The sequence below is a fragment of the Anguilla anguilla genome, chromosome 13, assembly GCF_013347855.1.
Source record: "Anguilla anguilla isolate fAngAng1 chromosome 13, fAngAng1.pri, whole genome shotgun sequence".
Taxonomy (NCBI): domain Eukaryota; kingdom Metazoa; phylum Chordata; class Actinopteri; order Anguilliformes; family Anguillidae; genus Anguilla; species Anguilla anguilla.
The window spans coordinates 22,975,676-23,041,580 of NC_049213.1; the positions used below are offsets into that span (position 1 = coordinate 22,975,676).

At 42.4% G+C, this 65,905-nt stretch overlaps 3 protein-coding genes across 4 annotated transcripts; all 3 read right to left on the reverse strand.

Annotated features, from left to right (window-relative positions):
* Positions 1-1,279: 1,279 nt before the first annotated feature.
* On the reverse strand, positions 1,280-13,359 carry aspn (asporin (LRR class 1)). 2 transcript variants are annotated; one of them, XM_035389356.1, is made up of 8 exons: positions 13,043-13,359; positions 8,382-8,651; positions 6,157-6,269; positions 5,469-5,682; positions 4,642-4,752; positions 4,297-4,390; positions 3,825-3,963; positions 1,280-3,155 (listed from the first exon to the last, which is right to left on the reverse strand). In XM_035389356.1, exons 2-8 carry the CDS (start codon positions 8,611-8,613, stop codon positions 2,952-2,954), a joined length of 1,107 nt encoding a protein of 368 aa, XP_035245247.1. In that variant the 5' UTR covers positions 8,614-8,651; positions 13,043-13,359; the 3' UTR covers positions 1,280-2,951. The 2 variants fall into 2 exon arrangements, with proteins under 2 accessions (XP_035245247.1, XP_035245245.1); XM_035389354.1 differs by lacking the exon at positions 13,043-13,359 and adding an exon at positions 10,670-11,027.
* Positions 13,360-18,082: 4,723 nt separating this feature from the next.
* Positions 18,083-35,157, reverse strand: ecm2 (extracellular matrix protein 2, female organ and adipocyte specific). The gene is given in 11 exon segments (XM_035388582.1): positions 18,083-18,362; positions 19,001-19,327; positions 20,811-20,950; positions 21,814-21,971; positions 22,430-22,565; positions 23,931-24,046; positions 24,688-24,964; positions 25,166-25,587; positions 27,872-28,060; positions 31,813-32,106; positions 34,577-35,157. Coding segments are annotated over 10 exon segments (2,298 nt in total). The 5' UTR covers positions 32,066-32,106; positions 34,577-35,157.
* Positions 35,158-50,483: 15,326 nt separating this feature from the next.
* Positions 50,484-65,635, reverse strand: ippk (inositol 1,3,4,5,6-pentakisphosphate 2-kinase). Its single transcript, XM_035389351.1, has 13 exons — positions 65,322-65,635; positions 63,056-63,115; positions 61,111-61,206; positions 60,772-60,838; positions 58,006-58,127; positions 56,300-56,389; positions 55,913-55,971; positions 55,478-55,550; positions 54,950-55,232; positions 54,490-54,625; positions 54,124-54,226; positions 53,813-53,892; positions 50,484-52,959 (listed from the first exon to the last, which is right to left on the reverse strand). Exons 1-13 carry the CDS (start codon positions 65,433-65,435, stop codon positions 52,728-52,730), a joined length of 1,515 nt encoding a protein of 504 aa, XP_035245242.1. The 5' UTR covers positions 65,436-65,635; the 3' UTR covers positions 50,484-52,727.
* Between the last annotated feature and the right edge of the window lie 270 nt (positions 65,636-65,905).

Genomic DNA, 65,905 nt, shown 5'->3' on the forward strand with positions numbered 1-65,905 from the left:
ACATTTTTAAAGCAATACACTAAACTTGGTATGGGGAACTTTCCAGAACAGCTAGTGTGTGTGCAAATTGCTTGGCTGATTGGCTTTATACACCAACACCAGTTCATTAGTAGATTAGACCACTGCAAAACATTTTGTATAGGAACACAAGAACAGCTCTCTTCAGCTGTCAATTGATGAGCTTCTCACAAGAAGCGTAGAGAAAATTTTTCGATAACTTAATCAAGGTTAGTTAAATAATTAAGTTGAGCAGAAGTTGGCAGGAAATGCAGACACTGATGACACTCTTTCCCCACCCTTGCACTTAAAAATGCAGTTCCCTGGCGCCACATGTGTCTTCTTCTTTTGGCTGTTCCTGTTAGGGGTCACCACAACGGATCATCCGTTTCCATCTCTTCCTGTCCTCTGCATCTTCCTCTGTCGCACCAACCACCTGCATGTCCTCCCTCACCATGTCCATAAACCTCCACTTTGGCCTTCTTCTTTTCCTCCTGCCTGGCAGCTCTAGCTTCAGCATCCTTCTCCCAATATAGCCAGCATCTCTCCTCCGCACATGTCCAATGCACAACATGTGTATGTGCTATGAAATGACCTCTGGCTTCATTTTGTGTTAGTGTTTGCCTGACACAGTATGGGAGGAAGGGAGGAACAGTACAGGTAGATTAACCTTCTGATTAATTACCTGTACAAAGATTTTTTATTTCAAATGTATTCTTCCACCGATGGACACATAAACCACTGTGTTTATAACATTTAATTGCTGCTTTAATACCCTTTTTGAGGATCTAAGTAGAATTCAGACCAGTGCATTTAGATTTTGTCCAAAACACATTGGAAAATGGTCCTCTTTCAATTCTAGTTTTATTTAAACAACTGTGCCGTTCATGTGTTTAAAACTACAGCATCCACTACTGGTAATGGATTTAAAGTATTATAAATAAAAACAAAAACTCCACATATTTCCTCAATAGCACAGCAGTCTCTGTGCTGTCATAGTTCTGTCTTAGTATTGTAAGGTTTTATTTCACTGAATAAGAAAACGGTGTTGCGCTAACCCCACCTGCTGGTGTGACAGAGAAAAGCCCTTAATTCATAGTTTACCTTCTAATACTGCAAGAGCATAATATGGTGAAGATGGTTTCTCTCTAGGTTTGTGCTGTGGGTTGCTGTGGTGTGGGAGGGTTGTGTCTTCTCTTTGTAAACTGAATTGCCAGTGAGTGTGTGTCTGTATTCTTTTACTTGCCATTGTATGTAAAGAAAAATAGGTGGACATGTCAGATTAAAAACAAGTGTAACTTGAACCGTTTATTCAAATTGAATAATAAATATACAAGTCCTTGTTTTAAGTACAGTATGCATATATACAATGAAATATATTCAGATTAAAGCATATTGAAAAACATATCCTAGGATGAGTTTCTGTGGCATAATAAATTCAGGGGAAAGGAACAACTACATATTCGATTACTTAAGCATGCAAACTGAAACGTAAAATAAAAAATTCCAAATTTCAAAATGATCATATTACAAGGAAACCACCATGGCTGTTTTTTCTCTTATTTTTTTCCTATTGCTGAGCAGTAGTATGAAATGTGTGTTTTTATTCATTAACACGAGGATGCTCATGTTTTATACAATCCAATGATTGTCTTTTGTTTAGCCAGTTAGTGATGTTGGGTGCATTTAATGCTAATGCTGAGCACAACAGCACATGCGCTGTACACTGCACTCGGGTTTGCTGCAATATAGTGTAATAATGTCCGCTTACCAGGAGGTGGCGCTGCATAGTCATTTTTGAGCAGCCGGATAAGGCTGTAACATAACCTGAAAGTCTGGTTGCTGAAGTCCTGCCTTGTTGCTGGAATCCAGGTGATTCAATTGTTTTTGTATCATAGGTCTCCAGGATCAAAGTAGCAAACAAACACAAGGAAACAGACCTTTCTTATCACTCTTAAAACTGACCCAAGGTTAGTAAAAGTAAAAAAGGGCGTCATACTCCATTGTACACAGTTTTAGGCAGTGTAGGGCTGGAGGCGTGTACTCTGCCTTGTGTGGTGTAAAATAACTTTAAATACTTTGCCATTGTATTTGAAATGTATTGAAAGGGATGGTTCATTTTCTGTGTTTTTAAAGAATATATCATTATTAGTTTTAGTGAATGTTTTGAGTTGGCCCTGACAAATGTGTCATTTGACAGGAAAACTGGATGAGTTGACCAAAAACATGCACTAAAGCGCAATAATAATAAAAAACTTGAATGTCAAATGTCAAGTACTGTTTGTCCAGAATCCTTCTTCAGTGTGCCTCTGCAGGCCTAAATACTAGATGCGCATACCAAAAGCACTATGTAAACAGTTAATTTCAAGAATGTAGTTGTTCAATAGTAACGTAAAGTAATGATTGCACTTGATTCATCTAAAAAGAATGTTGGATCCTCAGTTTTCAAGGATGGAGAAATGCCATTTAAAAGCAAAGCTCTCAACATCTTCCCTTAAATGGAACAGACTAGCTTCTTTAGGTGTCCATTAAAATTTCATCCCTGCAGAGGTAACCCCTTGATTGGTTATATTAAGATTCATTTTTCCTTCCTTTTTCATTTTATACTCTTCCGATATTCAAGTAATGAGACCCTCTCTCTCTCTCTCTCTCTCTCTGCTCAGGGCTCTTAAACCTTGGTTGACAGTTTCTAATCCAGGTCCTGAAGGTTCCACATTGTGCCAGGTTGTTTATTTGTTCAGTCATTGCTCCCTGTTCATAAAGTTATTTTTCCCCTGAACTGAAAAGAGTTAACTGATCTGGGCTCTGCTTGCGTAATAACTGTCTGGAAGGAACTGGCCTGATGCTGCCATGGTGCTGGTGTGAGGCCCTGCAGTACCAGGATTTAGGGGCGTGTGTGGTGGGGGGTGGGGGGTGTGGGGTGTGGGTGTTGGGTGCCAGCCGCCAGCAGGGCTTCACTTCCTCCTCCTGAAGTTCCCCAGCTGCACGCCCCTGCGGCCGGACACGCAGCGGAAGGTGGCGGGCTGCACCTCCCAGTACTTGAGGGGGTTGGCGAACAGGCTGATGCCCACGTAAGGGGACTTTTTCACTTTGCGTTCCACGGGGCAGAAGTCATGCAGTCCCACACTGCTGATGCTGTTGGCATGAAGGTACACCACCTGCATGGGATGCAGGGTTGCATAAGTGAGTGTGAGAAAGAAAGAAAGAATGAAAGAAAGAAAAGGGGTGTTAGCCTCCAGTCCAGGAGAGCTGTAGTTTTTTGGTGCATTTCAGCAACTAAGTGCTTAAAGGAGTCACACGCCTTGTTTCGAAGGCCGAAATGGATGGTTGAAAAGAAGCCAATAAAAAACTGCAGATACTACAGCCATCCAGGATGTGAGTTTGCCACCCCTGGTATAGGGTACAGAGTTATAAACTTATCTCTTTGAAACACATGAATCTGTAATCTCAGTGCATGGGATTTTTTTTAACTCTTTTTTTTTTGGTGCGTACAGTTAATATTTTTCACATTAAGGAATGCTTATGTTTCAGTAAATATGTCATAATATTTAGCTGGGTAGGGTGTCAGTATTACTCACAGGATATTACCGTAAAAATGTATGTATCTGGTATTGATTGTCTGTATGGATTAAAGTTTTGGCAGTACATTATGGTGTCATATTGATCATAAAGCCCAGAGCAGACCATGTTAATAATTTGCCCTGTGCCTGATGTAAAAACGCTTAGTTTGTAGGCATCAGTGCTAAATCACTGTACAGTGTAGTCATTGAGCCAATGAGGGTGATTAGATGCTACAGGAGAGCGGCTGGCAGACAACAGCACCTTACCTGTAGATACTTGAGGGAATCCAGACCCGCGGGAACGCTCTTGAGTTTGTTATTGTCCAGGTGAATCTCTCTGATGTTGGGGATGCTGGCCAAGCTTCCGTTTTCTACAGACTTGATTTGGTTATAGCCCAGGCCCAGCCTGTGGTGCGTAAGGCAGTGCTTTTAACAGTCGGACACGAATACCTCCCTGATGACATCACCTAACTCAGGTCTGCTTTTGATGCACTTAGCCAGGGCAACACAAACAGCTTCCCTTTCTTCTCATATCGTTAGTTTTTGCAACTGAATATATGCTTTAGTGAAGCAATTCTAGTTAAGTGCCTTGCTCAAGTGTGCAATGGCTGTGCAAATTGAACCTACAATTTCTAAAATAATCCCAGTTTGCTAACTACTACTTTAGCGGATATACCTGTCTGAGTACGTTTAAAAGCTGATTTTTATCAATTAATATAAATATATATATATATATTACCTCAGTAAGTTTTTGTATTTATAAAGGTCCTCCAACTCCACCTTTCCAATCTTGTTGTAGTCCAGGTGAAGCTCAGTCAGTGAGGGTGGGAGGTCTTAAAAAGATTTGAATTGATCAACACATTTCCGGCCTGACTGACTCAAATTTGTACTAAGTGTGTAATGTCTGCAATAGGACGCGGCACATTCAGCATGCTGGTATACTTAAAAAAGGGAGGTTAGGATTTACCCTTATGATTTACACCTTTTCTGTCTTGACATATCTTAGTTGTAGAGCACTCAAGCCCTGATATTTGCTAAAGTCATGACTCTAATTAAAGTACAGGAGGCAGTTGGATGAGGTTACCTTTTGGTATTGCTGTAATTTTGGCCTCTGCGATTCTTAAATACAAGGTAGACATGCCATCGAACGCTCCCATCTCTATCCCACTGTTAGCAAGGGGATTTGCGCTCATCTCTGCAAAGAAAGAAAATACCTTGTTTCTACATTTTTTTTGCGTTCAAACATAACAGACTGCTGCATCAAAAGTAACTGAAATTTACAGGTGCTCATTGCAGATCAAAATAACTTGTATACCAACTGTTGTGCTGGCCACACCATTCTGTAGATACTGATAGAATAATCATGAATTGTAAATATAAAATGAAAGGTATTTTTATGAAACATGAATTGTACAATGTGATAGATGTAATGATCCTTGATGAATTGCTTCTATCCTTCTTTTTCCTCTCAATTTGTAAATTCCTATTATAATTGACTGGAAAATCTCCTCAGTCAATCAAACAGAGCATAGAAAAGCACATGCTCCCTTCCAGACCATGTAGTGTCAAACCACTGTTTCTTTTCACACTACGGTCCACAAGCTGAGCTCACACTGACAAGAACAGGGGAAAACACTGGCAGACTTGAGCCAGCAGACTGTGGGTGCCTGTTTGGCCAGCCGGGGTGGCTTACGAGCAATGACATCTGACCATAGGTAGCCGATTGAATCCTTCCCTCCCTTGAATGACACTAAGGCCGGTTATGCGTTGCCTTGCGGGACTACCGGCCACAATCAGCGCTGGCACAGTCCTGATTCGATAACAGACTGTGGGGCCCGTCCACACACTATCATGGTCCCTAAACCGGATGAGCTGCACTGCATTTTAAGCAGCTGTCCAGGAGAGCTCTACCTAGGACATGCAGGGACCTCATTCCCTGAAAGGCCTGCTTCTGGACTTTGTTGATTTTGTTGTCGTGGATCCTCAGCTCCAGGACGCTTTTGGGCAGGTTGGCGGGAATCTGTGTCAGCAGGTTGTAGGACAGGTAGAGCAGCTGCAGTTTGTTTATGTTGTGGAAAGCCTTGGGATGGATCTTTGAGATCTTGTTGTTGACCAGGAACAGCGCCTGTAGTCGCAGATTGGAGAGCATTTACGACGACGTCTAATTTGCCCCATGACTAAGGCTGCAGCTCTGGTCTTTGATGTGAGTCATTTCCTGGCAGTAATGGGTGCTTAAAGTACAACAGAGGCACCCGCTCAAGAACAGGTGTGCACATATTATTTTCCCTATTGTGTGTTACGGCTTTACCTCATATCAGCATGTTTCTCACATCCATAACAAACCCCTAATGAGAACTAAAAAGAAGACCACCTATTTGCATTCTAATCCAAGATGCCTTTTCCACCTAACTTGAGCTGAAATCAAATCAACAATTCTGACTTACTGTTGTTTATAGGGTCATCATTTACATATAATCTAGGAAAATGGCAATGCCCCCCTTCGCTGGTCTGCAATCACAGTTGTCCTGGGCCTGAGCTACTTTTCCAGTCCAAAAACATGTTAGGTGTGCTGTGTTGACCAGTAGGCTACAAAACTTACATAGAGGTTTTTGATGCCTTTGAAGTCATTTTCCTTGATTTCAGTTATTTTATTGTTCTGAAGGTCGATCATTAATGCGTCTTTGGGGATGTTCTTTGGCACTGCTTTTAAACCTGTGAAATGAAAAAGAGGTGGTTAAGGGGAGTTAGTGAAGAATTTCATGTGCCCTGCTTTTTTAGAGAAGAATGAAGAAAATATTCTACTTTGAATCTGAATTCAGAGGCAGTCTTGAGGTTTAAAAGAAAACAATGCACAGTTGACACTTTTTGCAGTCATTATACATTTTAGCATTTAATTTTGACCTCTGAGGTTGAGATTATTCATACATGGTGTATTGAACCTTAGCTCTTAGCAACATAGCTCAGCAATGATTGATTAAAATAAGTTATGTGTTTTCAGTGTTTGAATGCCTTTGGGCAGTTATCTACTTTGGCCACGCCCTTCAGTTACGTTTTACTACTATAGAAACCATGAATGCTTCATTAATATTATTCCAGGATTTCTTTTCTATTTAATTTCACTTAATCACATTTAATTTTGACATGAACGCCAGAATTCAAATGGGACCTATTCATTTCCTCATTTGTTGCTTATGAGGTACAGTTGTCATTCTGTTACAGAATGGGGATGGTTTTGTTTTGTGCTCTTTAGATGACTAAGAAAAAAAGAATCTGCAAAGGGCTACGAGTTCCCTTTTGACTGCAGCCATGAGTGTATTGTCTGTGACTGAACATTTGGTATGCATCTTCGTTCTGCTATGCAGTGAGCACATTTTAATGTTAATTAATAGAATATGAAGTCATGAAAGATGACAGATGCCCTGGAGATGCATGACTTGTTTTGTTGAATTTTGTTTTGTCTGCGCATATTCTGCTTTGTAGTTTGTGGCCCCTACTGTAAAACCGGGGGGTTCCGAACAGACCTAAACAACTTTTGTTTACTTTTTACAAGGATGTTTGCCTCTGTCCAGCTCCCTGCTCTTTGGGCTGTAACAGAGCTTACAGTTCAGAGCTCTATATGGAATTAAAGATGTGAGAATACATGGTGATGAGAAGAAGCTCATCATTTCCCCGCAGACTGGAGGGCGTCCGGGCCTGCAGCTGCATCACCCCAGCAGTCTCTGCTGCTGCAGCACGAGCTGGCGTGTAGGCCATGGGTTACACGTTGTTGTGCTCTGAGAGGAGCTGACCAGCCAGTTTAACTAAGTAAAGTTAGAATCAGAATCAAAATAACGAAATTAAACTTGTGGTGTGCTACCAACTTAATGTATTTTTCAAGTAATGTAATATTTTTGGGTTCTCACAGTATATTTTGTGATCCTATGGATCAAAAATAATGAAGTGTATTTTATGGAAAGCTGTGCTCTTTCCTCAGGGAGAATGCTTACTTGTTCGCCATCTAGTGGTGAAGAACGCATCACTGATGTAAGTTTTGTGGCCAAAGAATCCTGGCATGTCTACTATATACAGAAATTACTCAGCCATGTTCAGGTGATATTTGAGTGGATGTTCCATCTCCACATAGATGCAGGTTTTTCCAAAGGCGTAAGTTGTCGCTAGAATAGCAGTGGCCCAGAACCCTGTGATTCCCCTAACTGAAAAGCAGATTTTATCTGCTCTCAACAGAACCACTGAAAGAATGTTGGAACAATCATTTGTTTGTGTTCCCCCCCCCCCCCCCATTACCTGACCTTGCATACTCATTTACAATAATAAATGAGTAATGATGAAAACACGTTTGTTTACAGATTCAACATAAACCTCCCCCTTAAGACAGCATTTTGTAAGTAAAACGTCGAAAGAATGCTGTTTTCAGCCCTTATTCGGGAATTTCAGGCAATATTGACCGACAATAGTTACTTTCTTTTGAATGAAGCGTGATAGCTAGCTATGTCATGGAGAGTAGTTAAAAAAAAACAAAAAAAACAACGGATCCTTATTGGACTTGTTTTCCCTCAGTGTCGAGTTGAGCTGAGTGTTTTATAGGTATTTTCAGGTGCAGCCACAGTGCTGTCTGGTGGGTTTTTTTTTCCTCAACAATAAAGTTTTTGTTTAAATGAGTCAGATGTGTTCTAAGTGCACAAGACCGAATGTGCTTTTGACATCAAGATGGAAAAACCATTACTGCTGTGACAATGAGTAGCAGGTGTGTCTGTGTCTGAGTGAGTGCACGTGTGTGTCTGTGTGTGTGTGTGTCTGTCAGTTAAGGGATATGCGTCCTCTCACCCAGATCTGAGCACTGAATCACCCTGAGGAAGCACTGGCAGCCGAATGGACACTCTGGTTCAGGGGGCGGAGAGCCTTTGGATGGAAACAGGAGGTTGCTATCGTCGTCGTCATCATCCCCGGCATCCTGCTGCATGATGTCATGATGCCTCAGGAAATTCATAATATTGATTGGCTCGTAGGGCTTGGCCTGGCACAGTGCCAGGAGGCAAAGTAGTACAATCTCCCTCATGGCAGGGCCCAATTTCTGACAGCAGCGTTTAAAGAACCCTGGAGAGAGACATCGGTGATCATTATTCATTCGCTTGGCAGATGTCCAGAACAAAGCTGCAAAGCCATTCGTTTTACTCTAGCTTGACCTTTGTAGGGAGAAGTACTTTTCCTGGTAAGCATTACCTGCTCACCAGCATACCAGGGTCCCCCCTGAAATGTGTTCTAAGAAACCCCCAGCCCCAAATGGTTTCCATGCCCTGGTCATTTTGTGAAGTGCAAATTCATATTGCATGACCTGCCACTGACTCTTTGTGGGAATTCTTTGGTGGCACAATGGTGCTGTTGAAAGCATTGTCACCTCACAGCAATAAATAAAGTGTTATAGCTAGCTGTGTCACGGACAGTAGTTGTAAAGTAATCTGTTTTACAGGTCGTTGCTGTAAAAGAGCATGCATGCTCAGTCAACCGACCCTGTATAAATACAGGTTAATGGATAAAATCATTTCATGTAGTTGTTTTCTGAACAGTGATGAAAGATGTAGATGATCTGTAATTCAGGTATTCTGTTATAACGCTCCTCCAACTCTACTGTCCTATTTACATCCAGACATCATCTAAATGTGTAATCAATGGCCTCAGTATTTAATTTGTTAATGCTGTTTGTGCATATAACATGGTTACTATTGTTACTGTTACAAGTTGTATTCTGTTCTTATGGTTTGTCCTGAGGAGAACTGTTTTACAGACTTAAAGATTCTCAGCTAGTTTACACATGTAATGCAGTTTAACGTTCCACATGTACAGCCTTGAAGCAGTTTAATGTTCTCACATGTACAGCCTCAATGCAGTTTAATGTTCTCACATATACAGCCTCAATGCAGTTCAATGTTCTCACATGTACAGCCTCAATGCAGTTTAATGTTCTCACATGTACAGCCTCAAAGCAGTTTAATGTTCTCACATGTACAGCCTTGAAGCAGACCCTCAGGATCTGGCTAGCCCACCATGCGCCGTCCTGCTACTGCACAATTTAAACAGTGTTTTTATTGTGTCTGAATATGACTTTACCTCCCGCGCTCTGTGCCTGTGAGGGACGCTGGTACTGAAGGGGAACGCTGTTTACATGGAGTTTGTCTGGAGTGCAGAGAACCGTTTCACCTTTCAGTAAAATGCTCTGCTGTTTCATTTTAGCGTTAAAGCTCTGTGGGGCTCTTGATCATGCATGTATGGCTGAAATACATAGTTCACCTCCTGCATAGTTGAGTAGACTGTGGAGATGCAGCAGTGACAGATTAACATACTTGTTGATTCACATTGTTTAAATTTGCACATCGAAACGGTGGCTGGGGAATTTTAAATATTAGTAGAACAATGGACTTTTGTGACCTTTTGCAAAATGTGACTGCATTCAGTGAATTGCATTTTTTCCTTCTTTGTCCAGACATGCATAAAACTTAAGGGAAGAAATGCATTTGTAAACTGCGCGCTGTAATTTTGTCAATGGGGATGTCACACGAGCCTCTTATTTTACTGCTGCTTCTGCTGAAATATATCAGCCATCACTGTATCAGGAGGGTTTGTGACAGGAAATAGGAGTCTTAAAGGGATGAGGCAGGGTTCAGCATCAGTAAAACAGGAGATTCTACAAACCCCAGATTCAAGTTTGAATGTGCTGCAGGTGTGCATGTAGGAAACTAATTCAGTTTAATCAAAGCTTAGTAAAACACAGTTTTGTTTGCTTTTGCTGTCTATATCAATTTCTTCTTTTGTGTTGACAGTGAAATATTTTTAAGCCTTATTAATTACAATTGTTCATACATACTGTGTATATGCAGTGTTTATTTCAGCCGTGCAGCAATTTAGTGTGCAGGTGATAGTCAAAATAAGCTTAACAATTTCAGAGTATTGTTAAAATATAAGCATTAATTTAGAAATTTTTTTAAAAGCTTTTATCAAGTAGGTTCATGCAGATCTGTCTCTTTTACTTTAATTTCTATTGCTGTATTTATTCACAGCAGTACATTTACCTGCAACAAAAATAATGTCCCCCTCCCATAGTAATATAAAACGCATACCTTAGGAAAATTGTGTTTAATCCTCGTTTTATCTTGAGGGAAAATTGTGAAATTAGATTCAATTGACGGTAGATCCAGTGTCCACAGGAAAAAAAGAAAAAAAAAGGTTTTAAAAAGGAATTAAAAAATAAATAAAAAAGGAAAACAAAAAGGCAGCAAAAAGCCCCGAATGGAAATAAAAGGCTGCTGTTGCTGGCACGGAGGCTTGCGCTCAAATAAAGTGCTCTCACATCACGGTGTTCACGACAGATATCGAAAGCGCATTGTTACCACTCATATGTTTCTCATCAGCACTTGAGCCTCCGCCAGGAGCTTTAGCCTGCTTCTGAGTGCCTAGCCCCAGTCTTTACACAAGATCCACTGGTAGGTCCTTTACCCACTGGGATAAACAGGTGGCTTCCTGCCATTCTAAATATTATACCTGGCTTTAAACGCGCATGCCGTTACATAACACTGAGGAATGGGTTTGGAAAGCCAATGCTTTTCACAACAAAAAAAAACCGATTTCTTAAATTTCTTTCGATGAATCATCATCAATTTTAATTCTGGGTATCGATTTGCCAGAAAGTTATGTAAAGGGATCTGGGAAGCACGCAGCCTGTTCACTTTCACCTGTTTTACTATCTTTCATTGAGCAGGATGCACAGACCGCAATTCAATTCAAATGTGCATTTCAGCGGATGGATATGCTCTGTTGTTCGTATGAGTGAACTTGGTTGTGATATTGAGAGGATCATTAGTCATCAAGTTTTTGTTTTAGCTGTAGCCAGATACAGAACAAAATGAGAAGCAATGATATACAGGTATGAATGTAACTGCTAATATTCTCCCCTCTTATGTAACTTGCATATTAAATGTATTCATTAGTTTGTTGATGCTCGTGCTCATACATAGTACTAGACAGCCAGTAATTGGTTTACCATGAGGGAGTTTATGACCGCAGCTAGTTTCCATTTGGCATCCCCCTGCTGGCCCCTTCCTAAAGAAAACACCTTGTGCATTATGAGCAGTTTGTGCATTAGAGCCGTACTTTAAATGCACTGATAGTGATAACATGACAGGCACAGTGGTGCAGTCTGCAGGGCGGCCGATTCTCTGCCCATATAGGCCTATATGAATCCCCCCATTCATAGGCGCTGCAGAGCTGCGGTGGTGCAGGCGGGCTGCAGGCTGGTGCACGCTCAGACAGAGATTCATAGGTGCTGCGGTGGTGCAGGCGGGCTGCAGGCTGGCGCACGCTCAGACAGAGATTCATAGGTGCTGCAGAGCTGCGGTGGTGCAGGCGGCTGCAGGCTGGTGCACGCTCAGACAGAGATTCATAGGCGCTGCAGAGCTGCGGTGGTGCAGGCGGGCTGCAGGCTGGTGCACGCTCAGACAGAGATTCATAGGTGCTGCGGTGGTGCAGGCGGGCTGCAGGCTGGCGCACGCTCAGACAGAGATTCATAGGTGCTGCAGAGCTGCGGTGGTGCAGGCGGGCTGCAGGCTGGTGCACGCTCAGACAGAGATTCATAGGTGCTGCAGAGCTGCGGTGGTGCAGGCTGGCGCACGCTCAGACAGAGATTCATAGGTGCTGCGGTGGTGCAGGCGGGCTGCAGGCTGGTGCACGCTCAGACAGAGATTCATAGGTGCTGCAGAGCTGCGGTGCTGCAGGCTGGCGCACGCTCAGACTGAGATTCATAGGTGCTGCAGAGCTGCGGTGGTGCAGGCGGGCTGCAGGCTGGGGCACGCTCAGACAGAGAGCACCCTGCCCGCCTGCTGTGCTGCGCTGCACTGGCATGGTCAGGGTTTCAGTTCAGGCAACGGGACGAGCTTTCACTAGGGACACGACACGGCAGCCCCTGATCCTAAGGGGATTTTAGAATAGGTGCACATTGCAGAAGTGTTCCTCCCACACTCTTTCTCACACACACACACACACTCACTCACTCACTCACTCACTCACTCACTCACTCACACACACACACACACACACACACTCACTCACTCACTCACTCACACCATATCATTTTAATTAGAATCCTGAATTTTGGAACTGTTTTTCATTCATTGTATTTATCATTCATAATTAATATCACATTCATTAATATATGATTGTGAATGAGGCTAGTTGTGATATTTTACCCGAGTTGTTAAGAATTAGTTTCAGTCAAGCTTGTAGTAAGCATATGGAAACCCTTGCATTTAATATGGTCAAACCAACTTTCTATAACGATGTGTCCATTATTCTCCTGTTTTTCATTGAATTATTAATCAGCATACTGTCACATCAGATTTCAAGATTACTGACAGTAGATACAGTGATACACTTAGTATCTATGACAGTCTGAAGGTGAAAATAGACTATTTAATACAAATATTGGATGTTTTTCTTACCTGTGTGAGAAATCCAAAACCAATCCTCGCCTTATAAGAACATGATATATGGCTGTCCTGCAAACCTCCTTCAGGAATAAATTTAAATAAAACCTGGATTTTAAGGTTGAACTGAATCTAAGCAGCTCCTGCTGAGTGGTTACATTAAATATAATAAACACGTTCCAAAGAAGAACATCACAAACTCTTCCTCTTTAGCCAAAGTGTAATGCATAAATTCTTAGCACCTGACCGATATTCAAAAGAGATTAGCATGACACACGCCTATTATATTTTAGACATGAGCAGCGTTTGGTGTTGTACGTCCTTGTGCAGCTGTCCAGACCATGTTTCAGAGGATGATGGTGACAAGCCTCTGAAGATGATATTAAAAATAGACACCGAAGGAGACTGGAGAAACATAAATCAAATGTGAGCAGTTATATTTAGAAGTTATGAAGTAGTTCCCCGCTCAGATTATGGCATCATTGTCGGTATTCCGAACAGTTGTAATGAAATACTTCCTTGCATTAATTATAAAACACAAACTTTGGTTTGAAGCAATCCAGCACAGATTGCTGAATTTGGACTTTATTAAAAAGGGGAAACACATCATGAATGGTTTCACCCCAGTTGACCATAGAAGTCTGGAATGCGTTTTATTACTGCTGGGTTTTCTCTACATGGAACCTGATACAGCACTTTGCCCACCCAAACACTGAACTCCAGACATTCCTATCAGTGTCTCGCAGGCCTAACCTAATGCGACCCATACGAGGAGTGTTTCCATACAGTCTGGCAGCATGCACTCCTTAGAGCAGATCAATACCGGGGGAAGTCATTGGAGGGACAGTACACTAGGCAGTGTTCGGTCATAGTTTTATATCTGGCTCAGTTTAAAAAGAGTACTGTCTTCCGTAAAGACATTAAAATGATAAGCTACCCCATCTGAGTAAGCAGTTTGGTTTTTTTTTTTGAAAGTCGCTCTTGGGATGCTATGATTTAGCATCTGTATGGTGATTAAACATCCATACAGAGGAGGAACTTGCATACTGCAATGGAACATCCCTGCAGAGATATTACAGCCATGCAGAGATGTTCAAAGAATCCAAGACCTTGAGTCCTCCGTGTGTATCCTCAATGGCGTCAAGTATAAATAAGTGCGTGTCCTCATGATGCATGACCTGGCCTGCATTCAGCATATTCCAGAGGGCACTTGGACACTGAGTGATGTGAATGTTAGTGTGTGTGTGTTTGTGTCTGGGTGTGTGTACCGTGGTATGTTTTCTGAGGTGCTTAGGTATGTAGTGTATGTGTTTTTGGTCAGTGTCTAATCTGGAGGATGGTGCCTGTGTCCCATGACATTTTCACTGTGTTGCTGCTCTTGAATAGACTCTGCACTCCATAAAGTCAATACAAGATGCAGTGCCCTTGCTTGCAAAACAGTAGTTAAACAAGGAATGATCAGTACCTAATGAACTGAAAAGAAAAAAATAGTAAAAGTAAATTCACATGAATGCAGCAATTGGTAAATGTGTAGGCTATATTCCAAATAGATATTTTTCCACTATACAGAAGAAAAACGGTGTTCAGCATAAACAGTAATGTATAGTGTTTATTCATGTTTTTACACCCATTCATGTATCGCAGATGATTTTACTGCCCAAATTTGCTCATGGCATGAAATCATTGCTTTAAATTTTTATTTATTTACTTTTTTTAACAGTGCCACATTGTTCTGTCTGAATACTCTAACAGTGAATCCAAAGTCTCTGATGGTGAAATAAGTATAAGGATGAACTTAGAACTTTTACCTTGGTAGAGGTTATTTCTGGTTATTACCTCCAAACACAGGAGGTAGAAGCACTGTTTAAATGATGGCTTACTAATTGAGCAAAAAAATCCTACCTCATTTTTATTTATGGTTTCTTTAAAAAGGGACAGATTGATACACTGAACAATCACCACAGTGTGCATAGCTTATGCTCGTTTTCAGTACCCATCCTTTTCATAGGAAAATCCTTTAATTTATGAAAGCAGTGAAATAACAGGTCAAATTTAGAGATTAGCTTTTACCTGTAGACTACTCCTAGCTTGTTCTCATGTGACCGGAGTAAATGTTTTATGTTCTCCTCTCAGTACTGGACTCATATGAACCGTCACTACTGGGTAGAAAGCCAAGATGTGCGAAAGGTACGGTTTTCTTCAGGACACAGCTGCTGCAGGTTTTTGGAAGCTCGGTGCGCAGTGCTGCAAAGTCCGGTTTATTTACTCCCCTGTAAGACTCTGAGGGAAAGGGCAGATTTTGTTCATGAGCACCAAGAGTACCAAAGGTTTTGGAAGACCTTGGTTTATTTTTATAACCAGCCCAAGAGCTGAATAATACTCAGATGAAAAAATATCCAGGGTCAATTTGGGACAAACTTTATATGTGCTTACTTCACCAGAAAATTCAGTTTGGAGAACAGTCCAAATCTATGCTCATGACCTAGGCTTGGCAGGGATTTAAACCATGAAGACTATTTTCTTACATAATCTCTCTAGGGGTGTAATATTTTCCAAGAAGTTAAATCATATTTGGTACAGTAGGGAGAATTGTATTTGTGCGCTACTGTTGGGACTTTAGGGCTTTCTACCTCTGTCAGGACTACATATAGTAAATAATGCTTCCCTTACATGGAAAATAGCTTTTTAAAGTCCACTTTATCAGAAAGGGGAATACATTTTACAAAATAGTTTCATTATTTCAATTGATTTTTTCATAGTATTAAGTTTTCTTATTTTGGTAAATAAGATTCTCAAAATAAGACATTCGTGTTCAGAATCAGTGTATGGTTCAAAAAAAGTCTTGGTTGGGGTTATGTGAAATCATGACGTTAGCTCATCCCGTTTCGACACATGGAGCACAGAAGGTATTTCAAAGACAGTTAACCATTTTGTGTGCATTTATAATCTGTTACACATTTAGACATCCATGTGTATGCACATATGTGACAGCAGGCATATTTATTTTATATATTTCATCAGGAATGGAAGATCTGCCATTTTAGGAGTCACCTTGGGTAAACGGTCCATACGGATGGGGAATTTAGTGTTGTGCAAAGAATGTGTCTGTATAGCAGACACATTTCTGGGTGATGTTTGCTGAGACAAGTAAAAGTCTTAGGGTACCACTGTTTAACTGGGAAGGACACACAGTTCTGTGAGTGATTTTATTTCATAATTTAGAAAAACTTATGCCATTTGTTTTTCTCTCAACTGCAAATCTTGGGTGAGTTCTCTAATTACTCGGACTACATTCATCCTGAATATTACATAAACCAAAATACAAATAAAAGTCAGCACTTAATCAGCAAGATATATCGCAAAAATGTGTCTGCGCTTCAGAAAAGGAAAGTGTCTGAGAAGACAAGGCTGAAATTTTACTTAAGTTTTCATACCTCCTTAAATATGAAGTCACATGACTGATCTAGAAGCAGCCCCTTGTGTGGAAACCATCTATCATGCAGTGGTGGTGGAGTGTGAAGCAGGAGCTGTGCTCTTTTAATATGATCTCTGAGGCTGTTTATGGTGATGGACCTTTGCATTCTGCCCATACTGGAATATAATTTTGAGATATCTGTGGAAAATATAATGACCTGTCAAATATTTGCTTGGAAGTCTCACCATGCAACAGTGATACATGTTGTTACATACTGTAATGGTCTGAAACGTCTGCAACATTACAGAATTTGTTCACAGCAATGACATGGTCCTGTGGTCATATTTTCCAATGGCTGATCTGCTAGTGATGTGATGATAGATTTATTCTGTTCTATATTCTGCCAGTGACCATACAGTATGGTCCAGTTACTCTTTCGGAGTATCACAGTACAAGTACCACAGTTTCATGTTGGCTTGTTTTAATTCTTTTTTATTTGGTTGTTTAGTTCAGAATTTGACATCAGTACTGTTTGAATAATTAAACTATGGTAGCTATCCCGTACATTTGTTTGTTTTTAAAATACATATGTGACATTGCAGTACAAAAGGGTTATCCCCACTCGTAATATGTGGCAGCAAAATATGCATAGTAAAGAAATACAGACATCAACAACACATAGTTTAACAAGTGTCAGTTGTAACAAAAATAACATTTGTGAAAATACAAATATTGATGATTGTAGCATATTTGCACTTGCATCTACATTTGCACTTGCATTTGAATTTAGGTTGATTCACAATGGGTATGGCTTGGAGGCAGAGTCATTTGAAATAGGTAATTATTACCCAGAAAACTTGCTGTGAATGCTGTCCCATCTTCTTCACTACTACCATTAATATGTCAAAACAAGCTCAATACCACTCTCATTTTTAATACCAATAAGTAATACCAGTTAGGCCACGGAAAGTTACATTTCCTTGGTTTGTCTGTTGACGTTGTGCTGTTAAGTACTGCGATAACCTATGCAAAGGTACTTTAATCTACGTATCAGTTGCACATTTAACTAGTGACCAAAATCAGTACTGTTTAAACCCAAATTTCAGTAGTGTTCTGTAAACAAACAAACAAGACCCTTCTCCATTTCTCTCCTAACAAAGTGGCCCCATCTTTTCCCTGTAGGGAATCATCTGAATATGTGTCGTGTAATAAAAGCAACTGTGGGCATGTTACTCGCTCTAGGAAGAAATCCAGATTCCTGGTTCATGTTCTCTGTGCTTCTGATTAAAAATGTGAACAGTATAAGCTAATATATGACCAACAATGTTTGAAGAATGAGAATGTATTAGGAGATGTATTTCAAATAAATGGCTCTCCATAGTGCAAAAATAGGGAAAAATTCTCTTACTACAAGATTTATCTCTCAGATTATTAAATACATAACTACGAAGTGTCATAATGGAGAAAATTTTGTCAAAGGTTCATATGCAAATTAATTTATGTCCTTTTATATAAAGGTTTTGATGAAGAAAAATGGGAGCCATAGAAGTCTGTCATAATCAGAGGGAGTTAATACACAAATTAATCTTATAAAATAGTCTGGTACATTCTTATTTTATAGCCAACTCAACATGAGAAAATCAGAATGGCTTTGTTCTGGTTTTTTTGGATGTAGTGGTCGCCTGCTTAGGGAGAACAGGCTTATTTTTGTTTTCATCGGCCTGCGGTAAGAACAGAGCGAAATAAAGGCGCTAATTGGTCTTCTGAGGTTTCAAAACGATGCTCAAGTAAGAGTGTATGCAGGAGAAGGCGGTGGGTGAAATTTTCCTGGTGTCGATGACGTTGTTCTCCAGACGCAGTGTCATAAGGCTCGAGTCTTCTTCACTCGAAGGGTCGCAGAACGCATCTTCTGCAATGCTCCTGGAAGAAGGAAATACATGGCCAGGCTGATCAGCTTTCTTCGTTTTAGCTGCATAACTCATCCAGAGTTTTAAAAATATCACAAAATGAGAAGCATTTTTTTTTTCAAGTTAAAAGTATGTTGAAAGACTTTTTGTTTGAAAAGTATAGCAGGTGTAAATCTGTGTTGTCATTAGTAACACTGCATTTATTGGCTTAAGGATGCAGTTGTTTTTTAATGTACTTAGCAGGCATCCTTACCTATGGTAACTGATGTTCCTTACATTTGAATGTACTTTCCATTTTTTTAGCAATTGGATGCTTACTCAAGTATCTAACCCTAACCCTAAAACCAACCCTAATTTACTGAAATAATTCAGCTTGAGTACCTACAAATGGTACAGTACAAGTATTGTCCCCCATCTGCTCATTTAATCCTCAGCCTTTTGGGTACAATCTGTGCTCCTGAACTACCAAGTCACCTTGTTGTGATTCAGTAACACTGAGTGAATAAAGCCAAGTCATCGCTCCTTCAACAAAAAAAAAAAAAAAGAATTCTTTTTTTTTTTTTGTTGTTGCTGAGAGCAGGTGTTGTGTAGGCAATGGTCCATAGCAGTGAGGCAAGCCGTGAGGTTTTTCTGGGTGAAGCTGAGACTCACCCTATGTTGTTGTCATTGAGCCTGAGGAATCTCAGAGACTTCATCTCTCTGATGGAGAGCGGCACGGTGGTGAGCTGGTTGTGGTCTAGAAACAGCTCTGACAAGGAGCGGAAGGACCCAAAAAAGGACACCGGGTCCACCCCTTCGCTGTCCAGCTTGTTGAAGGAGAGGTACAGGTACTCGATGCCAGGATCCATGTGGGCAAACACGTAGCCTGGAATCCTCTCTATTTGGTTGCCAACAAGAACCAGGTGGACCAGGGATCTTGGCAGGAACGATGGAACGTGGTAAAGCTTGTTGTGTGAGAGGTCTATGGACTCCAGGTGCCTTGTAGAAACCAGAACCAGGACATCAGACTTAATGCAGTTTTGATTAAAAGCAGAGCTGAAGATTGTTCATGCAGGCTCAGTTCATCCCTGTGATTAAATGTATGATTTCTGAACAAAACATGACTGATTCTTTAAAGCCTCGTCTATGTGAAATGTGTGAAGTAAGACATAATATAACCAGTGTATTGAGGTGTGCCGTGGAAATTACTTTTTATAAAGCTGAACTTCATATGCAAAAGTTGAGCAGCGAAGAAAGAAAAGCTGCATCCGCATTAGTTTGGTTGGATCGCGGTCCAAGTCGACTTGTTTTTCATGTATGGGGTATTTAGAATCATCCCTTGACATATGGTCCCAAGGCATGGTGTGTTCACAATTTAACCTCATTAAATCATAGCTGACATCATACAGAAGGAAACCAGACTCCAGCTCTCTCAGTCTGTTTGGAGGTTTTTGAGAGATCAAAGGCAGCCTATGGACCTAGTACTTGTGAAGAGCAGTCTGTGTTGGTTGTTTACTTTATGCCAGTGGTGTAATAGCACATTCAGGCTTAAGCCAAGACTTGATTTGAATTATAGAGCAGGGCATAGGCTATGCCAGAATCCTTTATTTACTACTACTCTAATTAGGCATTTTTTTTTGCTACATCTTTTACAAATAAAAGAAGGGCTTTTATAATTTGTGAAAGACTTGCACTAAAACCAGTATCCATATGTGAATGTGTTTACTGTCCACCAGTATCCATATGTGAATGTGTTTACTGTCCACCAGTATACATATGTGAATAGGTTTATTATGCATGTGTGAATTAGTTTACTGTGCACCAGTACACGTGTGTGAATAGATTTGCTATACATCACTATCGGTGTGTGAATAGGTTTATTAAGCACCAGTTTTCATGTGAATAAGCTAACTTGGTTCCAGTATTCAAGTGGACAAGTTAACGGTGCACCAGTATTGAAGTTAATAAATCATCAGTATATCAGTGAATGAGGTGAAATCTCAGGGGCCTCCTGGCAAGAACCGTGTCCTGCTTATTCCTGTCAGCTGTCTGTTTTGATCCTCTGAATACTTTGTTTTACACCATTACTCAATGTTATATTCTATATTACTTTATAGTAAGTATACTAAGAGTAAATAACCCTAATTGTTTTTTTTTACCATTTAAAATAATGCCTAAATCATTTTGCTGTTACAAATGGTGTTTTTTTTAAGAATCCCAGAAGGCAATATCCTCATAAGTGTTGCGCTCTTAAGAACATGGATAGTTATTGACAGCACTTAAATAGTATATTACCTCCTAAGAACGTGGATAGCTAATGACAGCACTAAAATCATACACCACCTCAAAGAAACGCTGATAGCTAATGACAGCGCTTATGTAGTATACTACCTCCTAAGAACCTGAAGAGCTAATTACAGCACTTAACTGTACATAGTGCACTACCTCTTAAGAACATGGACAGCTAAATGACAACACTTACTTGTGATTGATCCAGGCCAAAGGAGCAATCCTAGTCTCATCTAGCCGATTGTGCCTTAGGACAACAATATTCAGGTTTCTTGAGTGATTGAAGACAGTTTCTGATATTTCTTCAATGACATTGTTTTCAAGATGGAGTTCCTGAAAAGCAGCAAGAATAATGCTTGACATGTATTCATTTCTATAGTATGCAATCACTGCCCATATTACACTTCATAAGAGTATCACTGCCATTGGCAGTACACATAAAAGTATGTTGTAGTCTAATAACCTGCTAAAGTATCTGTTTGTGTGGTGAGCTGGAGTGATCTGGATAACCGTAATTGTTGTTTTGACTTAAATGTTTTCCCAGAGGTGAAATCCTGATGACTTAAAATACTAGATCGCAAGTAAATGCTTATTTACCATTTACAATGCATATAATGTATGATATGAAAACTGATATGTAACAGAAGTAGGTTTTTTTGGCTTATGAAGAGTGGTGTTATTTATCACCTTGATTACAGCCAAAAAACATAAATATTAAAATACCTGCATCCCCCCCCCAATGGCAGTGTAAGTATATGTTCCATGGTTTCTGTTTTTCCTGTAACTGCAACTGAGACATTATTTCAGCTGTACAAACATTTTTTCTATGGAGTTCTGTGATGTTGAATGGCATGAAATTATTCACTGAACCTTAAATACTGAGATCTAAGTGCAGATTTAATTGAGATAGGCAATGGATTGGGAGGGCTTGTTAATGATTCCTCAACAAAATGATTTGGATGATGCACCCTGCCTCTGGAGGTCTGAATTGCGGTCCATTAAAAACAGATGCCTGTTTACCAGGCAGTGCTGATTTTATTCAGGCCCCGGCGGAGACTATGACAGGGTAAATGTGCATCAGCTGAATTCAGCGGTGCACATGAATTCTCCATATTCTGGTTGGCATTCCCATTGAGGACAAACAGTGCCGTGGCTGACTTTCGGGCGGTGCCAGTGGTGTCCTGGGCGACGCCCACCTGCAGAGATGCGGGGAGGCCCTGTGGAATGGTGCGGAAGTGGTTTCTGCCCAGTCGCAGGTAGGACAGCTGCGCGAGGGGCAGGAAGGCTGAGGGAGCCACGTTTCCCTCACTCAGCATATTCCCTTCCAACTCCAATGTGATGAGGTTCTTCAGATCTGTCAGGGATTACAGTGCGTGGAAAAGTTTTTTTTATTACCTGGTACAGTGGACTAGCACTGCTGTATGTTGCATTATGTTATTAAATATTGTTACTGGGGAGATTAGTTGTTTATAATGGACATTTTAGTTACTTGGCAGATGTTTTTAGTCAAAGCAGCCTGCAACAGGTTAGAATTTGTGCCGTTTTCAAAAACAAACATTATCTGTCTATGAAGTTGAGCGGTTTTTCAAAGGAAATTTAACATGAGGGCACATGGATGGGTAAAATGCAGACGGATACTTTGAGGAAAATGTAGACTTTCATTAGCCTGTTTTATTCAATTTCTGCAGTGTGCCTGCAATGTTAAACTACACCTCGCTGTTACCCTGACCTAAATTTCCACTAAGCAATCCAAGGTGACAGTGGTAAGGGAAAACTCCCTGAGTATTTATAAATGGTGTAGAGTTCCTGTACTTTGCATGCTGTTCTCATTAATGCCTCGAAGGTTGTTTTCATTGATCTTCAGCTCCTGTAAGCTGGGGGGCAGCTCTGAGGGAATGAACTCCAGAAGGTTTCCATCCATGTACAGGCGTGTCAGGAACTTCAGACCCTTTAAGGAGTACAAGGACAAAAAGAGACATTCATTTAGGGGTTAACAAGAAACATTCGTTGACAATCCTGAAGGCTTTTAGGGGACCTAAATATGAGTGAGCAAATACTGGATAAGCAGAGGGCATTGGCATGATGTCCTGTGTGTGTATCAGTTTCTCCTGTTATTTTGTTGGTCTATATTTCTCCTGTCAGACAGATGGTGTTGGTTTCTCCTGTGCTCTGAGACTGGGAGTGTCATGTAAACAGTCTCTCTCTCTTTCTCTGCTTCGTTTTTTGTAGACTGCTCAAGCTCTCCAGTGCAAAGAGCTCGTGCTCGTTTTTGTCCTCTACAACGAGTTATTTGGACCCAAGAATAATAAGGAAGAAAAGCATAATGTGTTCCTAGAATACCGCTGATGTTTTACACAAACGAGTGCCATGGAATTTGTTTTTCCTCTTTAAAAGAGTCCCGCAGGCTTCTGTCTGAGCAGGGTGGGAGAGGGGCTCGTTGTCAAGGCCTGAGTGCTCTGTTGTGAGCAACCTGTGAGTTCCATTGCACACAGCTCAGAAAAGCCAGACTCTGAAATGGGGTCCAAGCCATGAAAGAGAACGTTCGGTGGGATTTGTAAGCGGTGATGCCATGCGTAATCTACAGGGCTGTCAACATATGTGTGCTTGAAATACAAAGCAAAGTTTGAATTTGGCTTTTTTGAGGTAGATGTAATAATGCCAGGTTGGTTATAAAATAGTATTTCTTGTAGAAAAAAATGATAGTTTTGCAGATGTGTATATACTATTCAAGCATTTGCAGATGGATATATACTATTCACACATATGCAGATGGATATATATTATTCACACATTTGCAGATGGATATATACTATTCAAGCATTTGCTGATGGATATATACTAATCACACATTTGCAGATGGATATATACTATTCATGCATAATGATAAAATCATAAGGTTGCTGCCAGAGAAAGCATGGAAATTTCACATTTCATAAAAGAAAAAATGGCGGGTCAGTCAAGTAAATCCGAGATCTCCTAAAGCTACTGGCACCTGGTGATTCTTTTAAAATGCAGTAGACATGTTATTTTGAAATACGAAATAATTTCCACATGTAGTCCATTATTCAAATGATGCTCAATTTTGAAAAATGGAGCAAATGTTTCACACGTTAATTTTGGATTGCTTGTGGCCAGTTTAGAATCATCAGACATTGGAATGCATAGTTGGGGCTTTTGGAACCATGATTACACTACCTCTCTCCAATTGCAGTTTGAATTGCCATTGATTTATGCAAGAACTACTGTGTGTGTATCAAGGATAATCCCTATCCAATATGTTGTGGGGGAAAGGAAACGGACGTCGTTTCTTTACTTTGAACACTTGCGGGTGGATGCCGGATGAAGTGAGTTTGTTCTTGCTGAGGTTGATCCACTCCAAGTTGGGGAGGCCGTTGAAGGCCCCTTCTGGAACCGTGGTGATATCATTCCCTGTGGGCGGAAAATAAGCCACATGAGATCAGCTCTTCAAATCGTTAAAATGACTCTGCTTATTTATGAAAAGGCCACTTATCTGACCCACAGCTGTAATAACTAAAACCACTTTTTTTTTTTTGAACAAGGGGAAATAGTTTGGACGTTTTGGTCCCGACTTTGTATCTGGGTGCCATAACTTTTGAATCTTTAATCAAGATGAGTGCACAACTCCAGCTGGTGCTGTGTGACCTCTTCACATTTTAGTGTAGATGAACTGGAAACATCTTACCTATTTCCATCTTGTCTACTCCTACTTTTTTAAGCCTTGGGACCAGAAGTATCTGGACACCCTTTGGTCTGTTGCTGTTTTTCCAGATTTGGAAGCTGCAAGCCAGGCCTATTCACCCAATCAGTGCCCAACCTCACTAATGCTTTTCTGGCTGAATGGAAGCAAATCCCTGCAGCAATGCTCCAACATCTAGTATAAAGCCTTCCCAGAAGAGTGGAGGTTGTTATAGCAGCAATGGTTGGACCAACTTCATATTTATGCCCATACTTTTAAATTTATGGATGTCAGGTGTCCACATACTTTTGGCCATGTATTGTACCTGTGACCCAGGACTGGTAGGTGTGTGTAGTTTTGATGGCTACCTCACCTTCTAGGCTCAGAGCCTTGAGTTGGGGGATGGACAGCGGTGGGATGTTGGTGAAGTGGGCGTTCTTGCAGGTTACTGTGACGTCGGAGATGACGCAACCGGGGGGGAGGGAGGGGTTGAGGTGGTTGGGTTCCTCAACCCGAGGAGCAGGGAGGGGTGCGGCCTCCCCTGGGGAGGTGCGCCGCCGTGGCATTTCAAACACATCTCCTCTCAGCCAGATTTCCTCCTCTGACCCCACCTCATAATCTTCTCTCTCCTCCCACTCTCTCTCCAGTCCCTCCAACTCCCTCTCTCGTCCCTCCCACTCTCTCTCACCTCCTTCCCACTCTCTCTCTCCTCCTTCCCACCCTCTCTCACCTCCTTCCCACTCTCTCTCTCCTCCTTCCCACTCTCTCTCTCCTCCTTCCAACTCTCTCTCGCCTCCCTCCCACTCCCGCTCAATGTCCTCCCCCACTCCTTCCCAGTCCTCCTCCAGCACCCTCAGCAGCTGCCTCCTCTCCATCTCCAGCCTTCTCCTCCTGTCCTCCTCCAGCCTCCTCTCCTCCTCCATCCTCTGCTTCCTCGCCCTCTCCACCGCCGCCGCCTCTTCCTCGCGCCTCCGCTGCTCCTCGCGCCTCTTCTCCTCTTCCTCCTTCTCCATCTTCTCCTGCAGCGCCTCCTCCTCGCGCCTCCTCTCCTCAAAGAGCTCCTTCTGCTTCTTGGCCTGCAGCTTCTTCTGCCTCCTCTTCCTCCTGCGCTCGGCGTCCTGCTGGCGCGCACGCTCCTCTTCCTCCCGGTGGACCTGCTCTTCCCTCCTCAGCAGCTGGTCGATGTGCTCCTGGGTGTGTGGGACGGCCGGGGCCTGCTCGCTGGGGTCGTTGAGCTCTGAGAAATCGCCAGAGAGTTCAGGGGCATCAGGGACTGGGGAGACATGCACCATGATGGAGGGAGGGAGCGGGAGGAAGGCGTGTGAAAGGAGGAATGAGGGAGAGAGAAACAGCAGCACAGGGGTAGTATGGTGAGGCACACAGTAACATAACACACACACAGCACATAATATGTTGTGTGAAACAGCATATCATGTCTTTTCTTGTATGATTTATTAGTTTGTTAATAAATCATTTCATATAGACAGTTAATAGATGTTTCACAATAGCTGCTGTTCTCCAAATAATGTGTGCCAAACCAAGATGATTTGTAACAATACATTAGTTAAGTTTACTCTTAGAGATCCTCCATTGATCTATGTTGTTCTTTATATTGTAAAATATACAATATAAATGAATGTCCGTATGTATGTGTATTTTACATATGTAGTTATGTACATTTTGCATTTATAAATGTATGAATTTCTACATTTATACACACAATGTATATACAGATACATACATACATGTGTGTATACACACACATACACGCATATACTGTGTATATATATATACATATATATAATGTATGTATGTATATACTATATATATATATATATATATATATATATATATTTATATATATATATATATAAAAACCGGGGGTGAGGGGAGGAATGAAGACGTATATGCATGGTGGAAGCCCCTGCTGCTGAGAAAAATATTTTTATTTGAATAAGGAACGCAGTTATTTTTGGATTAGCATTGGTTATAGTTCTTCCTGTCTAGTAACATCCATTTTCCAATCAACTTAACCTCTTGGCAACCCCGTACTGTGTTGTTTATTTAAAAAGTGTTTTGTTGTTTTTTGTTTCCTCTTGGAAAGACTGAATGAAATCTGAGTCTGGGTCCTGATCCGGCACATTGTCGGAGCCGCGTTATATTGCTCGGTCTCTGTAGTGGTTTTGGCCTGAGGAGCACCTATAGGCTGTAGCGCGCACAACCCTTTCTAAGCTTGTGCTCTTCATGAAAAACCACACCAGGTCCAGACATGGAACTGGACTTGCATGCTTCAAGTCTTGCCAATTTCTAAGACGATTGTCTGAGAAACTAGACGCCCGGGTGTTTTTTCAAAAGCTCATCTGAGACATAGCCCGGAGCCATTTTGAGAGATCTGAAAGTTTGGAAAACCTGATTGTGGCTGGGCCGAAGCAGTCCCATTCCCTCATGCTGTTGCGAGCCTATGCATCATCCGCTATATCGTACTGTTTCTCTCAGAACAAGTATTGTGTGTGTGTGTGGTGTGTGTACGTGCCTGTGTGTGCACACACCAGTGAGCCTTACTTTCCCTCGATTGTTATTAGATGGGAAGGTGAACCCTGATTGCTCCATCATTGTGGTCAGTTGTGGTGAGCTCATTGCATAGAAACATTGTCTTTGTGTGCAGTTTTACTGTAAGTAAGCGCAGAAGCAAGAGCACTGTGTGGATTCACATGTCCTCCTCGTGCTGCAACCATTTTTGGGTCCTCACCTGCTGCTAAGTTTAGATGCACCTGTTTATGTTTTGCACAAGTTTAAGTTTTAGTTTTAAGAGCGTAAGGGCTTGAGTGAGCTCATTATGATTACACAATCCTTATTCATTTGCAAAACACCTGATTTGGTGTAGCTTCTTTTTTCAGAGCATTTAAAAATGTTTTGTGGTTCAGAATGTCCCATGCGAGGGGACATTTGCGCTGAATAGTGAAGTTGCGGTGAAGTGAGCCTTACTGTAAGCAGCCAGTCAATACTTATTCTGTTAAAAACTTTAAACTGAACTGAATCGCAGGGCTGCAAGCTGCCCCACGTCACGGTCAAGTCCGGAGCAACCTCCGCGAAAAACCACAGGAAAAAGCTGCGTCTTTCATTTTCTGAACATTTTCATTGGCTGCCCTGGATTATGGTCACATGCAAATTTTTGCCATTTGAAGGAGATGTTTCCGTGGTGAGATGCTGAGCGGCTGCGCCGATGTCCAGGCGACAGAGAAGCCTGGAGGACCTAAGGGCCTTCTGAGAGTTACCCGCTGCATTTCTGTGCATTTCCTGTGCCATTATCACAAGGCTGAACAGTACATCATCTCACCACGCATGGAAAATCCATCTCTCATCTCCTTAATGCACAACTTTCCCCATTAAAACACATAATCATAATAATAATAGTAATAATAGTAATAGTAATAATAATAATGATAATGCCTGAGTTTGATGTGTCATTGGGCACATGAGCAGTGGGTGGACAGACAGCATTTGGGGTGGGTGGGTGTGTCTATGGAGAGGTTTAGGGAGGGGGGCGGGGTAGATACCGGGGTCACTGCAGGCCGGGCAGCACTCTCCGGCTGGGATGGCGGTATGCTGGCAGCGCAGTCGTGGGCAGGTGACCTCGTCACAGGCCACCCGCCCTTCGGAGCACAGGCAGGTGAGGCAGGGCTTGGGGGACCAGACGGCCCTGTCAAACATGGTGATGCCCTGGTACAGACACTGCCCCTTCCTCCCTGAGGAGACACAGGGGACCAGACAGCCCTGTCAAACATGGTGATGCCCTGGTACAGACACTGCCCCTTCCTCCCTGAGGACACACAGGGGACCAGACAGCCCTGTCAGACATGGTGATGCCCTGGTACAGACACTGCCCCTTCCTCCCTGAGGAGACACAGGGGACCAGACGGCCCTGTCAAACATGGTGATGCCCTGGTACAGACACTGCCCCTTCCTCCCTGAGGAGACACAGGGGACCAGACGGCCCTGTCAAACATGGTGATGCCCTGGTACAGACACTGCCCCTTCCTCCCTGAGGACACACAGGGGACCAGACAGCCCTGTCAGACATGGTGATGCCCTGGTACAGACACTGCCCCTTCCTCCCTGAGGAGACACAGGGGACCAGACGGCCCTGTCAAACATGGTGATGCCCTGGTACAGACACTGCCCCTTCCTCCCTGAGGAGACACAGGGGACCAGACAGCCCTGTCAAACATGGTGATGCCCTGGTACAGACACTGCCCCTTCCTCCCTGAGGACACACAGGGGACCAGACAGCCCTGTCAGACATGGTGATGCCCTGGTACAGACACTGCCCCTTCCTCCCTGAGGACACACAGGGGGCCAGACAGCCCTGTCAGACATGGTGATGCCCTGGTCCACACACTGAGGACACACAGGGGGCCAGACAGCCCTGTTAGACATGGTGATGCCCTGGTCCACACACTGAGGACACACAGGGGGCCAGACAGCCCTGTTAGACATGGTGATGCCCTGGTCCACACACTGAGGACACACAGGGGGCCAGACAGCCCTGTTAGACATGGTGATGCCCTGGTCCACACACTGAGGACACACAGTGGGCCAACAGCCCTGTTAGACATGGTGATGCCCTGGTCCACACACTGAGGGGACCAGATCACTGGCACACTGTGTTCCTTATGTAGTAGTGAAGCGGCCAGTGAGCTGGCTTATCTATATTCTGTAACGTTTGTTCTAATTTTGTCAAGGGGACAAGTGAACTGGAATTTAATAGGAATTGTAAATAAAACCTCAGGCTCTAGCATTGTTCCCATAGTTGGCTAATGGGTGTTTCCAAGTATAGCTTTTATGTATATGACACATCATGATCATTTATTTTATTGGTGTGAGAAAACATCTCCATGCCAGTGGAATGATAGAATGACTGGAGGTATACAGACTTAGTTCACATACTGCTTATTATCCATTATATGGATATGAGGTCTATGGATGTGTTCATTTTTCTCTATGTTTGGTTATTTTCATGAGAACTTGTTTGCCAGGATACAGCTAGAATGTCATTTGGTGTTCGTCAATAGACGTTTTGTCGCAATTTCAGTCGCATGTAGTTATTTTCCCCCTTCGTGTGTCAGTGTCAAATTGCTGTATTTGAAAGTTGAGGTAAAAATTGTTGCCAATTTTAGCACTACATCATAATTATATGTCTGAAAGCACCAGCCATGTGTATTTACTGTGGGCAAGACACAAAGAAATTACTTGTGTCATTTTCGCTCTGCTCCCTCTCCCCTTGTTGTGGGTTTGTGAGGTTTTCTTCCCCCATGACAAAAGCCATCTGAAGGCAAGAATACAGGGCAGTGTTTGTTCTTTATCTGATGAAAGCCTGAAATCAAAGAACCTGCAAACAAGCGCAGAAACGGGGAAACTCTGGTTTCCCTGTCAGGAGAGACTGTCGGCCGTCTTCCCCTACAGACATCACGCTTTTTGGCATCTCTGGGTATTCTTCATCCCAGCTCTTCTGTCCAGGTCTCATCTTTTACAGATTGCTGGGATATTTGCTGGGATGTTTGGTTCAGGTTCTAATGCTCCATCTCTCACCAGGGGGTCTTTGGCAGGAGGCACGCAGAGGAGAAACAAGGGCTTTCTTTCCATTACAAAAGCACTGGCTATATTAGTTTCCTTTGCCTAATCCTGTGCTATTATGTAATCTCAAGGCTTAATGAAGGTCTGAAGGTTTCCTGGTTTAGTGATATCTCGCTCCATCGGTTTCAGTTCAGGCTGTGTCCCACACATGTTAGCAATCACTGTGAAACAGCGGAACCTAAGTCTGACATGCCTTGCTCGATTCTGCTTGAGTTCTTATTAAAATAACCTGGACCTGACCTTTGATTGCAATCTATTTTCATTGAGCATAGGATCTTTAAAAAAGCTTTGTGGTCCTGCTTTTTTTCAGAAATATGACAGATTTTTGTTAAATGACACTCCGTTACACTGTTTTGATCTTTTTTGATTAATTGAAGTGTGTGCTGTCAGAATTAATACCTCCACTGCAGTAGTAATCCAGGCAGCAAATTGTCGCCTAAAACTCAGCTTCTCATTGGACAGAGAGCTGCAGCCCTGCTTGTCTGCTGTCTGCCTGTGTGGTGACCGTAAGGCTGGAATGCGGTCCGCTCTGCCCCGATTGGTCAGCGCCCGTGGTCAGTTTAGCGGGTGTGGTCAGTGTGGTGAGGTAATCCAGCCCAGCCCTGAGGTCAGCGGGCTGGGACTGCGGCCCTTCTGAGAAACCGTCGCAGGCTGAGGGCCAGAGCGCAGAGGCTGCGGCCGTGGCCGTGTGCTCCTGCCGAGGGCGAACTGAGCGCGTGCGCTGTCGCTATGGAAAACCCTCCTCACCATGCAGCTCCCACCAGCACGGCTTTTCTGCTGAGTCTGCAGTAAACTGCACAAAGCCAAACTGGCATTCATTTACATTCTGAGCCTTTTTCCCTCGCTCTGGCATCAGAAAGAGCACAGGTCAGTTAATCGGTGGGCTTTTGCCTCTTAACTCTCCTTGTTAAGCATTGTTGGATGCACCAAAAATGCACCAAAATGATTAAGTATTTATTTTACCCCGTTTAGGGCTCATGTACATATGTTCGTAGTGCTGTACATGCATTTTGCTCTGAGCGCAGTTCATGTACTACACAAAGGGCAGGCGTCCGCTCTGTTTAGCCTTGCTCTGATGATCAAGCATAGAGTGCTGTTATTCACAGAGTGCTTTCTGGTTAGTCAGTGTGCACCAATGACATGCATTTGTCTGTGTGCCTATTACTACTACACAACAGCTGCACTACTGTAGATGCTCAGTGGATTCCATTGTAAGTGATTGTTTCCATGGCTGCCATCCTAATACTTACTAGACCTAAGGAAGAGAGCAGAGCTTTAATCTGAAGAAGAGAGAATGGATAAGCTGAAATAAGTCCAATCAAATCACTGTGCGCATCCCTCTCTATGTTTGGAGGCGACCCTGGTCTAAGAGAATCAGTTTCGTAAAAAAACCTGAACCTTCAGCCTCTCCTGAAAACATCTCTGAGAGCTTGCTGCTGCGCCTGGGGGTGAGGTCACTGCCTGAGCCCGCGTGCTGTGCGGCGCTGGACCGCGGCGCATTCTGGGTTCTGTGAAACGGACAGCTGTGAGGAGGGCAGTTTTTAAACGCAATTATAACGATAACCACCTATGAATGTGGCCTACTTTTATAACCTAGTTGGGTAATCAAGAATACCAGCGGTGGACATTGTTCTTAGTAAAACATCTTCAGTCAACAAACAAAAAATGAGTTTGAATTCTTGTTGCTTATGTTATTCTAACCAAAGTATTGTTTCAGTCATATGAGCCATCACCATCGTCAGCCATGCATATACACTTGAGTAGCGACAAAAAGAAAAGCTTTAAAACAACAATGGTGAAATAGGTTGATTACGTTATGAAAAGGGAACCCTCTGTAGTGTAGCTAAGTGTGGAGCGCACTGACCCGGTATGACGTTGTAGTTGGACTCCAGCTCGTTGACGTTCCTGTAAGACTCGATGAACACGGACACGCCGTCGTCGCCGTTGTCCACGGGAACGCTCCTCAGCCGGGCCAGCACGTCCGAATTCTGCCTCATGGACCTGTTCCTCCCTCTCTTCTGTCCTCCTCTTCTCCTCTTCCCCCTCTCTGCCTCCTGGGCGAGTCCGAGGCCCAGGTGGAGGAGCAGGGCTAGAGTAAGTATGACTCCTGCCTTCATTTCGGGGTGGGGGGGCGGTTTGCCTGGGGAGGTGCGGAGTGCTGCGGAGACGAGAGAGAAAGAGGATTTTTCCTCCCTGTTGAATCCTAGATATAGCTGTGTCTTAATATGCAGGTACTCCACACATTCCTCCTAATAACAAGTCTCAGACATTAAATAGCAAGGCACAATGCAGCCTGGGAGTCTCTCCCCTGATCCTAATCTCCCCCGGGCGGTGAGGAGCGCGATGGCTCACAGCAGCACTTTAGACACTCGCTTCTGGACGTGTCACCAAATGACCTTTTAATCAGGCTCACCTCTTTCAGGTGATTTTCTCTGTCGTAAAGTGTATGGGAGTGTATGGGTGGAAGGCCCCATCCAGAAAAAGAATGGAGCACCGTTCATTGTATGTTTCTTTTGAAGGTGGCCTTTTCTCTGCATTGTTCATGCACCGTGTACATGGCCTTTGTACAAACAGGCACCGTTCAGGCACAGACATTCTGCTGTCTTGCTACCGTGGGCTGCAGCCAAATCTAAATTATCATGCAAAGTAATGCACACGTGTCCACACACTGGCACCTATACATGCAAGCACACATGTAAGCGCATGCGCGCGCACACACACACACACACACACACACAAGCAGACACACTCACACACATCTGCTCATTGAGATCCTAATAAAATCTAATCAAACACACATACTGTAAAACACACAAAGTGTTTGCAGTGATTTGTTTCAGAAAATCTTTCTTTTCATAATTTTTGCTAACACATAATAAATAATGTTTTCATGACATTTGAAAATGTTGCTCATTGTATGGACAAATGGATAAATGACGAGCCAGGATTTTTCTGAATGGTTTGTGCTTCTCTACCCAAGACAAGAAATGGGGTCATTATAAAGGCAATTATAGTAACAACAGCAGCTCTTAATACAGCTAATCATGGACAGGCACAGTCACAGCCAGATTGTTACAGTCATTTGATGTTTCGTCTAACACTTGCACTGTTTATATATGTATTTTATTTTATTCCAGTCCAAGGCCATTAAACAGTTGTTGTCAGTCTTCTCTTCATCTTAAGGGGTTCCCTTCCATTGCTGCATGCATTTGATAAGTCCTCCAAACAACTTTATTTAAAAAAAAAAAAAAAAAAAAAAACATTTTGTAACCCCAATAGTAGATTGCTGTCATGAGCTGTACTGCCACTTACACAATGACGGCTAATACAAGATTCACATCCTGGAGGAACCAAATACAGGAGTAGAGAACAAAGATCAGCGTAACCAAGCAACCCCCCAAATGACTTCATTACATCGCTAATTACAGCCTTCGCCGGAGAAACTACTCAAGGTGGAATATTTCTGCAGGTTTTTTTTCCCCCAACAATTGCTTCCATGAACAGTCTCTCTGTGCTCCTTGCCAAGATAAGCATCCTACATGTGCCTGCCAAAAACCCGCGGAGGTTTATTGTCTTAACCGACAGTGACCAGAGCACCGCCGCACAAGGCAGCGGAGGCGGGTCAGTGTCTGTTTCCAAACTCACGGAGAGAGGGCGCGGGGTCTGAGGGAACGCGGGCGGGCTGTCGGCGGGAGACACGCGTAGCGACACGCAGCGTGCCACCCTGAAAAGCAGCGCAGCGCGCAGCGCCGTGCCAGTTTCCGTGAGCGACGCGGAGACGCGGCACTCTGGCGCGGCTATCTGATGGGCAGGGAGCGGAAGGGAAGTCCAAACACGCTCTGGTGGGCCGGTTCTCCCACTGTGTGCAAAACAAGCCCGGGCCCTGGGGGCTGGGGATCATGTGGTTAGCAATAAATCGGTTCAGGAATTGTTGCAGGGAAGAAAAAAAAGCCTTGCAGCCTGAGAGAGAGGGGGAAAATACAGAAAGGAAAGTATTATAATTGGTGTGGTCCTTAGGATGACAAGGCTCAAATGGGAAACGTCTGGAAAAAAAATACCAAGATTAGAACAGAAATATTCCTCCTGTCTGCTTTAATGGTTCTGCAGTCAGGGTAACTTTCTCCAGCACAGCCATTTTGCCTTTTTAAAATGGTTTTGTTGTGCAGAACAGAAAAATGTTTTACTGAGTATCCGTATTTCTCCCTCCCCTCGAGGACGAGCATACGTCTTATCAAAACAAAAGCTTTTCCAAACAAAGATTGTGATTTATGATCACAAACTACAAATGACATGGAACAACATCCTGTTTCTCTACTCCTCCAAAAGACAGGAAAAGCACAACTGCATGATAAAAAGCAGACAACGCATTTGTGGAGAATGTAGTTCTCTTTGTCCTGTCCTGACTTCTTTTTGTACGTCGAATACGCAGCACAACCACAGTATGATATTTGCAGATGGGAAACACTCCATGCAAAGTGGAACACGTGTGAAAGGATAATTACGTCCAGAAACATGACAGACCGACCCTCGTGCCACCGAAGCGCTCTCTTAAGCAAACGAAAGTTAACTCTTTTAGGCAGAGAGAAAGATGGAGCTGGAGACAGAGAGTAAAGGACAGCGTACGTTACCGGCGGGGTCGCAGACAGCGTGTAAAGCCAAATATTTCTGCTCTTTCCCGAGTTGTGTGGGAGAGCCAGCGGCTGGGGAGAGCGGCGTGCAGCCTGCTGGGCTGCTGGGCTGACAAATGCTTTACACAGATGAGCGCGCTAGCTGGGCTGAGCCGAAGCTGGCCTCTGGTGTCGGAGAGGACCGCAGCACCAGAGGAGGGCAGTTACAGGACGCTGTTGCGGGGAAGAGGAGTGATCTCCTCGGCCGTAATTACAAGGCGGCGCGCACTTTGGGCGCTGCGCGCTTCGGGCGCTGTGTCGATCGCGCTGGGGGGGGTCCCGCCGCGCGTGTCATCACCGGCGACTGGCGAGGGTGACGCGTGGGAGGCAGAGAGGGTGAGAACCCGGGACTGAAACACGCAGCGCGCCCGGGTCCTCTCTGCCCCTGGGCCGAGCCAGGGGGAGGACGAGCGGCCCCAAAGTCTCCCCGCTCCCCGGGTTTTGACGGTCTGCTGGTGACGCCCCGGCCCAGTCCAGCCCGGCTCCTGTTATCCGGCCCACTCTCTGGTTTCAGTGGGAGGATGCGGTGTGCTGTAAAACTCCCTGGTGTTCCAGAGCACCGTGGAGTGGGGAAAATGTAATTATTCCTGCATGTGCTTTGTGCGTGTGTGTGTTTGTGTGTGTGTGCGCGTGCATCCGTGTGCAAGTGCGTGTGTGTGTCTGTGTGTGTGTGCATGCATGTGCATGTGTGTCTGTGTTTGCATATGTGTGTGTGTTTGCGTGTGTCTGTGTGTGTGTAAGTGTGCACGTTGTGTTCATGTTGACATTTTGCTGAAATATTTACAGTTGTTTTGAAAGTGAACTGTCATCATAAAAGTGAAACCCTCAATGGAGACTGCATATTCCTATATCCATTAAGTGTACATCCAGATGTCTTTTTGGCACCGAACAGAATGTGTTTCTGCTCAAATTAGCCAAATAAAAAACTAAAACTGTTGCCATATCAACCTCTAAATGTTTACTGGAAACACATTGGGGGTGTACACCCTGTTTTACAATGTTCCCCGCAATTAGCTCAATACCAAATCTGTGTCATTAAAATTCCAGAAACAATAGTCTATCAAAATCTCATTGGCCAATGCCAAGTATTTGATTTTCATGTTTTAGGTCAGTACCATGTTTTCATCAAAATGTTCATTCTTAATAACCAATTACAAAATGCATAAATTACATCATATTTTTAAAAAAAATGTCAGACCTGGTTAGCATTAAGCTCGGACTGGTCTTTTGGGACCGTGCTTCCTGAACCCTTATAGAAGACTTACAGTGTATGGCATGGGCTGCCTGGCTGTCTCCTCCAATAACATCCGATGCCAAGAATGAATCTGTGAGTTCCATTTACTCTATATATGTCTCTTTCTTCTTACGGTATTCCATTCCGGAAAACTCTTTTTCCAAGCTGTCTTGAGCTGCCCCGTGATTTTGCCTTCATCTACTTCCTTAAACACAAAAATGTATATACAAAGCCATTTTGTTTTACTCGTCTAGTCTCAATTATGTATAGAATTACAGACAGACGGTTTCATCAAACATCTTCCCAAGAACAAAGAAGTATGCAGGTCTGTAGTTTTTGTGATGAAGGGGGTATATAACCTATATATAGCGACCTGTCCTGACTTTATCAGCATGTTTTATGCTGTTGGACCTATTTAAAGTGGTAATACCTTTTGGGGTTTTTAAATGAGATATTATCTGTGGCGTGGGACATTTTCTTCTTCGTCAGTGGAAGCTTGTGTACTTGTGAACAACTTGTGCACCTTGCCAGTTCCTCCTTATGACTTTACTCCACATGACCTACTGTCCAGTGCTGAAGTCCAGTGGTGCAGTCCAGGCCTTTAAGCCCTGCTGCTTTTACAGTGCACCTCTCTAGAACGATGTTCTGGAAGCATCTGGAAGATGGGCAGAAGTTGGGCGGGGTGCGTGCAGGCTGAAATAACATTGCTCTGTACTGTGTTTTGGTTATTTGTCTTTTCTCCTTTTGATAATGAATGCCAACGTTTTGAACTTTAGCGCAGAGAAAACACTGTTAACATTGCACTGTCCAGCCTCAGAATAGACTTTAAAAACTTCAAATTTTGAGTGGATTTTTTCCTTAGTGACAAATTCAACAGTTAAAGACAATCTGACTAAGACGGCCTGTTATGTTGGCAGAAATTTGACGCACTAACAGCTATATTCCTTTGCTGATGTTGTCCATTAAATAATAATATCTCTGAATTCAATACAAAATTAGTGTATTTTGTGGTTTAAATGTGAGTGTTGGTTCTTTTTTGTGGAATCATATCTTGTTTTGGTCTGTGATACGACTGTTGCCATGAGTGTGGCTAGGTATTCGCCATCGCACAACAGCGACTCCTCTGGTCAAACATGCGCTTGCAATCTGACCAGCAACTTTGTCCACATGGCAGTTCTCTGGCTCAGTAACAGCTGGTGGATTATGGAGTGAGAAAAAGAGGAAACATGCATGCTTACTGCTCTGTTTAGGGATGTCTGTTGGCCAGGAGGAATTATATATTGTGCCTCACTGTACACAATTCTGATATGTGTTAATTAAACTTTATTTTTGGTGTTTGCTTTGTCGTTTGGAGCATGCTTAATGCAACTGAAGGCACTTCAGAAGGACGTGTCCGTGCGCTGTGAGTTTGTGCTGGAGGGCAGGAAATCACACCAGGGCTTTACGGACAGTGGAGCGGGCCGAGGCAGATGCTCTTTAATTCAAAACAGAGCCTTACCCCGTCAGTGGAGAACAAAGGGTCACTTTCATTCCACCCAGTACACTTTATCACAGGCTTTTCACTTTCGCATGGTGCTCCATATATCACACCAGCCTTTTTGGATATTGCTTGCATCAGGGAAATTCCTTCCCCCCTGTTCTTTTTTGGCGTGGAATTGATTAAGCTTGTCTTGGGGAGCCGACTGTAAAGTCCTTGTCTGAACTGGGGTGTGCTTTGGTGTGGTTTTGTTCTGTTTCTGAGTTCCTAGAGGTCTTCTCTCAGATTCAGAGAACTGCAGGCAGTGACATTTGGCTCTCTAATGTTTGAGCATATTCGCAAGGCCTAGTAAAGTCACGTGTTGCCTTTGTGTCAAAGGCAGCCATAACTGAGATGTGTCTTCTTATTATTGTACAGTACCTACTACTATTTAGCATGCTCCCTTTCTGAGGTATATTATACAAAATATAGGATATCCAGGTTTACATGTAGTTTTACCAACAGATTTAAATTGCACTCTTTTAATCTATTGTCAATCCACTTTTAAGTCTATAGGCACTGGAAAGTTTTGGTTGAATTATTGCCTGCCACACACACACACACACACACTAATGCCGGTCATGTTTTATACTGACTTGTCTCTTCCTCTGTTTAAATTCTAAACATTGTCGCTGAGAAATGAGTCCCACAGGCTGTTTCCATTTTCAGGGACAGGAAATTATCTGTGGGTTAGCTATGCTAATGGACTTTGCAGACGAGGTGAAGCTCATTTCTGCTTGAACGCGAGGTCAAAAATAGGTCTGGTAGGAACTACGCTGATGTGCTGAGGTGGTCTGCAAACCACATTTGAGGATCGCACTCATAATTTATCTGGCTGTTATTTATTTAGGAGCATCCCAGTATTGCTTGTGACTTCCAGTGCTGATGTTCCAACCCTTATATATACTGCTGGGACCCCAGTAAGTTAGGGTAGTGATCCTACAGTAGCAGGAACCCCAGAGCTGTCAGGTACAGGCTCCGTTTAACTTGAGGTTTTGGCTCCATCTCGTTTCGTCAGCCTTGCCGAGAGACCGGGGTTTGCTGGGGAGATCTGTGCAATCCGGCCTCTCATACCGTCCTGCAAACACTAGCCACACCGACCCCGCTGCGTCTGTATTTTTCCACAGCCGCGGACTTCCAGTGAGGATCTTTAAGTAATTCCAGTCCGCCTGTTTTCAGAGACTCCTGCTCCGTGGTTGCCTGAGGTTCTTGAGTAATCCTTCTGCAGAAGATTGCTTGTGCAGTGTCATACTGTCCTAAACGGTTAGCAGTTTGAAGACCTATTAGTGGAATTTGCCAGTCAATGCCAGCATTATGGTCAGAATTAGGTTCTGTTCAATTTGATGCAGGAATGAAGGCCACTCTGGTCAGACTGGAGAAATATTCCTGTGATGAGCTAATACCCTGAAGTGTTTTCTGTTTTTTATTAAAGCGGAAATTTTTATTTCTTTATTTTGCTTTTTAGACGCTTTGATGTGGTTATTCGCACTACATGGTGGTTATAAACCCATGTATGGAGAACATGAAGAAAGAATCTTCACATTACTGTAAATTTATTAAGAAATTTATTGAGAAGTAAGTGATTGTGGACTGACTGAAAAGTTTCAGAAAAGGAAAAACTACTGCTTACAATGTTGAAATGATAAGCTTACTCTTGATGGAATGCCAGATCCAGTCTCCACCAATGCAGTATTTGTGACGGCAGTACTGGTGTCCATTTAACATTAAATAAAATGGAAATTTGTCAGTGATACGCTTCACAAATAGCACTAAAAATGCATGACACATAAAAACTACAAAATGTAAAATTACGTTTCAAAGACATTGGTTCACATACTTTTCTTCTTTATCCTGAATGTGAATATTTCAGAATGGAATAATTATTTTTTGAAACAGATTTTCTCTGTTAGGGAGGCCTGTATTTATGCCTGCACTCTGTGGTTTTTCCTTTGTGATCAAATTATCATTCCAAATCATTGAGTAGCTTTATTCTATTAATGGCTATTCCTGTTTCTTTTTGGAAGCAACTTCTTATTTAAAATAAAAACCAAAACGAACAAATTGCTGCAGCCAAGCATGGCATACCCTGGAGTCCATTACAGTTAACTACGTATGGTATCTGTAAGACATGATGGCTGAGGTTTTTAATCGTTTGTCACATAGGTGCATTTGCTATTCCCATAGATTGTGTAGAAGTAAAGATATGAACAAGCCTATTTATAGGGAGATTACTTAAGGTTACACATGATTACACAAGGTTCTACTGGTTATGTTCAGTACTCAGAAGTGTCTCTGTGTGAAATGTGTGTGTGTGTGTGTGTGTGTGTGTGTGTGTGTGTGCGTGCGTGCGTGCGTGCGTGCGTGCGTGCGTGCGTGCGTGCGTGCGTGCGTGCGTGCGTGCGTGTGTGTTTGCTCTTGGCTGGTTTGGCCCATATTTTGCAGTAAAGCTTTGCATTTTTTTAAACCAGTATGGCTCTTTATTACTTTTAACTTCACAATGAAGGAAATGAGTTTTGAGAGAATTTGTTTGCTTAATGTGTCGCTGAGAAGGATACAGTACAGTATGTGCCCTGCATTACCATGTGTGCTCTGACTGAAAGATAAGATCAGGGTGCCTGAAAGCCAGTTTGAATGGTAAGATTGCAGCATTCTTACAGGGTTGGCCATGGTTGTTTTGTGTACACGTGAGAGCATGTGCTTACGTTTGTGTGTGTGTGTGTGTGAGCGTGCTTGCGTGTGCGTGCCTGCGTGCGTGTGTGTGTCAGTGTGACTTGAATATCCTGGCAGCTCCACCCAGATAAGGTGCAGTGGCTTGTGGAGTTCCTGTTTTGAGGTGAGGGGTGGAACCCTGCTTACTCACTCACCTGGTATGAACAGCTGTGTCTGCTGGCTCTCCATTTTATGACCCAGAACAACCACACACAGACACACACACACACACACACACACACACACGACACGCACGCACACACACACACACACGACACGCACGCACACACAGGCACACACACACACACACACACACACGACACGCACGCACACACGACACGCACGCACACACACACACACATGACACGCATGCACGCGCACACACACACATGACACGCACGCACACACGCAGACACACACGCAGACACACGCACACAGACACACACACATGCACACACGCACACACACCACCACAGTCCACAGACATTCTGCATCTTCCTAATGCATCCTTTATGAATTAACATGGTTGAAAATGCTTAAGAAACATTACTGGGTTTATTTTTATGTTTTTTTATGCAGCTGTGGGTCCTGGCTTTGGACTGATAGAACAGCAGTTTGGTACCTGCCATTGGAGGCAGCTTTTGCATGGCTTCCTGAACATTATATTTTTACATTTCTATATTTGATCTAGAAATCTCTTTTGAGATTATAATCTCAAAAGAGACCTAACAAGAGAGTGGCAGGAGTTTACAGTGTCAATAAATTCAACATTACAATCGCATTGTAAAAAAAATGACATTAGAATCATCAAAGTTCTTGCACAGCATTTACTGTGCAGATTTAAATAGTCACACTTTTTTTAACTTTATTTTTTAACATAATTTTGGAATACTTTGCAGTTTTTGTCTGTAGTTTAACATGCTCCATTACCATGGGCCATTGACTAAAAACCTACCTTACCTTCTCTGTTCTAGCCCTGGATGAAGCTAACACTCCTGAGAAATTCAAAAGTACTTGTTCTTGTGAAAAAACAAACAAAAAAAACGACAACCCAAAGGCACCTTTTGACTACCTCTCTGTCCTCCAGCAGGCATCTGTTAGGGCACGTTCTTTGTCAGTGTGTCACAGTATGATTTTGGACTGACCGGGTTCCTGCTACAGCATGTGATATGATCTTTCCACTAGTCACTATGGTGACTGGAGGCCAGAGTAACAAAGACTGTGTTACAGTCTAAACATGATAATGACCTGGTATTGCTTGCTTACATATTTACAGAAAGTTAGGCCCCAGAGACCCAGAAATGTAATAAACATCTGAACGCTACAATCACTTTCTTTCTGAGATGTATAAAACGCTGGGATAAGACCTCAGGCTTCTCTCCTCCTTTAAGCTCTGTCACCCTGAGGCTTATATTTCCACTGTGATAGTTTTGGTTTGGTTGAAGTTATTCTTCCTTTTTTCCTTTACAGAGAACTGTGTGAAATCCATCCAGCTAGAATTTTCCGTACCAGCATGCTTTCGTTTAAGATTCTGCCCAGGGCTTAAGTGATTTTTCATATGAAGAGTATGAATATGCTGGAGCCTGTGGTGATGATGGAGCTGCATTTAACTGCACCTTTTTGTGCAAGGGGCATATACATTTTTGTATCAAAGAAGCCATCTTCATTTATTTCTATTAGGATATCTATCTTCATTTTTTATCTGTTAAGAGCTACATGGCAAAATAAGATCATATCTCCTTTTCACTATTTCTGCATGAAACTGAGATTGAAAATGGAGAACCTGTACCTGCAAACATCACTGTAAAAGCAGTCAATATGAAAGTTTTATTAGAATAAAAGGAAAACAGATCCTCATTTGTCAGCCCAAATAATACTGCTGCCTTTGGCAGAACCTCCATGTACTGGCTCTGGTGAATGGATACATGCACACTGAAAAACAATTGTCTTTTTTTGCCATTCAAGAGATTGTCTGAGAGAAACCAAGTCCGCCCATACAATAGGTTCGCACACGCTGATCCCACCACAAAAAGAAGCCAACGGCATCCTGCCAATATTCCTGCATTCCTCACTCCCCCTGCAAGCAAAAAAAAAAAAACGAAGAAAAAACGCAACATTGAACACCCATCAACAAAGTGCTCCAAGAGTCCAGACAGCCATGTCTGACAGCCAGCCCCAGAGCTGTGCCTGCACCGTCTGCCTCCGTAATGACTGTGCTGCAGCAGAGCCGCCGTAAGTGCCGCGTCCCTGGGACCCGCGTCGTCTCTCCTGGGGCAGACGCTGAAAACACAAAGTCCCGTAATGGTCAGGTAGTGCCGAAACGCGCGCTGCCTAAGCACGGTATGCTGTATTTTTGTGGAAAACACACTGGTATTTTACAAAGTTTTAATGAGAAAATATTTGTTTTGTCACTTTGTAAGAATGGCCCCTGTATATCTTTAGATTACCTTCGAAGTTACTATATACTTTCACACGGGGGGAAAAAAAGAGGTTTGCAAGGCACCTGAGGTGGTTCTCGACTGCATTATTAACCCAGGGAAAATGAATGTTGAACACACCGAAAACCTTTTTAAATTAGCCTTCTGAAAGCTTTACTTATTCAGTAGTAATACATTGAAGTAACACTGGTAATTGCTTTGATTAAATTGCAAATAAGTGTTAAATGGATTATCCAATTATTTTCTCATCAATTTGGTATGCCAGTCACAATTCACCAACCTGTCCTAAGCAGTAATATCCTCCATAGATATTCAGTAGGAGGGAGCAGACTAACACGCATGTCTGATAACAGGCATAAAACCAGCCAGCACTGCGCAGCCATCGCGCTGGAGAACCGTGTGTCTTTACGCAGCTGACGCAGGCATGCTGCAGGTCCTCGGCTGGCCAGAGGTGGCGCCGTAGCGTGGCGATTGGACCGAAACCCTCCCTCCCTTGGTGATGTTACGGCTCATTACTGCAGGCATTAACAGACATGGGACAGGGCGCTTTAGCTGGGCATACCACCCAAGAGCTGTGCGAACGCTCTCTTTTTTAAAATAAACAGCCGATTCACTGAAAAATAAAATAATAAACAAATTAAACGTATTTTCTCTAAACTGGTGTAAGGCCTATGGAGTCTTCATTCAAAATGTTCCGCTTGTTAACCGCTGAAAAAATAAATAAGGTAACTAGAATGTGTATCACACCTTGAATCGTACCAAATTTGACACGTCAAAGTTCTTGGCAAAAGTATACATACGCACACACACACACACGGTATAAAGCACTTGTAAATGGTAAATGGACTGCATTTATATAGCGATTTTATCCAAAGCGCTTTACAATTGATGCCTCTCATTCGCCAGAGCAGTTAGCGGTTAGGTGTCTTGCTCAAGGACACTTCGGCATGCCCAGGGCGGGGTTTGAACCGGCAACCCTCCGACTGCCAGACAATCGGTCTTACCTCCTGAGCTATGTCGCCACTTGTTTTGCTAGGGAGAATATGGAAGGGATGTGCCACACATGCTATAGCCTGACTGTGAGCTTTCATCCCAGGGACATGAACTGTCTGTCTGTCAACAGCACAAAAGCTTATAGCTTATGTTAAAACCATGTCTGACAGCAGTGAGTGTAACACCACAGGAATATCTTTGTCATCGCAAGCACCGCTCTGGTATTTAGACAGACGCTGTGGAATAATGGTGTTTTTGTGTCTGCATTTGTCATTACCTTTAACACGATCGTCCTGAGAGACTGGGTACTGCAGTTATCACTGGGGCAGGTAGTAACGGCCCAGAAAATCCCTCATTGCTTTCCAGCATGGTTCCTTTTTTATAGTCTACACCCGCATGTCATGCAATATATTTTTAAAAGGAGACCAGACGGTCCACCCTCCTCAGGTGTTTTTCACTTTAGTCAGACGGGAGGAAAGCAGAGAAGGTTACAGATAGAAAATGGATCACCGTTCAGGAAGCGCCAAATGCGAGGGACTGAACCGCACCCCATGGTCTTTTTATTCGTTAATATAACTGAATATTTTACATTCGTAATCAAGATGAAGTGTGTTTTTCCTCAAGGTTATGCTGTCAGCACCCAACCTGGGATTACTACAACCTAAATATCTGCTAAAACCGCAACGTCGCATTACATAACATTACAGGCATTTAGCAGACACTCTTATCCAGAGCGACTTACATAACATTTTTTCACATAGCCATTTGCTATAGTAGGAGGGAAAAAAGTTGCGTACATGCAGCATATTCTGTGTCGCATGAATATATGTTGCAGGCTTTAACCAAACTGTACAGGTTCCATGTTTAAGACTTGATGTTTCTGTTTTTGTGAGTTTTAGGGTCAGATGGTTCCAGTTTCAGTCCCGAAGCAGAGAAAGGAAAAAGTGACCCAGGCACATTTTTGAGTTTTCACAAAGTTAAGCCTTGTGCTTTGTGAAGAGCATTTTTATCTACTCTCTGCAAAGGCTTCGAATGTCCTTTCACAGATAATTGCTTAGTTATGAGCTTCTCCAAAATATACTTCTTTCCTCAGATATATATGAGACTTTGTGGGAACCGGAGTTCTGGAATATTATTTATTTATTTTTAGTTTTTTTTTTTTTGAGGTCAGGAATATTTTAGAGGGGAGATATGTTAGGTTTTGCAATCTTCACTAGCTGAGGAACAGAAAGGTACTGTGTTTGATTAAGATCACTTTCAGTTTGCTGTGGGAACTTTCACTTGTCTCTAATTGTAGGTATGGCATGTAACAGACCAATTACAGGCTATTACTGATATACTTTGTCATACACCTTTCAACACTATGATATTCAATTTTGACATTATATTACAATTGTTTTGCAGACACTCTTATCCAGAGTGACATACTGTAGTAGATGACCTATTTCTATAATTTATCCCTGACATAGCAATTTACAATAGTGAGCTTAATGATGTGCTTGGATCTTTTCCCAAAGCAAATGAGAACACGTGATTCTGTGCTTGCAGGTTTTGGATACCACAAAGTTATCTCTTCCTTCATTTCATCTTGCATCCTTAGCCTTTTCTGGCTGTCTATTTGCTGCCACCTTTAATTCTCTGCTAGAAAGCCCACTACCAGTAAGCCATGCTGTTTCCACATTTTCACCGCTGGAACTTTCCAAAGATCATATTTAATTCACATCACAGGCCACACTGAAGTGCAGAATGAAATCATCCAACCATGGAGCTTTTTGCTTTCTCAGAGAATGCATATCATTGTAATATGTTTCCTTTGTTGGGAGGATATTAGGAAATGGAACTTTCCATGTCTAGCTGCTTGGGAACACTGGAAAATGAATTTACTGTCCCAACAGTATTTTATATCAAGGAATGATTGAAGACCTAATATTTTTACATAAAACACACAATATTATCTTTGTGTAGAAAGTGTTGTACTTAACATCTGGCAAAACCTAAGAAGCACATAAATTATGGTTTGAAGAAATGCTGTTTATTGGATGACGTTCCAGTGGGTTAGTCGTAACCCTGGTGATTTTTGCTCTTTGGAATTCCACCTCTCATAATAGTAATTTTCCAGATTGGATTTTCTTTTTTTATTACTATTTAATATGTGTTGATTTTACAGGCCCCGAGCTCTTATGCTTATTTATAATTAGTTTCACCGCATAGGGCCTCATAAGGAGAACTTGGCTATACCTGGCCTTTGTGTATTAGTGTGGTGTAACCGGAGTAGGTCTGCCCCCTCCCCCCCAACACACACACGCACACACCAATTTCCCCACGCCTGTGATTTTGGGGTTTTTATATTAGATGCTTGTAAATTACTAGCTACATGTAGTAAACAAAAAATGGAAAGGACAGTGTTCCAGCTTTGAATGGCTCTGGTAGTTCTGTAGCCAACTATAGTGTAAAACAGTATAAAACAGGCATGGGCACTTTTACTAAGTTCCTCCCCAATGCTAAAATGAAAATGTCAGTGAGCTTTAATTCTGATTATTCTCCATGTTATGGCCTTCACTGGAAATGGATCTGAACCCACTTGAGTATCCATGGCATATTCTGGAGGAGTGATAAAGTGTTTGCACCTTCCATCAACTGAGCATCAGCCCCTTGACGTTAGTGTGGAAGAGCGGTGTCTTATCCTTCCTGCAGTTCCGCATGCTGTTATACGCGGTGCTATTCTGCAAATAGGCTGTATTGCCACATGTGGTAGCCCGACACCCTTTCCATTGGTGTTTCCATTGTTTTTACTACCTTGCGTATTCTGGGAAGTTCTCCTGGTGACTATCAGCAGGACTTTGAACATTAGTGTGGTCGTCTACAGAGTGATGGTTTACTAGGTTGTTGCTTTACTCTAAGAGACATCCAAGGCTCCCCTATCTGACCTGCTGTGATCTCAGCAGCCCCCCCACAGGCGCCATTTGACCCCTGGATAGGCCTTGCATGGCTGTATATGAGGACGCCGTTTGTCTTTGTAGACGACCATCTGTTTTTCTCTTGCTCTTTGAACCTGCCAGGCAGGTTTGTGAGCTGCACGCAACTTCTGTGTACGTGGAGTGTTGCAGATTCAGCAGTCTGATCATTTGAATGGTGTCTGTCAGGTTGGACTATATGTCTTTTTTTGTTTGACAGTCCAGTCTCTGTTGAAAATAGTCCAATCCACAGACTAGCCTGCATTCCACCCTTCTACTCCATTCGCCATATGGATCTGCTGTGCAGCAGTAGCCTCAGTCTCACGTGTTCTATATGTGGAGTGAATGTTAAAAGACGTTACAGTTCGTTAGATTGCTTAATCTAATGGCCTGAGTTGCAGCCTCCACGGGGAGCCCCATTTGGAGCAGATTGATGCCAGTTTGTCAGAAGATGTACTCAGTTGCCAATGGTTTATTGGCAAAGTGCATGTCAGGAATTTCACAGACACAGGGTGTCAGTCTGGTCAGGCTCATAGTCCTGCCAGTTTATGAGCCTGATAAGTGAGGGTGGTGCCGCAGTGGACTGAACCAAATCGCTTAGGACAGTGTATCAGCTGAACAGAACATGCAAACCCCTCTCAAAGGGAAGACTGTCTCACTGGATTGTGGATGCGATGCAGTTAAAAGAGAAAGTTGGCGTTGCAGTTCCAGCTTCAGTGGCCACACATTCCCCCAGTTTATAGAAATTGTAATATGGTGTTTATTCCCCCCCCCCGCTCATGACTGGAAGTGAGGTCTTGGTTTGGAGAACTGAGCTTTTTTCACCCCGCTTTTGAGGAGCACTCCTCTGACCACACAGAAACAGTGGGTGTGGCCTGACATAGACACCCTCTGAGGTTACCATGGCTGCCACCATTAGAGCAACAGCTACTCCTTCTTATAACAGACAAGCAATAGAAAATGGAAAATATGTTTTGAGGTTACGAGCAATAAGGCATTTGATTTTGTACGCAATGTTGGTTAGAAGCAGTACATTTTATATATTTCTTAGGGGCAGTGAACAGTGTAAGCAACACTTCCTCATTCACCCTTTGCAAGTAAAGTCCATTAATAGAAGTGCATTTATTTGTATTGGTTCTCCCCAAATGCTAATGACCTATCCCATAGTCATGTGGATATCCCCAAGAGTATAACATATTCTAGGGGTGTGGTATGAGGTTTGAATAGTCTTGGGTCAAATTGTTTTTGAAATACTTTTTAACCTTTGACACTAGCAGAACACCTGCAGATTAATGACTACTCTAACAGTATGTTTTTCCACTTTTTTCACTAATACAGTATTCAGAATATCTTCTGTCATGTGGTTCAAAAGTTTGGTTAGTAACACACTTTGTTGAAAATCCTGAGGTATCTGCTCAGGTATTTTCAATTGTTGGCACCTAAAGAAGTAAAAGCATTTCAAATACATATTTCACCTGGGCCAAGTCTGGCTCCGCCCAGTTGGGCACCTGCGCAAGGATAGCAGAGACAGACGGATACTAAAGCCACAGAAATTACACCTTTTTTCTGCCAGTCAGTTGGCAGTGAAATTGAGCTGCCCTGAGCTGATTAATGCTCTGTGTTCTGGCAGCAAGCATGTGAGATAACTGTACAGGCTTGTGTGTCAGTTCACAATAGAACACGGCATCGCAGAGCCTAAAATGAGGCGTATTAAATGAATTTAATTTCACACTGCATGAGAGGTCTGAAAGAAGGAATATGGGATTTGTTTTTCTGTTAACTCATTAATATGGTAAAATGTGCTTCTTCAGCAGATTTATGTACTGGAGTCAGGCACAAAAATTAAGAGACCACAGTTGTACTGTAATTGTTTTGTTTTTGCTGTTACTCAGTAAACCAGCAGTTTTTTTACTTTCTATATTAGTAGTAACAATCTTAGAAGAACAGTATAGCATCTTCCGTTTCCCTCTTTCTTGTGGCATTAGGCATTGTGTAGATGTCGATGTTAAATTTACTCAGGGAAATGGAAGAGCTTGGGTCGTTTTCAGTGGGAAGGGGGCTGCAAGCCAAAGGATTTGATGTGTCTCCTGTGTTCTCTTCAAGATCTTCATGGTGAGCCACAGAATGTGGTGCATGTAGTCAGCGGTCCCACTCAGTCATAACATATACTTGACAGACCTCAAGGAAAAATTCTGTTTTTGCATTTATTTTTTTTAAATATATAATTGCCATTTTGAGGATAACCTAAGTTCATTTCATTGTCAGTGAAGGTTATGGTTCACTGATGCGTAAGGCAAGGTTATACTTAAAATTGTGGACAAAATGATGAGAACTCCAAGACATGGCAAAAGCATGGTGGAGTTAGTTTACCCACAAATTCCCACTCTCGTATCTTACCCAAGAAGTTGAAAGAGAATCCGATTCTGAACGTTTCAACAACATTCAACATTTCCTCCACATTACAAATTTGAGGTGACCTGCCTGGCACCATCCCCCAACCCAGACACTGGCATTGACTGTAGAATCAAAGCATCCTTACTCATGTTTGGCAAGTGTGGACTCTATTGTTGTTTAGTTAATAGTTATCAGATATCAGTAAATTGTTCAGCACTGATTGAGGCACAATATAGTATGTAGTGACAATGAAGGGGATCCTTCTGGACCATCCACAAAGTTCCATGTGTGGTGTGAAACTAATTCTTTCAGATTAATACCTGCCGTTAGTATCCTCAGTTTTAATGGGAATATGCTCACTTTAAACTTTGTGGTTTCATTCATCATTTTAAAAACTGGAGTCCTTGTGTTTCTTATCAGAAAAGATGTGGTATTTTGTTGCACTGTGGCTGAGTTTTGTTTCCGTTTTTTTGATGGCAGGAGAAGTACCCAGAGGTGGTCAGACTTCCAGAGGGCTGCAAGGGTGAAGTCATGGTGATCCAGAACCCCAAAATACCTGGGTATCTCTTTCAGTCACTCCACACATTTGCTTGTCTGAAATTGAATATTAGCTGGTGGCTTCTTCATTGGGCAGACTTAGGACACAAGCTGTCAGCTGAAACTCTCTAATAACAATTCTGTCCTCCCCCTTTCACCTTTTAAGGCCAGCTGTTCAGTGATTGATATCCTTGTCTTTTAATGCACCAGCTCACATTGGTCTGGGAAGGCATAACAAGGATAAAATAAAATTTACCCTTGACCGTTGTACACATTGTAGGTAACCTCCAACTTCCCCCCCAGTGGATTTATGTCTAAGGTCCATTGCTTGCATTTGGTTTACATGCCCCTTTGACTTTGTTCCAAATATGCTTCTTATTGACAGAGGATTTAGCAAGAATTGCATTCCAGCTTGTATTTGGTAAATATAGTGCTATATAAATACATTTACTGGTGTGTGTTTGTACTTAGGTGTAGTTACCAGTTTTACTTTCATGTGGTATAGTACAACTAAATTGGCAAAGGCTGAATAGAAAACCTGACTGAGCTGTGGTCTATTTTAATCAGGTGCGCACTGAGCTTCGTCTGGAGCATAAATGTTTCTAATGATGGAGTGATAATACCCAAGATAGACCTACTGACAAAACTGCCGGAAAAAGGTAAGAAGAAAAAAAAATATGTTCAGGCTCCTCATTTATAAAATCACATTCAGTCTGGCTAACTTGTGTATGTTTTAGTAGTAATAGAATAATGAGCCTTCAGAATGGGGAGGGGCAGTGATAATGTATTATTCTCAGACCTACATGCCAAGCTTAATGTGACATTTTTGCCATTGATCAGTGAGTGTAACACATGGTGGCTCGGAACAATGGAGTGTATATTCTACTGTGAGCTGAAACCAGGAATGTAACAAACTAATACACCCCCCCCCCCCCAAATAAAATGGCAGCACTGGGTTTGGACGAGGGGAAGGTGGCAGAAAATGCTCCCCAGTCATTCCAGAGCCTGCTGCGCATTCTGGGAGTGGAAGCTGCCATCGAGGCCCTCATAGCAGCGGTGTGCGTGGAGTAGCAACACGGACAAGAACGCCAACACGCGTCTCTACATCATTTATTCAATATAAACACCTCCTGTACAATCCCCATTACGAAATATCTGTTAATGCCATCTGTACACGTTCTCTCATCACATTTAGCCATGTATACATATACTGTATGTAAATATGTATAATTAGTCAAGGCCTAGAAAAATAAATAATTTAAATACAAAATGCCCAAAGGCAAAATCCACTTTTGAGATTGTTATACCTATACACTTAGTCTGTATTACTCCTGTCTCACAGTGTGATTTTTTTTCTCTTTTTTAACGCAAGTGTTATATCAGTTCTTTATAGAGGTTATTCACAGATAAGTGGCAGCTCTTCTCTTCACAGTTCCTCATAAAAATACAGTATTTCTCTGAACTGTAGGGTCTGAACATTTATTCTATTAAACACACCAGGAGGGTCGTTTTAACTTGTTCAGAGCAAGTGGGTTAATTTCTTTGTTTGGATGTAAAGAAAAAAAAATGAACCAGGGCCTGTTTGCTTGCAACAAAAATTGACCAAAACCCTCAATATATACTGCAAATCCAAAAATGCATTCTTTGGTGCAAAATTACTGACATTCATCTCATTTTCAGAGAACAGTATTATTCCGTTTGCGAACTGGATGGCAGATGGAGTTGTACACTGAATCTGCTCATTGGTGTTTGTCACAGTGTTGCACGTTGCAATAAAATAGTTTTGATCCAGTTGACCTAAAATCAAGGTACTGCATTACCGTTTAAAAAAAAATGTTTCATATTAATTTTGTATCATCTCACTACTTTTCCTGCGACATGAAATTAGGTCTATGTGTTTGGCTCATGCCATTTGCAGATGAAAATAATTCTCCGGGCAGTTCAAGAACTGTGCCTCCAGATAAAGGATCAACATAAATTTTGAAATGAGGTTGTAATATGGTACCAAAATAATGGAAACTAAGCCACTTGCTGTTGCGTTTACTTGACAATACTTTGATGAGTGATGTTAGAGTAACAACTAAGCACTGAGAGAGGAAACCGTGAGCTTTAGGTTAAAAAGGTAAACCCCCTATGAATGTCCCTGAAAATCCAGTTGCCAAACTGAATCTGACGTGCTGTGGAATGGGGGCAGATTCTCTCCATTCTATGAAGTTCAAGCCTGAAATATTACAGGTTATGAAAATTAAGCAGCTTGGTTTCTCCATGTCAGGTTATCATCCCACCACTGCCTCCTTCAGCTCAGACAAACTGAATTTTGGAAACACATAGATTTGGATTAATACTGTTTATGGCATGGAAAAATTGTCTGTTCAGACAATTTCTAACCAATGTTGGCAAATTAAGTCCACTTTCCTCTTCCCATATGGCAGTCATGTATGGTTGCAACACTGATGGGAATGTTATAATGTCCCACTATGCTGTTTGCATGCACTGAATGGAACTAGACCAAGACTGAGGTTGATCACATTATCTGCCAATACCTTAGTGACTCCCACTTAAAGTTTCAAGGTTAGCTAGCCCTTTTCCTGCCTTGTCTTCACTGGGCCTGTTCAGCAGAGGTTTCAGTCTGGTGACCTGCTGTAGCATCATACATAATCCTGGACCCATAAGCACACGCATGGATAGCTGCGCACGCCTTTCATTTTTACCATGCTCAAATATAGGTTTTCTGTTTGCAATTCCACAGTGGGAAACACTTTCTTTAAGAGTGACCTAAATGATGGGACAGGTGGATGACTGTTGAGGCTCCTACTTCATTGTGCCTTTATTTCTCCAAACCGAAAGACAGCGGGGACTTGAGTGTGTCTGCGCTCCCGTGTGCTTCCCATTCTCTCCCACAGCTTCTCAAACACTGCAAAGCTGCCTCTTAGCAAAACGCTGAATCTTTCCATTAAAACAATAAAAAAAAAAAAAAAACCCCACAGGCCTTTTTGGCACAGGAAAATACCACACAGCAATGTGTACCTAGCACCGGCGACACGTGAATGACTTAGCCCCTGCTCCACCCGCCCGTTCTTCTGTCTCTGACACACTGAGGCACCGCGTGTTCCAGGGAGACCAGCCCCCATTAAGGATATGCTCAACGAGAGGATGTTGGGCCCCACCTACACCTACCGCTAACACCCGAGTCTCGCCCACATTCACTCCGGACATCATGGCGTACAGCTTTTGCAAACAAAACAAAAAATGGGGGGGGGGGGGGGGGGTAATTATAACAGTAAAATGTTTTGTGGATTCCATCTTTGCCTATGTGCTGGAAACAGGGGGGAGTGGTTCATACAGGATGGAACACCAGTGTGCAGTCTTCATGGTCCCTCTCCAGGTACAGGCTAGACACAGCTGCCTCCTGCTTGGACTGAAGGCTTCGCAAGTAGTAGTTGACTATTTTTGAGTCGAGTTTGTACTGATGGGCGATGCTCTCATAAGGTTTGGGGTCCAAATCCAGGATGGACACGGAGTAGGTGAACCTACGTTTGGAGGGCTGAATCTCCAGGTTAGGTTCCGGTCTGAAATAAAAAGATTTACAAAAGTTATTATTTTTTTTTTTTACTTGCCCCAAAACTAAAGCCTGCACTTCTGCTACATTAATTTTATATGCAAGCGGTTGGTCTAGGCACTCACTCTGTTAAATGCAAAAAAATTAGTGGTAGCTGACAAGTGCAAAAAGGCAGAAATTTTGATACTTTAGCTCATCTGGGCTTAATTACTTCTGCATGACTAACACAATAAATTCCCTGGAGCTGGTAGCAGCCAGGTTACTGTCTCTTAATACCACGAATATGGTATACCTACTGCTGCAAAGTTTACCCGCTTCCCCCAGTCTGTACCAATTGGGGAAGTTGTGTTTTTCTTCATTTTATATTATATTCAATAACTAGCTAGTTCCCCTCCCCTCCATGTACCAACCAGCTAGCTCGATTAACAACTATTTAGCCATGTAGACTAACTTTATACTAATGTTAGCTCGGTTAATGTAGTCAGTCAATGGTAATGAAAAGCACAAGGCCCATGCTGTACCACACCCAGTCTACCGCGCTGTATTAGAGAAGGATCATCCTTAAAGAGATAAGATGCCGTATGCACTGTGTTTGGACTGTGGCAGCTCCAGCCAGCTGTTGCTTTGTTGATGATGCTGCACTTTTCTGGTCCATTGCATCTGGTGGTAATGACATGTTTGAGGGGGAAACCGTTCTGCACCCTCCCATTTCCAGCTCATAAGCCACAATCTGAACTAAATGGGAAGTGGGTCAGACACTCTATATGGCGTCTATAGAGTGCATCTTTAGAAAAAGTTTGGGATAAAGCAGAAGACTAGGAAGCGTTATTTGACAAACGTGGATTCATCTTGCCCATACTTACAGCTCGTCTTCCCCACAAGGTGCCAGGGTGATCATCACCGAGCAGTCTTTGGCTGTCATCGCTACTCTGTACTGGTGCACCTACAGGAGAACCAGTGCAGCCATTTTAACCATAGAAACGAATGAAGGGGGACTGATCTGCATTCACATTAACTGCTATTACACGGGGAGTGGGGGAATGACCATTCCAATTTCACACATTTACTAATGCCAACATTTGAAAGCTTTCTCTTGGTTGTGCATTCCATTTTCTCCCTTCGTTTCCTTCAAATGGTGATTTTTGTTTTTTAAAGGTTGAAAGAAGCTGCTTACTTTTCCAACTGCGTATTCAATCGAGCCATCGTCTTCAGATGGGCAATTCTTTATTTTCTCCAGGAAATGTTCGTTGTATGGCCCATCTATCTGCAGTCTGCTCCTGGGAGTCGCAGGAATGAGGGAGAGGCTTGAAGCACGTGCCACAGCCCGCATCACGAGATGCAGACATCACGCATGAACCTTTGCAGCACAAATGTCAAACACACTGGCACATAGACTTTTATGCTGATTCACACTTCATTCTGTACATGTGCACCACCCAGTGGACACTTTCACTCATGACTGCCAATGTGTTCAAACTGAAGATTTTTGACCACTTAACACACTGCGCCATCAGAGCACAGATACTGCAGGGCTCATTACCTCTCTTTGGGGAATTCCTCCAGGTGCCGCTCCACTCGTTTGTACAGGGGATAAAGCCCTTCGATGTCCAGGCTGTCCAGCATCTGAGCTTGCAGTATCTTGGACAAAACGCAGTCTTTGGGTAGGTAGTGGTTACCTGCAGTGCAGACAACAGCATGTCAAGTACAGGAAAAGTACAGTCACAAGCGCTTCAGTTCCGCCATTACAAGAGTCACAGGAAATTCATCTTAACCCAAGTAACGTCAAAACTGGACTGGTGTTTCAACATCCAGGATGAGTCACAACTGAGCTTTATCACTGAGGAAGTGTCAAACAAACACCCGGCGTGGCTGGTTGGTTAAACGTGCCGTGCGGGTAGGGCAGTGTGCGGGTAGGGCAGGGCAGTGCGTGGGCACTGCAGTAACAGGCCGTGCAGCTCTAGGGCTGGCGCCGTGTCTCTGCGGAGGTTAGCGGGTCGCACCGTGGCGCAGCATGTCGCGGTGCAGGAGGCCGGCCTCGCAGTGGGCCCTGCCCTCCGGGGCCGGCCCCTTCCTGGGCTCTCCCTTCCTGGGCTCCCCGGCGCGGCCCGAGTCCCAGCTGCTCAGCAGGGCGCCGCAGATGACCTGGATGAGCTCGTTCAGGACCACCTTGCTGGACTGGTGCCCGTGGATCAGGCCGTTGCTGGGGTAGAAGTAGGGCTTGAGCTGCTGAGCCAGCCCGTTCAGGTCCACGTCCTCCTTACAGCCGTATATCAACTCTCCGTTCTGCCAAAACGCCAAACACGGCTTGAGAAACTACCTGGAAGTCTGATCGATTCCTGAGCAACACCAAATCTTAGGTCTTGGACTAATAGCAACAAAATTCAGAGTCTGACAGTTATGTTCTTAAGAACCTATAATATAAATAAACTACAAGTACAACATTGATGGGTGACCAATAAAACGGTGAATGTCAGTACAAATGGAGACTAAAATTAACTACAGCAAAAATAAGAAAGAAAACTTTGTACCTTAAATATTTTGAAGTTGTTTTGTGGCTCCTCTAATAAGCGTTTAATTGCAAAGCACATTCTTTGTTTGTTCCTAAATGGAAAAGAATTCAAATAAATGCTTCGTTAAATGTTGCCAGAATTAAGATAACAAATGAAGTAACAAGTTAAATACAAAAAAAAACCCAAAAACAACTAGTATAGACCGTGGACCAAAGATGTCAATCTTTTAGGGTATAAACTTGCTGAGCTGGCTTTAGTTCACATGTCAGAATTAACACTTCCAATAAAATGTACAGCTACCAGACATATTTGTCAGCCTATATACAAAAATAAACATGGTTAATAGCTGGACACTAAGTCACCAATCAAATTTAATTAATGTTATTAACAATTAATCACAACTCCATTGCCGACATTTCAGTGTTTGGCAGAACTGGCATTAAATCTACTCACCCTGAGAACAGATCCAAGGGGCAGTATCTGCTCATTGTCTTCCATTTCCCATTGGCTAGCTGTACCAAAAATAAAGAATAACAAAAAATGTATTGTAAATGTGAGTGCATTTACAGTTCTACTTCATTTGACCATTCGACCAGCAGAGGGGGTGAACTTAGCCAAACACTCAGCTTCCACCAATAAATGCTTTGAAAACAATGACTGGTCCTACTACTAACCAATTCTATGTAAAAGTAGAGCGGTACCAACATTGGTTAATTACGTCAGAACATAGCAGCACACTGTGGCTAACTTCAGGGAAACTCTTGAGGACACTGCCTCCTTGATTCATAATATAGCTGCATTGATCACTATTAGCTTGAGGACCAGGTCCAGCATGCTTACCTTAAAGTGTTGATGCATACAGAAGCGGCACACCTTGCGTTTAATTTCCTTTGAGACGTGCCGTGAAAACGGAAGGAACCCACACTTTGGCTGCAAAAAGAGAACATTTCAAATACTCCTTACGATCAAACAAGCCTCAAAGTTGTTAATGTCACAGGTGCCTCGACAGTCATTTACAGCTGCACATACTTTGTTTTTTTAAGATCCTGTTAAGGCAATTCATCACACGATTGGATTCCAAAGGAAAGGGCACGGTGAAGGAGGGTTGTCACGATATCCCACTTTCATATCGTTGATATGCCTTTCAGAAATATGGCGATATTTGATGTTATCGTTTTTTTATATTATAGTTGAATGAAGACAACGTGAACAGACGCGATTACCACACGTGGTCCAGAGGCAGCATTGATCTGGAATAGCAGTAGCCTTAGCATTGCTTACTTTAGTTACAGTATGATTCAACTGCAAACAATGACTCGGACCAGAAGCTCAACCCATTTAAGCCCTCGGGCAACTAAAGTTGCTGAACCACTCTTTTACCATCTGTGAATTATTTTTTTTTGTGTGCAAATGATTATATGCAAGAAATCTCTGGGCAAAATCTGGGCATTAATGGGTTAAGTTAAATACGGCATTTTTATTTAAAACAACAATGTTCTTTTAAGCTTAAAAAACCTAAATTAACATCATAATAAATATGAACGCTTGACTTGAAAATTTAAATAACATTAAGTGAAACCAAGAAACGTTACTCAAATTAGAATTTTTCTCCAGGCTAAACAACCTACTTTGATATTTTAGAGTTTGGTCTTGTTTTACACGTTTGCCAGATAAATGAGCATGTTAACGTCTCTCTGGCGTTAGGATGTTATGCAACGCAGTGGCCCCGCAGGGCTGAACACTTGCTCAGACGGCACCGGTAGCACTAATGGGCCTACTTCACAGCCAGTTTCACCATCAGGGGAAAACGTCTCGTTACTTCCCCACCAAATGAGAGGATCCTCTTCTCCGTCGATTATCAAGGATAAAACTGCGCATCTGCACTGGCACCGTCAATAAACTGAATAGCCAATATGCAAATAATATCCAAATACTTAAATCAGGGTAAATAATAATGCAATATTAAAAAACAAAGCATAGAGATGCTGTTGGGAGACAGCAGAAATAAAATAGAAAAAAGATTGCAGGGGAAGGACAGTCTGCTCAGATTAGTCTCTGGTGCTACACAACACACGCGGTAAGTTATTCAGATCTGGAAATAACTCGCCTGTTTATTTCCAATGGTTAAACTTATTTCCATCTTAGTAAAATCATTCATGTATATTTTATGCTTAACAAAATTTAAATATTGTACCTGTAGGCAATTATATCGGCAATATCTTCAAATATCTTGATATGACACTGGATATTGTGACAACCCTACTGTGAAGTGAGCAGAATTTATTTTCTTGTATGCACTGAGGTTTCGATGAGGGGGGGGGGGCATATTGTTTCCTGCTCAGAACAAATTTCTTGAACAAGAGCAGGTGTCTTAACCTAAATAGGCCAAAGCCCCCCCATTTCCTGTCATCTTTTTCTATACAGAGGGAAGGTCTGTGTTCACTGCAAGCTTACCTTTATTTCTATACAGAGGGAAGGTCTGTGTTCACTGCAAGCTTACCTTTATTTCTATACAGAGGGAAGGTCTGTGTTCACTGCAAGCTTACCTTTATTTCTATACAGAGGGGAGGTCTGTGTTGACTGATGTGACAGGAGGATATCTGAGTTAGATTAGGCAGGCACACAGCGCATCCGCTGAAGGTGTCCATTACTTTGTCACAGCGTGATTCTGCAGGACAGACACAAACCCAACACTCAAATTCACTTCCAACCATTAATGCACCTTCAACAACATCTTGGCCGCTATGCCAAATTTACCTGTACCGTTTCCTAGAACCTGTACGTACCTGCACATACTACCCCAACAGCCATGGTCCTCGCCTACCTATTTGGACACTTGTCAAAAGACACCAAAAGAAATTGACCTTTTTGGATGTGAAAGCCTATTGTAATTCAGCCTAGTATTGACCACTGACAACTCATTTTCAATCATATGTCATTCAGGCATATACATGCTGAATATCAGGCATGCCCCTTAAGCATGGTGTCACATGCACTAGTCTAGTGAGCTGGCGGGGGAATTATGCTATATTCGGAACATTCAAATACTGCTTTCAGTTTCCTCATTTGCCTGAGGCTTGAAAAAAAAAAAAAAGAAAAAAGAAAAGAAACTTCCCCGCACTGAATTACATTAAACCAAATTTTATTATATATATGAAGGCTGAGTTTATGGTACGTCCTACTGCCCTTAAAACTTGGCTTATGCAGAATTGTGCCATTTATTCCAAGAAAACTCATATGTGGACTTTGCACAATCAAGTGTACTGGCCCTTCCCTTTTGGCTTGAAGGCTCAAAGGTATTGCACACCAAGCGGTTGTACATCCCAGTGGCCCTGGCCACCTCACGGCTAGAAAAGATAAGGTCTACACATCATCCACTGTCACAGCAGACTCACTTCTCTCTGAGTTACCCTCCCCCCACCCCAGTTCCCAAAGCGTTCAATGAAATGAAACCAACACTATGAGCTGCCCCACGCAGCGAGGACAGCATTTCCTATTAACCATTTTTCTACTCTCCACCTCCCGCCGTGTTCCGGAAAGAATCAGAAATGCAAAATGGCTCATTTGGTTCAGGCACCACCACTGTGGCGCATGGATGGACCTCGCAGCCTCGGATCAAATCTGGACTGTGCCAGTGCCAGCTGCAGCCGGTAGCTCTAGGGCAACGTGCAATTGGCGACGGTGTCTCCTAGGGAGTAGAATGGTTCATTCGAATAGGGTTGTGTGTGCATCGCCATCTAGTATGGATGTGAATTACACATTTCTGACCATCGACTAGTTGCTGACTGAAACGGGAAATTACAGACTAATCTTTTTTTTTTTTTTTTTAAACCATCTGATGTAGAATACTGCTAATAATATGCCACTACTTGAATCAGTGCAGATCGTGAGATTAAAACTTTTTTTTTTTTTTTTTATATTTTAAATAAGCATTCCTATATATTTTTGCAAGAATGACTGTATGCTTCTTCGCTCACTGCACAGGTTAACACATGACCCAAATGAAGTGGCAAGTCACAGCCACGCAAGACTCAGTAGCAAGTGCAGTGTGCACATAGTGTTGTGATTAAAATCTACAGTGTCAGACTTGAATAAAATGGTACTGAAAGAGGTGGCAGTTTCACTACATTTAACTCGAGCCGTGATGGTTTTTTGCACGACAGTGCATCACACAGGAGTGGGCTATATTCGGCCTCAGCACATGCCAGTAGGTCCCTAAACCCTTCACCCTGCACCATGCTCACGGGGAGCATGCAGTCTATCACCACTTTAGCAATTAAATCCATCCTGGGTTCAGCTGGACAGCTGTCACACTTACAGGGTCTCACTACAAAGTAAGATGCTTCTTTGCTGTGATCGCTTGGCCTCAGAGGTTCGACTCTTAGGTGGGTTCACCTCATGGATGTCGACATGCGAATCTGGCAGCACAGATTTAGCACTGATCGGTGTTTTCATTGAGCTTTTCAAAATCATTCCACAAGCGGCACTCTTTTGCAAGTTGGCCATCGTTTTAACTGATGGTAAGTAAAATGAATGACAAGTCCCGCCCACCCCCTCTGTTACCCATTTAGAGCAGTAGCCACTGTAACTTTTGGTGATCTTTTATTTCGAACGGTTCGAGAATTCTAAAGAAAAATACGACTTTCGATGAATTTAGTATTCGACATCCGTGCTCGTCATTGACAATCGATGAATTGACAAATTGTTCACATCCATGTAGATTGCGGTCGAAGCGGCATATTAAAGGTCTTCCTCCGACACAGCATGCAAGCTTAGCTGTAGTCTGAGGCGTGAAAAGAAGCAGCTGGCGGCACCACATGTTTCGGAGGACAGCCGTGGATGGCTACACCCTCCTGAATTGCATTTACGCCGCTGCGGTAGCAGACGACTGGCCATTCCAAACTGTGGTGGGAACTGGATATGCTCAGCCACGCTTTTGAGTACCAAATTTTTAAGATTTTATTTTTATTTTTATTTTTTAAGTTCGACAGTTTTGGTAATCACACCATTCAAAAACGGTTACCAAATGGTTAAGATTCCAGCTTATTTGGATCCCTAAAGTTCAGAAACTTATCAGGAGAGCTCATCTCCAGTCTGGGTCAACACTTCTAGAAAGACATCAATTACAGAAAGGAGCACCACCTGCCAGGTCACACGGCACTGAGAATGGCTGTCATTTCAACACACTCTTAAGCGCGTTGGAGGATTTCGTAACATAGCAACAGGAAATGTCTCATGTTCCACTTCAGAGAGGAAAAAAAGGGAAGGAAGACCTGTCACCATCGTGAGAGCGCTGGCCTTTTGACATGTACCTGGACGTTCCTGTTGAACCTTCAAAGACAGTTGCCTCACAAAGTCCAAAGGTAGTTTGACAGCCTCCTGTGGGGATTTGACAGACTCAGTTTGGTTCATTCAGCGGTTTACTCCATTCCCATCTCCCACCCCCTCACAAAAACAAAATTCAACTGAAAACATTCAACAGCTGACAGCTTCACCACAAAAGGTACTGAATCACACAAAATCTAAATCCCTACATGACACCATCTATTCAACAGGAAATTACAAAACAAAAAAACAAACAGCATTTTTAAACTGCATTTAAGTGGACTGTATTCTGATACTTATGGAACAGAAAAATCTACACAACTTACTCCATGATGGACGTATTTCTCCCCCAGGAGAGGCTTCATAATATTTTTATTGAAGTCAACGATGTTCTGGATGTGCCGGAAGGCTTGTTCTGTTGTCTGAGAAACATTGGACAAAGCGGCGTTTAGGAATTTCTAGTTTCTAGGTTTTATAATTAATTTGAGTCAGACATTATATTGAGGATATTAATTCTGTTCCCAAAACAGCCAATGTAAGCATGTCATCTTTCCATTTCGGTGTTGGGCGGGTCATCAGCATACAAACTTCAAGATTTTGATACCTACGCTGTACAGAATGTCTGATAAATAATGGCATCTTTCCTAAAGCGCATTGATAAAATGCTTTCTCTACAATCTGCACATTTATGCATTCTCCTCAGACAAAAGCTCTGAGAAGCTGCTTCCTATGGTATTTTACAGGGCTCTGGCACACATAGGATTTGTTCTTTGTTTTTTTTGCTTTTTACCATTCCTCTGAGCAGAATCTCTAGAGCTGCTTCCTTTTCACTTCTGTGAATCATGGCCTTGAGCTGAAATTACAAACCTCCAGTCAAGACTGAGGTCTTGGGATTGCAATGGCTAGTCGAGAACATTGTCCTCATGCTCTTACCCACTCCTTTGCATGACCTGGAGTCATGCTTTGAATTGCACATAATCATGCGGGAACATTCATTTTGACCATACCTGAGCTTCTCCACAGTGAGAAGCAGATATGTTTGTAATAAAATATCATAGTAAATGCCTGAATCCAGGTTTCCTTCCATTGTAACGTGGGCTACAGGTGAAAGCATCCGTATTTCAGAGATAATGCCACTCTGCTAAAGATGAGCTATAAAAACACACAAGGCTGATAGGCCTGTCTGCAAAGCACTGTTTTTTTTTTTTGTTTTTTTAAGCGATCATCTGATCATGAAATGGTCAAAAATGATTTTTACTGCAACACTTCATTCTGAGTTGTTGCTTTAAGAGACGTTTCCTCCGTGCATCTCCAGGGTGAGGTGCCCCTGAATCCTGATTATAAGCCACTTCTCAAAAGATTCAGTGTCCCCAAACATTTGCCTCCCCGTTAACAGGAAGTTATGGCAAGATTAGGCTATATTGCAGGATTACATATGTAGCAACACAAATGTAATTATATATGAAATAACAAAATAAAAATAAAAAACTTTTAAACATGTAATTCTGAATGATCCTGAGTGCCATATTGCTAATGTTGGCAATTACATTTGTGACTACTAAATAAGTGCACTTCCACAGTTTCCTTCATGCCATTCATAATTCATTAAGGCTGCAAATACATCTGAAGATCACATTAAAGCAATTTCACAACTGATAAACAATTTGATGATTTTTAATTAAATAGTTTATACTCCGAACATGAAGTACAAAACAATTCCTTAGGTGATCAGGTAAGTAATGATAATAAAATGATTTGCCCCTGTATCACTTGAAACTGACTGTCCATGAATCCATGACTGTATTTTAGTGGCAAAGTCATTTCCATGCTTAACTTGCAAATGTCTCATTCGAAAGAGCTAGCACACATGCTGATCCTGAGCCTTCGTGTTGTTTTTATCTTAGTATTGCTTATCTTTAAAAATTTACACTGGACTGGTATGTTGTTTGCAAAGCGTGCAAACCCTTATGTTAATGCTTTTTCCCAAATGGAACAGCTGCAAATTAAATGTGTCCAAATTTCAAAGTGGAAAATGGTAGGACAATCAAATTTCAGTCAAAGAACGAAGTCATGAAAGGACATTTTAATATACTTTGTAAATATCCCAAAAACAACACCGACATGACATTCCATGAAATTCCATGTCCAAAAATTGCTCTTTGTTCCTTGAGCAGTGCAGTCAATCGGTAAATGCAGGTAAAAAGACAGTAAGACTATCCCCCCTGCCCACTGTGTTGAACAGTAGACCTTGGCATGGTGTATATATTGTACCTGGGGTGAGTGCTCAGCATTTTCTGCAGGATACTTCAGAAGACGAAGAACGTGGGAAAGCTGGAAGAGAGGGGAAAGCACCACTCATTACGCATTTAGATTTAACTGCTTTTAAACAGCATGCGGACAGCACTCATTTCATAAGGGAGTTAAGCAAACTGCACAGAAAAACAAAGTTCTTCATTTATTAAAAGCAGTCAAGAATGCAGCATTTGGCATTTTAAAAGAATGTGAACAATTTCAAGTTAAAGCTGATTATGAAATCTTTTCAGTACTACCTTCTGGAAATACTTTCAGCATGACGGTTATGTAAAGTCACTTGCATAACTGAGGGACGGATCTCAACAGAGTTGTCAGTTTTCAGTCAATGAACAGTCTGCTGTCCAGTGAAAGGGTGCAACTCATTCTTCAAAAGTGTTCCAATTCAATTATTCTAAGCACATGGCATTAACTTTCAAAATGTCCTTAACAGAATTACACCTGACATGATTGCTACATCTGTCTAGAACCAGTTACAACTGGTGTCTTGTGTTTAGCATGGGGTGTGTCATGGGAAAAACAAAAAAGAAACAGGAAATGGATGTGCCACAACCTGCTGTTGACAGTGTATGCAAATGGTGTTCGGTGGCAGCATTATAACAGTTTGTTTACACAGAAAATTTACACATTAAATACCTCTCCCCATGCAACTACCTGCACAATGTTCTGCACAATGCATCATTTACACCATATCATCTGTTTAAGGAGGGTGGGATAACAGGCAATGTCTACAATAAACAATGGAACAAGTTAGCACAGGAGAGGAGCACTGTAGGGCTGGGTTGCAGCATTCACAGTACACACCCATTTCAATGACAGAACAGACACAAATCCCTGTTCAAAAACCTGACTGTATCCACTATCGGGGATATTCCCATTTTACACAAAGACAATATTAAAGTGTATATTAAATATTTAATTAAGTCTTCAAATGTAAAAGTATGTTACATCCGTTTAAATTATTCTCGCTTCTTTCTTTTACCCAAGTCCAACCAAGCACTACGGGAACAACGTTGAAACCAAATGTAACCACGTTCTTGGCGATAAAAGCGGTTGAAAATGACTAAACATAGCTGGGATAAACTCGTTTGTTCAGATGCCCATGGAAGCTAGTTTTGAAAGATTTGGCACATGCCAATAACGTTACAATTATCTTTTTTGTATTCTGTTCTGGGAGATTTTAAGTGTAAAACAGGAAATATTTTGTCTCGGGTCGAATTAAAACTGCATTCGTAACGTTACCCTTTCTACATCTGCTTCTACATACAGGTCCGTTCTTATCCCTGGATTTAACTTCCTGGACAGCAGGATATTAAATCTTAGTTAGATTTAACATTCTATAACCTCTCACAGACTGAAACATCAACGTTAAATATAAAAGGGTAGTCTATACGCTAAACGTTGTCCATTCTGTCTCCTCAGTAACTGAAGTCAGTTTTACAGCAAAAAGTTGTTTCGTTTAAAACAAAAGTTACCTAACGTTAATGACCGTTAGCTAGTCAAGTCTAACGTGAATTTCTTTACAGCAAGGATAACGAAACGTTAGCTAGCTAACGTTAGTCCAGCTATCCAATGCTTGCCAAAGCCAAGTAGCTAGTCTAACGTTAACTATATACAAAAACCCTAACTTGTTGTACCCAAACAGTTAGCTACATTAGTTAACATAACGTTAGTGTAAAGTGACAATGATAAACTAATTTAGAATTGTGTTGGCTACCTAGCCAACTAACGCAACATCGCCGGATTTGACGACTGCCAATTAGCTAGCAAGTTATTCAGCTACATTAGCTACCTCGTCAGGTACCAAGCACGTAGGTTGCATCAGCAAGCTATTAAATTATAGTAGCAAAGCTGAATACACAGCCAAGCAACTGTAAAAAGAACTTGTACAATTTGATCCTCCTAACAAACGCCTGGATTTGTGTGAACTTGTGGCAATGCAGTGCTAGCAAGCTAGCTGTGATGTCATGACAAACTTGCTGGCTAGCTAGGTCGCTAAGGAAGACCTCACATAAGATAAAACGCCGACCGTTAAGTTATATTACCATTGACTACTCTGTGGGGACACGATAGTTTTCTAAAGTTATCTCGCTAATATGAATATTTTGAAAATTCCGTAAAATTACCCAAAGAAATAAGCAGTGATCTCTAACTAAGTAGCAACGATCAACCAAGTTAGCTAAACTAGCTATCTCTCTAACCAGTAGCTTATGCTATCGATACTCACCTGGCTGTGAGAAACAACAAGGCTCTTGTTCCCTTCTCCGTGGTATTTCCAGTCGTTCTCGTCCATTTTATCCAGTTCCATAACACAGCCGTTGTGGTGTATATTTACCACCATTTAATAACTTAAATAGTTAGCACTAGGCCAAACTACTGGCACGCACCATCACTACAAAAGTGGTGCGAAACAATTCTCTTCACTGACACACCGACAAACTGCTACTACCGCTTAGCTCAAGGATATCCCTCCTGACCTATTTCTACTGGTCCGTGTTTTAGAACTGTGACTCCAATTGGATTATCAAAATCGGAATCTTCGGGGCTCTTCCATTATCACCCATCTAATGGATGACACTAACGCCAATCAAATTCAACTACCGCCTCTTTGTTCAGGAAATTCAGCATGAAAGCGCTAAGCCACTGCCCATAAATGGCTGGCGTGATTAGTATTACTTATTGCAACATTGGCCGGAGTGTTGTGTGCTCTAGCAAGACATAGGTGGTGTTTTCATCAACGATTTATGTAGTTGGCAACAGTTTTGGTTTGCTGCTTGTAAATGCTACCAAATATTTAAATAAACAACTTCA

What these genes read in the sequence shown, in the direction of transcription:
- aspn (XM_035389356.1), bottom strand. Translation starts at nt 8,613, where the DNA reads ATGAGGGAGATTGTACTACTTTGCCTCCTGGCACTGTGCCAGGCCAAG. An exon ending in AATTACAGCAATACCAAAAG is followed by an intron (nt 4,391 to 4,641) that starts GTAACCTCATCC and finishes AATCTTTTTAAG; the next exon opens with ACCTCCCACCCTCACTGACT. An exon ending in AAATACAAAAACTTACTGAG is followed by an intron (nt 3,964 to 4,296) that starts GTAATATATATA and finishes TACGCACCACAG; the next exon opens with GCTGGGCCTGGGCTATAACC.
- ippk (XM_035389351.1), bottom strand. Translation starts at nt 65,435, where the DNA reads ATGGTGGTAAATATACACCACAACGGCTGTGTTATGGAACTGGATAAA. An exon ending in TTGAATACGCAGTTGGAAAA is followed by an intron (nt 53,893 to 54,123) that starts GTAAGCAGCTTC and finishes GTTCTCCTGTAG; the next exon opens with GTGCACCAGTACAGAGTAGC. An exon ending in CCTTGTGGGGAAGACGAGCT is followed by an intron (nt 52,960 to 53,812) that starts GTAAGTATGGGC and finishes TTTTTATTTCAG; the next exon opens with ACCGGAACCTAACCTGGAGA.